Raw genomic sequence first — 60,948 nt, forward strand, 5'->3', positions numbered from 1 at the left:
CTTCATTATTTTGTAAACTTGTCTTTTATCGACATGCATTTGAACCTTGCCAGGAAAGAAAAACTGAAACTCACAAAATAGATTCATAGAAATTCAAGGAAATTCTAGTTTCCTTGCATGGAGAGATATGGAATAGCCAAATGGAAAGGAGCGGGATAAAAGCAGGATAAGAAAAGGCACGCTTTAAAAAGTTGTGCGGGAGGAAACGGCTAGCTCCTGGATTTGGCTTATTTCTCTTTCACTTTTTGTTTTGAAAACAAGATGGATTTTTTTCACTCTTGCACTTTCCTTTCCATTTTTGATGAAAGGAGGCCTTAATCCTTTCAGAACATCAATGCACTAGGAAGAAAAAACGTATTAATCAACTTCAGTGAAAAATCAATTCATCTTTCAGTAGAAGGAGAATTCCTACTATATTTCAATAGGATTGTTACCCCAAAACTGGGTTTGCCTCTTGGTGGGTGTTGAGCTAAAAGACACAACCAAGCCAAAGCCCAGGAGAAGGAAGGATTGATTACTTGCAGCCAGTAAGCAGAACACCAGGGATCTTTCTCAAAGCAGCATCTCCCCGAACAGCAAAACTGGGGGAGTTTTAAGGTAAGGATACATGCATATTCATGAAGGGGCTTGGGAAGTCAACAGAATCCAAGCTTTAGTTGACTGAAGTCACCTGGGGCAGCAAAGGTCAACATCATCATCTCTTAGATCCCAGTTGATCTGGTGGTTGAGGGCTTCAGGCTAATCTTTACCCTTGAAATAGAACTAGGAGTCTTTACAACTGATATATTATCTTTGCTATTGTTATTTTTCTTGCCTGATAACAGTCGTTTATTTGTTCCTTTAAGATCATTAATTACTGAGACCTGTTAAAGGACATTGTGGCCAGGCTTAGAGCACCAAATGGCTTAGGCCAAAAATGGCTTCTCTTATGCCAAGAAAGCCATGCCTGGTTCTTTTTCTCTAGGGACCCCCTACCCTATCTGCTTAGAAGATGAGTAAACTGTATTTAAACTCAAGAAGGGCAGGGAACAATTGTCTCTACAATTTAAACTCAACTCCAGGCAAATGTTTACTAAACTCTAAAAAAAACCTGTTGAAATAGGACAACGGAGAAATAATCTAAACTTTACTTAAGGAGTCTTTTATCAAACCAATTAACTTGGAGAGCAAAGAGACAAAGAACAAAGCTTCTAGAAGAATCCTATGTTATATATTAATTTACTTACTACTTTCTCATTTGGGATATAATTTGTATCTTACCCTCTCTTGGGATTTGGGGAACTCCTAGAGAGCTCTGTGGGAGTCTGTTGAGTCTTTTAATCCTTTTATCTCACTGGATCTCCAACAAAAGATTTAACTGACACCATCAAAATACACACCCTCATTGGATTGATTGTTGTGCTTGAAGATTTGTTAACAATAATTGCTCTTTAATGAATAAAAGAAAGAAAAGGTCCTACATGAAAAATAGATCTATTTTTCTCTTTGTCCTTCCGCATTCATTCATTCATTCCCAGTTGCCTTCCAAACAGGAAGGTTAGGCCAGAAAGTTTGGAAAATAAACTGATGTGCTTTGGGAATTTACAGACTCAGAGAAGATGACAAAGGGGAAATGGATCACTCCCCCATTCCTGGAATTCTTATCCTGTCCCACTGTCAATTAAGTGCAGGTGTGAATATACTCATTTTCCTAGTCTGTTGTCTAATTTTAAAATAGAAATATTTCCATTTCAGTACAAGATAAATACTGATGAAGCCTTACACCTTTCTTTGCACTCAGAATATATTTCAAATTTGTTTAAATTAGTCAATTTAAAAGCATCTCCAGTTTATACTCTTTTTCCTTGAGTTTCTTTCTTTCTTTTTTTTTCACTTTAGGATCACCCTATTCTCTCCTTCTCTCCATTTGAAAAATTACTCAACTTGTCTTTCTTTTTTTTTTTTTTTTTTAATTTTTATTGGTGTATGTAGTTGCTTTACATGTTGTGTTAGTTTCTTTCAACCTTAGTCTTTTTGGTACCCTATTTCTCAAATGAAGATTTGTCAGACTGGAAGCCTTCCTAAACACAAAATTATTTATGACAATACAAAATTGGTCATACCTGAGTGTAACCTAGTGATAACTTTCTTTTTGGTCAGAAGGATAGGAATATTTCTATTTTCAATTCTGTAGTACCTTTTGGAACTAAATACTACTACTTAATAATGCTATACGGCAGACTTAGGGGTATCTATAATGTAGCTATGAAAACAAATGTAATAGAACACAATTTGTGAAATGACTCAATGTCACCCTGACCCTCTTTTCTCTTGTCCTTTCCAGGTAGATTGACTTTAGTAGGCTAACACACCGTTAAAAAAATCACTGTTCAACAAATGATACTGGGATATTCACATTGCAAAAGAATGAACTTGGAATCTTACCTTATACCATATACAAAAATTAACTCAAAATGGATCAAAAACCTAAACATAAGAGCTAATAAAACTATAACACTCTTGGAAGAAAACATAGGGGAAAAGCTGCATGACATTGACATTGGATCCAGGGATTTTTTGAGTATGACACCAAAAGCACAGGCAACAAAAGGAAAAGTAGATGAATTAGACTTCAACATTAAAAACTTCTTGCAAATCAAATATCTGTTAAGGGATTAATTTCCAGAATATATAGAGAACTCCTACAACTCAACAACAACAAAAAACCTGATTAACAAATAGGCAAAGGACTTGGACATACATTTCTCCAAAGAAAATATACTAAAGCCAATAACCACATGAAAAGATGCTCAACATCATTAATAATTAGGGAAGTGTACTTTAAACTCACAATGAGATACCACTTCCTACCCATTAGGACGGTTATTATTAAAAAAACAAACTAAAACTCTCAAACACAAAAGATATTACACTAAGTGAAATAAATCAGATACAAAAGGACAAATGTTTTGTGAGTCCACTTATCTGAGGTACCTGAAATAGTCAAATTCATAGAGATAGAAAGTAGAATAGTAGCTACCACAGCTGGGGCAGTAGGGAATGGAGAGTTACTGTTTAATGTGTACAATACGATGCGTATTGTAATGAAACTCTTCATACAGAGTTTCAGTTTGGGATGATGAAAAGCTTCTGGAGGTGGAGAGTGGTGATGGCTGCACAATGTGAATGTGCTTAAAGCCAGTAAACTGTACACTTAATAGTAACCAAATGGTAAACTTTATGTAATGTGTATTTTGCTACAGAAAAAGACACCTCTTCTTTTTTTTTTTTTAAAGTATCATCAGGGTAAAATTATATTCAGGTAAGTGGTTATAAGAACAGAAAGCATATTCAGAACTTAACAGTTTGTAAATCTAACCAGGTTTTTTTGGGTTTTTTTGCTGTTAAGTTTTTTTTTTTTGATTTGAATTTTATTTTATTTATTTATTTTTTATATGGCAGGTTCCTATTAGTTATCTATTTTATATATATTAGTGTATATACATCAATCCCAATCTCCCAATTCATCCCACCACCACCTCCCTCCCCACCCCCCGCTTTCCCCCCTTGATGTTCTCTACATCTGTGCCTCTGTTTCTGCCTTGCAAACTGGTTCATCTGTACCATTTTTCTGGATTCCCCATATATGCATTAATATATGATATTTGTTTTTCTCTTTCTGACTTACTTCACTCTGTATGACAGTCTCTATGTCCATCCACGTCTCTACAAATGACCCAATTTCATTCCATTTTATGACTATTATTCCATTGCATGTATGTGCCACATCTTCTTTATCCATTCTTCTGTCAATGGGCATGTAGGCTCTTTCCATGACCTGGCTATTGTAAACAATGCTGCAATGAACATTGGGGTGCACGTGTCTTTTTGAATTATGTTTTTTTCTGGGTATATGCCCAGTAGTGGGATTGCTGGGTCATATGGTAATTCTATTTTTAGTTTTTAAAGGAACCTCCATACTGTTCCCCATAATGGCTGTATCAACTTACATTCCCACCAACAGTGCAAGAGGGTTGCACTGTGCAAGGTAGATTGCTTTGGGTAATATAGTCATTTTCACAATATTGATTCTTCCAATCCTAGAACATGGTATATCTCTCCATCTGTTTGTGTAATCTTTGATTTCTTTCATCAGTCTTATAGTTTTCTGGGTAGAGGTCTTTTACCTCCTTAGGTAAGTTTATTCCTAGGTATTTCATTCTTTTTGTTGCAGTGGTGAATGACACTGTTTCCTTAATTTCTCTTTCTAATCTTTCATGGTTAGTGTATAGGAATGCAAGAGATTTCTGTGCATTAATTTTGTATACTGCAACGTTACCAAATTCATTGATTGACTCTAGTAGTTTTCTGGCAGCATCTTTAGGATTACCTATGTATACTGTCATGTCATCTGCAAACAGTGACAGTTTTACTTCTTCTCTTCCAATTTGTATTCCTTTTATTTCTTTTTCTTCTCTGATTGCTGTGGCTAGGACTTCCAAAATTATGTTGAATAATAGTGGTGAGAGTGGACATCCTTGTCTTGTTCCTGAGCTTAGAGGAAATGCTTTCAGTTTTTCACCATTGAGAATGATGTTTGCTGTGGGTTTGTCATATATGGCCTTTATTATGTTGAGGTAGGTTCCCTCTATGCCCAATTTCTGGAGAGTTTTTATCATAAATGGGTGTTGAATTTTGTCAAAAGCTTTTTCTGCATCTATTGAGATGATCATATGGTATATCAATTTGTTAATATGGTGTATCATGTTGATTGATTTGTGTATATTGAAGAATCCTTGCATCCCTGGGATAAATCCCACTTGATCATGGTGTATGATTCTTCTAATGTGTTGCTGGATTCTCTTTGCTAGTATTTTGTTGAGGATTTTTGCATCTATTTTCATCAGTGATATTAGTCAGTAGTTTTCTTTTTTTTGTTGTATCTTTGTCTGGTTTTGGTATCAGGATGATTGTGGCTTCATAGAATGAGTTTGGGAGTGTTCCTTCCTCTGCAGGTTTTTGGAAGAGTTTGAAAAGGATGGGTGCTAACTCTTCCCTAAATGTTTGATAGAATTCACCTGTGAAGCCACCTGATCCTGGACTTTTTTTGTTGGAAGATTTTTAATCACAGTTTCAATTTCATTACTTGTGATTGTTCTGTTCATATTTTCTATTGCTTCCTGCTTCAGTCTTGGAAAGTTATACCTTTCTAAGAATTTGTCCATTTCTTCCAGGTTGTCCATTTTATTGGCATAGAGTCGCTTGTACTAGTCTCTCAGGATGCTTTGTATTTCTGTAGTGTCCATTGTAACTTCTCCTTTTTCATTTCTAATTTTATTGATTTGAGTCCTCTCCCTCTTTTTCTTGATGAATCTGGCTAATGGTTTATCAATTTTGTTTATCTTCTCAAAGAACCAGCTTTTAGTTTTATTGATGTTTGCTATTGTTTTCTTTGTTTCTATTTCATTTATTTCTGCTCTGATCTTTATGATTTCTTTCCTTCTACTCACTTTGGGTTTTGTTTGTTCTTCTTTCTCTAGTTCCTTTAGGTGTAAGTTTAGATTGTTTATTCAAGATTTTTCTTGTTTCTTGAGGTAGGATTGTATTGCTATAAACTTCTCTATGAGAACTGCTTTTGCTGCATCCCATGGGTTTTGGATCATTATGTTTTCATTATCATTTGTCTCAAGGTATTTTTTGATTTCCTCTTTGATTTCTTCAGTGATCTCCTGGTTATTTAGTAATGTATTGTTTAGCCTGCATGTGTTTGTGTTTTCTACATTTTTTTCCCTGTAATTGATTTCTAATCTCATAACATTGTGGTTAGAAAAGATTCTTGATATGATTTCAACTTTCTTAAATTTACCAAGGCTTGATTTGTGACCTACGATGTGATCTAACCTGGAGAATGTTCTGTGCACACTTGAGAAGAAAGTGTAATCTGCTGTTTTCGGATGGAATGTACTATAAATATCAATTAAATCTATCTGGTCTACTGTGTCATTTAAAGCTTGTGTTTCCCTATTAATTTTCCATCTGGATGATCTGTCCATTGGTGTAAGTGAGGTGTTAAAGTCCCCCACTATTATTGTGTTACTGTCAATTTCCTCTTTTATAGCTGTTAGCATTTGTCTTATGTATTGAGGTGCTCCTATGTTGGGTGCATATATATTTATAATTGTTATATCTTCTTCTTAGGTTGATCCCTTGATCATTATGTAATGTCTTTCCTTGTCTCTTGTAACATTCCTTATTTTAAAGTCTATTTTATCTTATGAGTATTGCTACTCCAGTTTTCTTTTGATTTCCATTTGCATGGAATATCTTTTTCATCCCCTCACTTTCAGTCTGTATGTGTCCCTAGGTCTGAAGTGGGTCTCTTGTAGACAGCATATATACAGGTTTTGTTTTTGTATCCATTCATGAGCCTGTGTCTTTTGGTTGGAGCATTTAATCCATTCACATTTAACGTAATTATTGATATGTATGTTCTTATTACCATTTTCTTAATTGTTTTGTGTTTGTTTTTATAGGTCCTTTTCTTTTGTGTTTCCTACTTAGAGAAGTTCCTTTAACATTTGTTGTAGAGCTGGTTTGGAGGTGCTGAATTCTCTTAGTTTTTGCTTGTCTGAAAAGCTTTTGATTTCTCCATCAAATCTGAATGAGATCCTTGCCAGGTAGAGTTATCTTGGTTGTAGGTTCTTTCCTTTCATCACTTTAAATATGTCATGCCACTCCCTTCTGGCTTGTAGAGTTTCTGCTGAGAAATCAGCTGTTAACCTTATGGGAGTTCCCATGTATGTTATTTGTCCTTTTTCCCTTGTTGCTTTCAATAGTTTTTCTTTCTCTTTAATTTTTGTCAATTTTATTACTATGCGTCTCAGTGTGTTTCTCCTTGGGTTTATCCTGCCTGTGTCTCTCTGTGTTTCTTGGACTTGGGTGGTTATTTCCTTTCCCATGTTAGGGAAGTTTTTGGCTATAATCTGTTCAAATATTTTCTTGGTCCTTTCTCTCTCTTTTTCTTCTTCTGGGACCACTATAATGTGCATGTTGGTGCCTTTAATGTTGTCCCAGTGGTCTCTTAGGCTGTCTTCATTTCTTTTCATTCTTTTTTCTTTATTCTGTTCCATGGCAGTGAATTCCACCATTCTGTCTTCCACGTCACTTATCCGTTCTTCTGCCTCAGTTATTCTGCTATTCTGATTCCTTCTAGTATAGTTTTCATTTCAGTTATTGTATTGTTCATCTCTGTTTGTTTGTTCTTTAATTCTTCTAGGTGTTTGTTCTTTAATTCTAGGTCTTTTTTAAACATTTCTTGCATCTTCTTTATCTTTACCCCCATTCTTTTTCCAAGGTCCTGGATCATGTTCACTATCATTATTTTGAATTCTTTTTCTGGAAGGTTGCCTACATCCACTTCATTTAGTTGTTTTTCTGAGGTTTTATCTTGTTCCTTCATCTGGTACATAGTCCTTTGCCTTTTTATTTTGTCTGTCTTTCTGTGGATGTGGTTTTCTTTCCACAGGCTGCAGGATTGTAGTTCTTCTTGCTTCTGCTGTCTGCCCTCTGGTGGATGAGGCTATGTAAGAGGCTTGTGCAAGCTTCCTGATGGGAGGGACTGGTGGTGGGTAGAGCTGGGTGTTGCTTTGTCGGCAGAGCTGAGTAAAACTTTAATCTCTTCCCTCCCTGTTTGTTGTTTGGCCTGAGGCAACCCAGCACTGGAGCCTAGAGGGTGTTTGGTGGGGCTAATGGTTGACTCTGGTAGGGTTCATGCCAAGGAGTATTTCCCAGAACTTCTGCTGCCAGTGTCCTTGTCCCTGTGGTGAGCCACAGCCACCCCCCTGCCTCTGTGGGAGACCCTCCAACAGTAGCAGGTAGATCTGGTTCATTCTCCTGTGGGGTCATTGCTCCTTCTCCCTGAATCCTGATGTGAGCACTACTTTGTGGGTACCCTCCAAGAGTGGAGTCTCTGTTTCCCCAAGTCTTGTCAAAATCCTGCAATCAAATCCTGCTAGCCTTCAAAGTCTGTTTCTCTGGGAATTCCTCCTCCCATTGCCAGACCTGCAGCTTGGGTAGCCTGATGTAGGGCTCAGAACCTTCACTCCAGGTGACTTCTATGGCATAATTGTTCTCCAGTTTGTGAGTCACCCACCCAGCAGTTATGGGATTTTATTTTATTGTGATTATGCCCCTCTTACCATCTCATTGCAGCTTCTCCTTTGTCTTTGGATGTGGGGTATCTTTTTTGGTGAGTTCCAGTGTCTTCCTGTTGGTGATTGTTCAGCAGTTATTGTGACTCTGGGCTCTCACAAGAGGAAGTGAGAGCATGTCCTTCTACTCAGATATCTTGAACCAATCTCCGAAAACACCTCCTCTTAAAAAAAAAGTCATTGAACCCACTAATTATTTACAGGAGAGTACTAAGCCACTCTGCCATATACAGTTATCCTCCATTTTCAGTTTTAATCCTCTTGGCTGTCTAATGTCACAAACATTAGAGTGAAACTTGAGAAGATTTATATCAGTAACCTTGCATGATACCATAGCAACAGCTACAATTTATTGCTATTAGGCACCAAGGTTTTTATATACTTTATCTCAATGAATCAACCTAACAATTCTATGAAGGATATATTACTAACCCCGGGCATATCTCGGGGTTTAGGAGTTTAATAATTTGTCTAGTGTTAAAAAGCCACACGATTCCATTCTCTTGAACCATTTCTTAGTATAATAGGGAGTAATGAACATGAGGTGGTGGTGGAGGGGCTGGGAGAGGGTTGGTGGGCAGAAAGATAGATGGTTGTCCTACAAATTATTTATATGTGTGTGTGTGTGTGTCTGTGTGTGTGAATGTGTGGAAGAGAGGGAGAGAGAGAGAGAAGTTTTATTTTCTTTGAAAATAAATGTAAGCTGAGCCTAGTCTTTATTCACCATTTTGGGTTGATTTTCATAAATATTGGGACACTAACTCAGGAGCTTCTCTTGTGAGGTTTTTGGATGCAGTGTTCTGCTGTGTTTACAATCAAATACACACTCAAAGGGTCTTGGGGAGACCATGGTATAAAGCTGGTGTGTGTTGGCAGTGAGCAGGCATATGTCTACCAATGTCATCAGTAGAATGAATAAGCAACCTGAGTTTTACGTATAAAAAGGGAAAAGCGTAAAAATGTAGCAATTCTCTGAAGGTTTTTTTCTTATTAAGGCCGAGGAAACATGAATGCCCATCCAGCTTTCCCAGGTCCTTTGATAATGGCTGGAGCTCAGTGTAATGATCTGAATGTACGGCCTGAGCATTAGAGGACTGTTTCCCTCACACATCCCTTGCTCTTTGAATTTGTGGTGTGCCCTCTCAGAGAGCATGTGTGGGTAATACTGCACTCAGTCTGGCCAGACCAAGCTAGGACTTCCCTTCTCAGGAAACCTCAATCCCGGATGAGCCATGTAAGCCTTAGCCTCCAGGAAGTCCTCATCTCCCCCAGTTTCTGGTGATTCTTCCTCTATGCTGCTTCTTGCCGGGCAGTTTCTGGTGTCTCAGTGTTGCACCCTGCTGGAAATGCTCTACCAGATATGCCACCTTTGGAGGAAGTTGGAGAGTCTCACTGTCAACAGTGAACCTACAATCTTTCCCCCATTTACAGGAAAGGGACTCTGATAAATCATTAAGCTGACCCTCAGGAGTCTGGTCGAGGCTCAGCCATTTTCTTTTTTGACAATTTGTAATTCACAAGGATGCAAGGAATTCCCAGTAGTTACTATGGTAACTCTACCTTAATCCAGATGCTCTACATCAGAAACTCTCTCAACAGTGGATTGTCTAAGAACACACTAGAGTTCAGTATTTGTATGTATTTAACATCCTAATTCTTTCTGATTCACTCAGGTTTCTGGGGGGCAGGAAATAGGTATTTTCTTGAGCACCAATGCTATTTTATACCCTAAAGGGCCTGGCACTTTTATTATTAGAGAACTATCTCTGTGTCCTACCTTACATTAAAATACATCTCATATCCAACAACATTTTCCTTTGCTGGAAAAAAAACCTTGAAAATTAGTTTTTAAATTTTGCTTTTGAAATTATTTGTATTGTGATTTCTCAGCAATCATGTACATTCTTGAGAATTTCTGTGAAGTGAGGAAAACTAACTTAAATTTATTTATAAAGGTGTGAAAATTTTATTAATAAAAAAACAATGAGCGAATTGACATGATAATGTTGTTGACATATAATTAAATATTTATTAATTTTGATTTTGCTTTTTTCCCCTTGTACTTTGAGCCCTTCTTTTCTCCTTCCTTCTCCTTCTTCTTCTTTTAGGGTTCTCGGACCTTTTCAAAGCTCTCAGGTCTTAAGTACCATGCTATCTAATGAATAAAATTGTATAGCCAGCTCCTTTAATTAGCTCCTTATGTGGGTAGACTTAACCTTACGCAACTCATAAGGCTAGGTATTAAGTTGGATCATATGAAATCACTGGATTTGGGAGTTTGTTTTGTTTTTGGTAAAATATGACTAAATAGAGACAATTTCACATGATTTAACCTAATGGTTTTTGGTTGCAAATACAATACACTTTTCTCCTTGGAGACATAGAGTTAAATCGGAGAGCTAAGACCTAAACAAGCAGAGTTCTGTGCTTGTGGTAGGTGTTTGTCAAGTATTTGCAGAATGAATGCATGCATGTATCCAGGAATGACAGAACAAGATGCAAGGACGTAAACAAGAGCACAACTGCATGATACAGACTTGTGGTAATGGAACTGGCAGAACGTATTCATCATACAAAGAACTTTCACAATTACTTTCTTTTTAACCAACACTCTTTTTTTAATTCAATTTTGTTTTGCTAGCAAGGGATTGGCATTGGCTGTAGGAGAAAGCAGTCCTGGCATATTTCACTGCTGACTCTCCTCATTAGGGAATAAAAAATGGAAATATCATAGGAGTTTAAGGAGGAAAAGAAGCATTGTGGATCTAAGAGAGAGGAGACTTCAGAGGCTGGCAGGATTTTCATGAAGCACGTTGCTTTTCATTTGGCAGCAAGAACTATCTCTGGAAGGTCCTGATGTTTTTCTTTCCATATGATCCTAGGGAAACAAACAGCAGCTCTTTTTTTTTTTTTTTTTTTTTGGCTGGCAATACTAGGAAAAAACCAAAAGATTATCAAATCTTAATGATTAATAGAACTTCAACTTCGGGTCAATCCACCCACCCATTTATTCATCCTTTTATCTTTTTGTACCATAATGTGCGAGATACTGTCTAGGTGCTGGGAGAAGAGTGAGATTTAAGATATAAGACACATTTCCAAACTAGAGGTGATGTTCATCTTGTGTCGGGGGAGTAAGTGTGATTAGTGCTGAAAGAACAAGGGGGAAAGCACTCAGGGAGCGTAGACAGAGAACTGATGCCTGAAGATGCTGGAGGAGATTTCATCGGAGGTGTTAATTGACCTGGGTCCAGAATAGAGGTTTTTAACCCTGGCTATAAATTAGAATAACCAGAGGATTTAAAAGAAGAAAGGAAGAAAGAAGAAAGAAAAAAGAAAGAAAGGAAGAAAGAAGAAAGAAAAAAGAAAGAAAGGAAGAAAGAAGAAAGAAAAAAGAAAGAAAGAAAGAAAGAAAGAAAGAAAGAAAGAAAGAAAGAAAGAAAGAAAGAAAGAAAGAAAGAAAGAAAGAAAGAGAGAGAGAAAGAAAGAGAGAAAGGAAGAAAAAGAGAACCATGGCCTAGCAATGTCCACCACAAAGGTTCTGGTTTAATTGACTTGGGCTGGATATCTGTTTTGTTATGCTCCTCTTTTTGCCCTTTTTTAAAAAAGTTAACCAGGTAAATACAATGAGCAACTTGATTGAGAACAACTAGTCTCGAAGAAGTAGAAACACATAAGGAGAGGGAGGTTGGATTAGTTGACGGAGGAGAAAGTTGCAGAGCCTTTCACCCTGGGTAAACAGTATGCAAAAAGAAAAATGACATCTTAAGGTTTTCAACCTCATGAAGGGGGTCGGCCCAGTTTGTGTGGAAAGCTGGAACTGAACATTCTGCAGAAAGCTGGATACCTGGAAGAGCTCCCTCAACAGAAAGACTCAGCAAGAAAGGTTTCACTGTGGTCTAGTGTCGCAGCAAGGAGCTCGTGGACCATCATTGGTCAGGCATGAAAAGTCAACCAGAAGATACCAGTGTTTTCAAAAAAGTGATATACATATAGGAGGAGGCACCTTGATTTTCATTATCCATAAATCCAAAATGTAGAACTCAAACCAAGACATTTACATGAAAAACTGGTGCAAAGGGATGAAAACAATGGGGCTTCCCCAGAAGCAAACAACCCTAGGAATAGCTTCACTACCCAGAGTAGACAAGGTTCCCACAGGAAACAAATTCCACTGAAGACTAGGCCTGTGATGAAAAATTCTTCAGTACTCAAGGAAGAAAAAAATGCCATGAGAATGAGTACATGCAGAAACTATATATTCTGGATCAATCTGAGAGAGACTTCTATATAAACATATTTAACATGTTCAAAGAAATAAAAACAGGAAAAATCCAGTAGGCCAGGAAAGAAAAAAATAGACTTAAAACAAAACAAAACATACAGAAATTAAATTTATTTATAATTTAATTAAAATAATTTTATAATTAAAATAATTTTTAAAAATCCTCTATAGATTGGTTAAAGGGTATAGCCTATATATACATAGCTGAAAAAAAGAACTGAATAATTAGAAGACAGAGCTGAAGAAATCACAGAAAGCTGCAGAATAGTCCACATAGAGAGAAATAGGTAAAAAACAGTGGTCTTGAGTACGGATTTTTGGAGACTACTAATGCTTTTGGGAATACAGAACAGTGGGTTGACATTTTAGATACATGAGAGACAGAGATAGTATATAGGAGAAATCAATTATCCTAAAATTTCAGAGAAATCTAAACATGTATATTGTCACCATGTTGTTGAGTTTCTGTTTGCTAAGAAGGGCAAAAGACATTCTTGTAATATTAAAAATTTTGTAAAAAAATTTTTGTAGCAGTAGTTGAAAGTATGTTTGAATGATAAACTTGAGACTGTGAATCTTTATTTGAGGAAACTACATAATTGTTTCAGACATTTTGTTGTACAATAAACAATAAATGCTGGAGAGGGTGTGGAGAAAAGGGAACCCTCTTACACTGTTGGTGGGAATGTAAATTGATACAGCCACTGTGGAGAACAGTATGGAGGTTCCTTAAAAAACTACAAATAGAACTACCATATGACCCAGCAATCCCACTACTGGGCATATACCCTGAGAAAACCATTCAAAAACAGTCATGTACCAAAATGTTCATTGCAGCTCTATTTACAACAGCCCAGAGATGGAAACAACCTAAATGTCCATCATCGGATGAATGGATAAAGAAGATGTGGCACATATATACAATGGAATATTACTCAGCCATAAAAAGAAACGAAATTGAGCTATTTGTAATGAGGTGGATAGACCTAGAGTCTGTCATACAGAGTGAAGTAAGTCAGAAAGAGACAAATACCGTATGCTAACACATATATACGGAATTTAAGAAAAAAAATGTCATGAAAAACCTAGGGGTGAAACAGGAATAAAGACACAGACTTACTAGAGAATGGACTTGAGGCTATGGGGAGGGGGAAGGGTAAACTGTGACAAAGCGAGAGAGAGGCATGGACATATATACACTACTAAATGTAAAATAGATAGCTAGTGGGAAGCGGCTGCATAGCACAGGGATATCGGCTCGGTGCTTTGTGACCACCTGGAGGGGTGGGATAGGGAGGGTGGGAGGGAGGGAGACGCCAGTGGGAAGAGATCTGGGAACATATGTATATGTATAAATGATTGACTCTGTTATAAAGCAGAAACTAACACTCCATTGTAAAGCAACTATACTCCAATAAAGATGTAAAAAAAAAGGTAATACAATCATTACAATTTATTATTTGTTTATAGTTCTGTTTAGATGTAGAGGTAGATTTTTAAACTGTGTGCTAAATGACACATAAAGGCTGATTTGTCCATTTCCACTATTCATTCAATCTTTATCCTCTGTTTATATGGATAATCTAGAAGTTTAGCGCAAATTAATTCAATAGCTAGTTTTCAAATTAAATAACCCCCAAATGTATATTTTTGTCCATAATAATATCAAAGGAGTTGTTCTCACCTTCATAGATTTTCTATTTTCTGATTTCACAGGCAACTCCCTTGAACTTGTATGGGCAGGAACACAAACATTGTCCATCCAGCAGAATCACATTCCCTCCATTTTGGCACGGTTGGCATTTTCTTACACTGAATTCATTGATGTAGTCTTCAATGGCTCTTTCCAAATTTTGTTTCTTTAGGTGTGCATCTTTTACTTTCACTGGAATCAGATCATATATCGGAGACAGCTGCAGGAGAGCAAAACATTTAATTTTAGGTCTTTTTCTATAGACAGAGCTTGTGCAATATTTTTCACTAAATTATTTATTCATTGCTTCATTAATTCAACAAGGGCTTATTGAATGATTATTATTGCCAGATATGATGTTAGCTTTTAAGACTGCCAGTGATCAAAACTAGTCATGATCTCTGTAATCATGGAGATCCCATTATGGAGGTAAGGAGACTGATATTAAAATAATCATACAGACAAATTTAAAATGGAAACTGTGACTAGGTGTTATAAAGGACGGGTATATGTATTTTAACAATGAACAGTCAGGGATTTAAAGTTTTAGCAGGCTAATTTACTGACATATTGTGAATGCTTTTTGCTGGCTTTTTGCTGCCTTTTTGCTGCCTCCCCTTTTCCAGAAGGTAGGCAAGTGCTTGCGATCTCTGGTCAAAGAGGAGGTTTGTGTGTGATGCCAAGTCCAGAATGCCCCTAAAGGCAAACTCTTTACTGATTTTTTTTCTTTAAAAGCTTGAACTCATTGATAAATTTTTGTTGGGAGAAGGAGTGTGGGAAGAATGCCACCAAGGTGGGGGCATTCCTTCAGTCCAGGAAGGGGGTAGAGTTAGCATGTACCTCAAGTAGCAGGAAACCATAGCTAGATCTCTAGCAGCTATTTTGGGAAGTAGCAAGATCTTTGGAGTGTCCCTAGGGAAGGTGGCTATCAAGGAACAGGCTACAGCTTTGTCAATGACTCCGATGCTCAATCTTGGCATGGAAAGTTTGCAACCACCTGACTTCAAGTGAACTTGTAAACTTGAACAATGAGGTTATCAGGGTGACCACCATGGACTAAATACTTACATATATCGTATCTTCATTTCCCAGACAGAAGCATCAGGACAAGCAAGAGCTACCCTGAACCCCATCCAACAAATGAATGAAGGATGAATTTTCCAGCAGCATGGAAGGATGGGATCTCAATGTCAAATTTAATTATACTAAAATAAATGAAGTAAAATGATTTATTTTGTACACTTAAATTCCTGGAGTAAGATACATAGTTGCTACCATTGAATCAGGGAAGTTTGGAAAGGCTTTCCTGAGAAAATGACTATGAAGTTGAGATTTGAGGGTGTTAAGATGGAAAGATTACTCTAGTAATATAGGGCAGAATTCAAAAAATGCTTAGTTATGTTACATATAAAACACATATAGAATATACAGGGCTATGTTTTATGTACATATGTAAAACATGTATAGAAAACTTGTATCATATGCCTATTTAATGTAAGCAAATTCAATTGTGTGACTGTAAAGGTGTTTGAGTAGATAAACTGTAAGAAATTGAGACCCTTTGGTGGCACAGTACTTTGAAATAAGAGACCACAAAATTTAGAAGCAATTGGAATCGAAAGACAAGATTAAAAAATATACCACAGAACTTCCCTGGTGGCGCAGTGGTTAAGAATCCACCTGCCAATGCAGGGGACACGGGTTCGAGCCCTGGTCCGGGAAGATCCCACATGCTGCTGAGCAACTAAGCCTGTGCACCACAACTACTGAGCCTGCACTCTGGAGCCTGCGAGGCACAACTACTGAGCCCGCATGCCACAACTACTGAAGCCTGTGTGCCTAGAGCCCGTGCTCCACAGCAAGAGAAGCCACCACAATAAGTCCACGCACCACAACGAAGACCCAATGTAGCCATAAATAAATAAATTTATTAAAAAAATAGTTTTATACACACACACACACACACACACACACACACACACACACACCCCACAAATTCCTGCCAAAGAGTAATGATGGATTAAATAAAGTCAACTAATCCTTTTTCTGAGGACGATGAGAAAAGCTGAACAAGATAAAAGTAAAATTAAAAAATTTGCTTGAAAACCCTGGAGAACTAACAAGGTAACAAAACATTACTAGGCTAAGATCTGGGGGGAGGTAGAAGTTCAGTGAGGTGAGCCCAGTACTTCTGGGTCACCAGTCCCCTTGACACATTTCCTAAATCAGGAAGAGGCAGTCGAGGAACTAAGAGGTAGAGCAGCACATTACTGGGCTGGGGAAAAAAGGTTGGAATTCAGGACAGCAAAGGTAAAAAAGCTGTGCTTTGGGTTGGGCCCCAAAGGACTGCAGCCCTAGAAGTAAAAGGGAATTGGAATTGAGGTGGTCCTGGCAAAGACTGCAGCTGGTTTTAAAATAATCCTGAGTCATTAGGACCCCAGAGGCTTTCAGATACAAATATGTATTTCTTTTGAAGACAATAAAAGCATCTCAGGCCTCAAGCTACTCTGATAGCAATTTTTAAAGTATAATATCCAGCCCACAATAAAAGTAACTAGGTACACAAGGAAATGAGCCAACGTGAATGAGAATCAGTAGAAATAATAGAAATGAGAAACAGAGCTTGGGAATGCCAAGATTTGAGTTATCAGATGTAAACTTTAAAACAGCTATGTTTACATAAGCATAAGAGACAAGATTAAAAATTTTAGCAGAGAACTGAAAATTATTTTTAAAAATAGAAGATTTGAAAAAAATAAACAAAGAGAATTGGAATTTGTTATTATAATATACAAATTAATGGACTGGTTAAATAGTAGATGTGACACAACTGAAGTAAAGTTAATGAATTGAAATATAGGTTAGAAGAAGATATTGACAATGAAGCATGAAGAGATACAAAGTCAGGAAATACAGAAAGACAATAGGAAACATAAAAGAGAGAGTGAGGGGATTCCCTGGTGGCGCAGTGTTTGAGAGTCCGCCTGCTGATGCAGGGGACACGGGTTCGTGCCCCGGTCCGGGAAGATTCCACATGCCGTGGAGCTGCTGGGCCTGTGAGCCATGGCCGCTGAGCCTGCGTGTCCCGAGCCTGTGCTTTGCAACGGGAGAGGCCACAACAGTGAGAGGCCCGCGTACCGAAAAACAAACAAACAAAAAAAACATAATATTTTACTATTTTTTGAACTTCTCCAAGAAGATAAATTTAAAAAGTGTTTCATGGTGGACTATCTATGGTTGCCTTCTGCTTAGGCAGAATATTGATATGAAAAGTCCAGGCTTTCAATTCATGAAGAAAGAAACATAGAGATATTTTAGATGGAATGCCCACCAATCTAAAAATCTGGGGGTCAATAGTTGACCTTAAAAATAGGATAAAACTGTATTTTGCATCCAGCCAGTAGGACTGTGCCAACAGAGTTGATGAAGGTTTTTGAATAGTTCTAGTAAATCCAGTAGTAAATCTTCAGCAGATACTTTATTGACTTGAGATTTTAAAAGTCAGCTCTAGAATATGATGGACTCTTATTAAGACCTCCTCAGAGAACAGTCTTGGATCCGTACAAGGACAGTTGAACTCCCTTTGTAGAAATGAGAAGACAAGACACTTTAGGTGTCCATCTGAATGTAAACATCCACCTAAATCAATTTTTTTCTTGTTTGTTTGTTTTGGCCATGCAGCTTGTGGGATCTTAGTTCCCTGACCAGAGATTGAACCCAGACCCTTGGCAGTGAAAGTGTGGAGTCTTAACCAACTGGACCGCCAGGGAGTTCTGAATCAATTCTTTTTTTATTTAAGATCTTCTGAAACAGATTTATTTCACTGAGTTCAAGATAATGAATTTAAATATTATTTAAATATGACAAAATAAAAGGGGTCTCTTCTGATTTTAATTTTATATATGGGCATGCTAATTTGGACAACTATTTTCCTCTCTTTGTCCTAGTTTTGGGACAAAATATGTGAAGACTCTCACAGATGTGCTCGCATATTTACAACTGGGTAGATTTCCACAACCTAAAGGGAGAGTACATTACAATTTTCCTGAGTTTCTCTCTCACATAAATGAAGTAGTTTTGGTGGTTTCACTCACTCTTTAAAGACAATAATGAAGAATGAAGGAACACAATTCTCTAATAACTAGTCCTATCAAAAATGTCAACATGTTGGACTTCCCTGGCAGTCCAGTGGTTAAGACTCCACACTCCCATTGCCAGGGGCATGGGTTTGATCCCTGGTCAGGGTACTAAGATCCCGCATGCTGTGTAGTGCGACCAAAAAAAAAAAAAAAAAAGTCAACATGTTTATAACTCAAGTTAATCAAAAGGAAGTAGGGGGCAATCAAAGATAAATTTGACCCAAGGGAAGAAAATTGTGAAACATACAGGGAAAATTGATAGCTATAGAAGAAAGTAGGAAAAATACTTTCTAATAATTTCAGGAACAAAACAGCAATAGAGGAAAACACATAGCCTTTATAGTTAGTTTGGGGAGAGAATGGTGAGGCTAAGTAACATTGGCATTTATATCTTTATAATTATAAAGTAGCTTTTTCCCCTTAGGAATAAGTACCAAGACTGTAAAGTCCCAAAAGGTTTATAAACAGAAGACTATTATAATCAAGACACAAAAAGGAAAGGATTTCCTGACCATGAGAACTGTTCACTCTTGGTCTTATTTTCTGAGAACTTATGAACTTCCCTTTCATAAAGGCCCTTGAAAAATACAATTCTCCTGTGTTGGAAGTGGTGGTATGATGTCACCTGAAGGCAAGGGACAACTGGGGCAGAAGGAAGGGAACCAACAATTTCTGTGCAACTATTTTGTACCAATCTGAGCTATAGTCTCTATACAAGGAATCACATTAAATCCTCAAATAAACATGGAGCCCTGGAGAATTCAGTGTTGCAGAAGTCAGAAAATATTACACATCTAGTGAGGAGCAGAGACTCAGACTCAGCCCGGTTGGTCTGATGCCCCCTCTGTGCCTTTCTTCTACACCATGCTTCTTTCAGGGATGGGACAGGAGTGCATTTGAATGCTCACGTCTCTTTCAGATGAAGTTAACTGTTCATCTGAACCAGCAATTACATTTAGGAAGAAAATGACAAAATCTTCCATTTGAAAATAAATATTTCTTACTTTTTGATTTATGAGCACTGGAGCATCGTTTACGGAAGAGGCCCAATTTACAAAGTCAGTCACATTAATCATCCTGCCTCTTCTGAGAAGCTTCTCTTCCAGTTCAGTTGCATATTTTCTTGTTCCTCCTCTTATGAATGAAATAACATCATCGAAGAGGCTTTCACTCGTGACGTTTTCTGAGAAGAGAAAGAAGATATAAGTGAAGCATGTATAGATCTGTGATATCTGATAGACATTTATTGAACCCCTTTCATAAGGTATAGTCTAGTACATTTATTGAATTTTATTTATAAATATTACTTATGTAATTTTTTTCACCCCAAATATCCAAGGGTCATTTTTATTAGTAGTCAATTATAGATTCCAATCACCTTTTTAAAGAAAATATAAATGGTATGACGCTTGAGATACACTAATAATTTAAAGTTCATCACCTAAGCACATGCACACATGGGAACACGACTCTTGAATGGATACATTTGTTGTTGCAGACTTAGCTTCATAATTATATTTTGTATAAGTTTGCTTTAAACTGTTTTAATATTATAAAAAACTTCAGAGTATAAAAAAGAATAAAGTAAAAAACATAATTTCTTTCCACCCCTATTTTTACATTATTTCTCCCTCAGTCTCTCCCAGACTAAACTGCTTTAAAAAGTTTTGGTGAATCATTTAGAGTTGTGAATTTTTTGAACTAAAAAGTAATTTCAAGGTGATTTTTGTTCATCCTTCCTTATTTCTATAGATGAGAAGACTGAGCCTCAGAGAGATGGAGTGACTAGCCCAAGGTCACACAGTAAGCTTAATGGCCAAATTTTGAAATTACGACATTTGATGGCAAGATCAGTTTTCTTTTCATTTCATCAGTAGTTTCCAAGCATGGCCACATGTTAGTGGCTGGTATGCTTTTAAAAATATTAGGTTTTCCTCTCTTCTACTTCTCCACTATCAGCTGACCCTTTTTTTTTTTCTACATCTTTATTGGAGTATAATTGCTTTACAATGGTGTGTTAATTTCTGCTTTATAACAAAGTGAATCAGCTATACATATACATATGTCCCCATATCTCCTCCCTCTTGCGTCTCCTTCCCACCTCCCTATCTCACCCCTCTAGGTAGACACAAAGCGCTGAGCTGATCTCCCTGTGCTCTGTGTCAGCTGACTCTTTAAATCACTCTTTAAGTGAGTCTCAAGCATTTGTATTTCTGAGAATGCTCTCAAGTATTTCTGATTAGAGTAAAAATTGAGAACTCCAGCACTACCTCATGCTTATAAATCTGCTAATGATTAGCAACAGAAGTAATATTTATATCAAAAAATTATATTTTTAAAAATGTTATGCACTGATTTATTGTTAAGGATGGATTAGGTATTTTCTTTTTTTCACCCAGTTTTATTGAGATATAATCACGTACAATACTGTATAAGTTTAAGGTGTACAGCATGATGACTTGACATACATATATATTGCAAAATGATTATCACAATAAGTTTAGTTAACATACATTACCTCATATAGTTACAAAAATTATTTTTTCCTTGTGATGAGAACATTTAGGATCTATTCTCTTAGCAGCTTTCAAATACATCACACAGCAGTGTTAACTATAGTCATCAGGTTGTACATTACATCCCCAGTACTTATTTATCTTATAACTGGAAGCTTGTACCTTTTGACCAATTGGGTGAAGGTGAATTAGGGATTTTGAGTCAGGTGGAAGATTGAGTTAGGGAGATGGCTTTGGCCTTCTCCTTTCTTGATGGACACAGACAGCACTGCCACTAGGCCATTTGGAAGCTTTGTTAAAATTAGGGGAAAAAAAGAGAACTTTCCTCAAGATATTTCTCTACCATCGGGCTTCTACCATTGCCATGATAAAAATATAAATCTACAATGACCACAGTGTGAATGGCTGTATTCCCCAGAGCTGTGCAGTTCACGACCTGCACAATGATGATACCATTGAATACATGTCCCCAGGTTACTTGTGTTTATAATGGTTTGGGAACCACTGTGAAGGTAAAATAGCTTTTGGGAATTCCCTGGCAGTCCAGTGGTTAGGACTCTGTACTTTTACCACCGAGGGCCTGGGATCAGTCCCTGGCCAGTGAACTAAGATCCCACAAGCTGGTGTGGCTTGGCAAAAAAAGAAAAGAAAAAAAAAAGATAAAATAGTTTTTAAGCACTTTCAGTTTGTTGTTGTTGTTGTTGTTTTTTATAAAGAGGGGAGACAACAAAGAAGGCTCATAGTGACAGGGCAGTGCTCATTGACCTTTCCTCCTTCTTTTCACCCTAGTAAGTTAGACCATACTTACGAAATTTATCACCACTCCTCTTTAAGCAATTGTCTGAATTAATATTTCCTGCGATTTCAATTCCAGCATTCAGAGATAAATCCAGACTAAACCCGAGGCATCTCTGTATATCCCTTAGTTCAACACCTGTTTAATATATTTAGTTAGAAATTATTAGATTATGTCTATCAACGTCATAAATAAATTCCAATTTTGCTATTTTGTAAGAAACATACTTACTTGGATTCCTAGACATTATTACTGAACTCAAATGCAAGGTTATATCTGCCCTGCTTTGCCCTCATATTAGAATCTAATGGTCTCCTTTGACTTTGCTTGTCAACTTAATGGTGAAGGACCGATAAATTTACCCCTTGTTAAAAGGGACATGAGTCAGACAAGGGTGGTTATAGTCTATCCTTACCTCTAATACCATAAAAGGGAGACAAGATCTAACATGTATTGAATGATTATATGCCCAGCATCATTCTAAGCATCTTGTGTAAATCAACTAATTTAATCCTCTTATTGACTTTCTGAGATAAGTTTTATTATTATCCTCATTTTACAGATGAGCATGAGGAATAACAAAGCAGTTAAGGAACCTGCTGATGGTACTCAGTTAGTAATTAGCCAAGTAGGTACTAGAAACAAGAGCTGTCTGGCTATTAAGCACTTCTCTGCATCAACTTCATAATTTGGTCATGGGATGCATCAACATCTCCTGATCCTCTTTGGAAGACTCAGTTCATCATTGAGGTAGCTAGTTTGTTGCTTTGGGCAGATGGCTTAAATATATGACACTTTATTCTGGTCCTACTAATGCTGTTTAGTAGACATTGGTCTTGGGAGCTGACTCATTGTGGTGTGTGGTTGCTCCAGTTATAACGAAGAAAAATCCCAATATTTACTCAAGTATATAATTTATTGTCTATTCTCCTGATTTAAAAGAGGAAATTATTTCTTCATTTTAAGAGTAACTTCCCAGGTCTGAGCTCATTGATCATATCAGTTTTTGCTCTTATTTATCACTTCAGATCACACACACACATACACACACGTATACAAACACGTGGTTGTTTGTCCTGGAAGCCAAAATGCTCTACGAAAAAGGAAAGGGAGAAGTTAAGTTAATCCCAGGATCCCATGGTGAGATGTAGAAGTAGAGATCTGAGGCATTTAGTCATTCATTCATTCAACGAGTATCTTTTGTGTACCTCCAATTACTGAGAACTTAAGAAATATCCAGTGGAATTTCCCATGGTAAAGGAGGAGGGAGGATAAAAATGGAAGATAATGCTAGAAATTCAGAATACTAGATTTCCAACCTTAACCTAAGAAGCATGAGAATTCTGATTCGAAGATGAGGATGAAAATACCTAAGTGACCCCCTAAAGCTTAGATTCTCTACCTCAGCTGTGGACCTCTCCACGACCAGACGGAGTCTGGATGCCCCAAACTGCAGGACGTGGCTTGGATCTTGGGTGTGGCAAAGCAGAGAAGTGAGAAGAATGACTTCCTCTTCAAAGACCCAGAGTCCACCTAATGATCTTTGTCTACTAAGGCCAGAAGGTAAGTAGATATAAGTAGGTAGCTCTGAGTTGTCCAAGATGAAAGATTTCAACCCATGGAGTTTTTTCACCAAAGCAACTCTTAGCCTGAAGAGTTCTTTGTGTTTTGATCACCCTTGCTGAGCCTTTCTCTTCTGATTTTCAAGTTACTCAAGACACATTCCTCTTGTGCCCCTCTCCCATGTGATATCTATCAATATAGCCTACTGGGCAGGGCTCCTAGAGACCCCATTATGCCGTCTCACTGGAATAACCTTGTGAGGCAGTATAAACCAAGAAACCTCATACTCTAGTCCCCCTGGAAATGCATCTACCAGCCCAAGACTAGACTGAGGCATCAAGAGCAACTGGTTCTGGCCATTCATATTTGTTTCATCCTTAAAGGGTTTATCCACAGTGGGGACAGTGTCAGGCTTTAAGATCAGAGCTGAATCCCATCTTTTGCTTGACACAGCCAGAGGCTAAGGAGAAAGAGCCATGGAAGTGCTTTTGGCAACACTTCCTTCCCTAAGAGACACAACCCAAATCTTTGAGGGCAGAGAGAGGAGCTATGCTGGCATCTTTCACCTCTTTAAAGAGTGCTGTAACTAAGCCTTAATTAATCACAAAATAAATATTAAAACTTATTAACATAGAAACTTGGCATCTAGTTTATTCTTAAAAGGCTTTGAGGAAGGCTTTAGGTCAGGATGGTAATTCTGTAGCACATAGGCCTATCCTGTGCATATGGCAGACACTGATGATCAATCATAGACTCTTTTCCATGATTCAAGTGTGGTCAGAAACCTATTTATGGACCCAATTCAACTACCACCCCATAGTTAGAATTGTCATCATATGAGGTAAAACGAATTTTCCACTTTTGCTTTAGGCTTACATGTTGTTAACATTGTTTCTTCCTTCCTCTCTTAGAGAAAATTTAGAACATTTCCTTTCCAATTCTGAAGAATACTTTGGAAGATAATTGGCATACATATAATTGAACCAGTCTATGGATTAAGCAAGAGGTTATGTAAATGACGTCTTTTGTACTTTTCACCTTTTAAATAGTATTTCACTAAAAGCAGCACCACCAAATAATATTATATGGCAGTGCGATTTTGTGCATTTCTCAGTAGTGCTGCTGAGAAGTGCAGGGCCAAGTCATCTTGTTTGAGGTGGAAGTCAATTTGCTGTTTGATAGGATTTTAGAGGCCAAAGGGCAGGGAGAGAGTTCTCTCAAAGAATCAGGTTACAAAACTCTAAAGCCTTTAACCATTGGAAGAGGATAACACTAGAAATAGTTGATGGTTACAACAATGTTGGAAGTTAGAACTCTATTTCTAGCTATACCTTTCTGGTTCATGGAAGTTTTATCCAAAACATATATTAGTTCATAGAGTCCTCCTAGAGTCCCAGAGCTACTGTAGTGGGTTCCATAGGTTTCCAAAAATGCAAAATATTCCCCCTTTTCATAGGTAGCTGGTAGAGCTTTTATAGAATCCAAGAAAGTTGTTGCCAGCATGACGTCCCGAGTTCTCATCACAAATCTTCCCAGGTGAATGGCTCCTTTTACATGCAGAAATATTTTTTCCTTTGTTGTAGAGCCAAAGAAAAGAAATATGAGTTTTATCACCATTATTTTGAATTCAAAAATCACAAAATTTAGAATTTCCATAGTCAATACGTTTTTAGCAGTGACCGCAAGATATCGCTTTAACCCACTTGGAATGGCAAACTTAAAATCATATCAAAACTGTTGATGAAGATGTGCAGAACCTGGAACTCTCTCACAGTGCTGGTGGAAGGGTAAAATGGTACAACCACTCTGGAGAACTGTTTGACAGTATCTTGTAAAAGTCAACACACATCTACCCCAATGGCCAGCAACTTCACTTCTACGTAAGATCAGTAAAAGAGTAGTTCACAAAAAGATCTGTATGAGACTTTTATAGTGGCTTTGGTCAGAATAGCTTAAAATTGAAAATGACAAATGTCCACTGACAGGGGAGTTAATAGATAAATTGTAGTCTATTCACACAAAGGAATACTAGTTAGCAATAAAAGGGAACAAACTACTGATACAGGCAAAAATATAAATAAATCTCAAAAATATTATACTGAGGGCTTCCCTGGTGGCGCAGGGGTTGAGAGTCCCCCTGCCGATGCAGGGGACACGGGTTCGTGCCCCAGTCCGGGAAGATCCCACATGCCACGGAGCGGCTGGGCCTGCCGCTGAGCCTGCGCATCCGGAGCCTGTGCTCCGCAGCGGGAGAGGCCACAACAGTGAGAGGCCCGCATACCGAAAAAATATATATATATATTATACTGAACGAAAAAGTCAGGCACCAAAGAGTATATACTGTATGATTCTATTTATATGAAGTTGTAGAACAGGTGAAACTAAGCTGTGGTCAGAGAAATCTGGTCAGTAGTTGCCTCTCAGGCAGTAGGGGATTGATGCAAAGGGCATGAAGGAATTTTCTTGAGGTGATGGAAATATTCTACATCTTGTTTAAGGAGGTGGTCACAAAGGTGGATACAATAGTCAAAACTCATCATGGAACTAAATGCGCAAAATATTTTCATTTTATTGTATGCAAATTACACCTCCCTAAGTTGACTTAAAAATGTTAACAATGGAAGGAAATGTAGACGCTATATATGAAGCCCAATTTTATTTTACACATGAGGAAACTCTGATACAAAGGTATCAAATTATTTGCCCCAAATCACACAGAGTCTGTGGCAGAGATTTGTCCCAAAAACCTAGGTCTCAGGTCTCTCTGTGCCTTCTACTAAGTCCTCTCAGTTTTTGATAACAGGAGGGACAGATAATATTTTAAGCTGTGGCTTTCAAGCCAATCTAAACACCTCAGCAGTTAATGTTCCCAGGGATGATGGCTTAAATTTCCAAAGGAAAACTGGGGCGGTCACAAAGAACTATGTGATTTAATGCTATAGACTGTCCTGGCCAAAACTAAACTACAACTGACATCCATGATTTTGTGGAAGGTTCTTTTGAAGTTCTCCTGCTGTAGTTGTGGTTAGCACGTGTTGATTGCATAGGAGTTTAATACGTTTTATTATTTTTTTAAAGGTACATCTTGGTGTATACAAACATCACACCAAACTTTTTATGTTTTAGAAGCACAATTGTTCACACTGCGTGACTTAACTTTAGGTGATTTTGGGTGATTCAGTATCTAACAAAAATCTTAAAGAAACTTACTCCATATATATATGTTCTCCACCTGATGACTTGCATAATGATTCTTAATGCAACCTCAAAGATGCACAAAACATATTTGGAATCCCTCTCGTTTTTGCTAAAATTAGGTGTATCTTGTCAGAAAGACATTGTGTTCTTTGACTCAACTTATTTTAGAGGTAGATCTTAGATTATTCCCAGCCAGATATACTCTTGTTTCTTCCATCTTAAAGGAATAAAAATAATCTCTTGGCCTTACTTGTTCAGCCATTTGCCACTCATTTCTTCACCCTCATTAGAAGCAAAATTCCTTTAAAGAGTTTTCTGTACTAGCTCTTTCCAATTCCTCTCTTCCCAGTTTCTCTTAAATCTAACCCAGTCATGCTGCTGCCCTCACTACTCCAACAAAACTTCTCTTTTGTTCAAAACCTCTTCTGAAGGTCACCAGTGACCTTCACAATGCTAAAGCCAGTGCTTCTTAGTCCTCATCTTTCACATATTAGCACATTTGACACAGTTCATCACTCTTTTCTCTTCGATAGAATTTATTTACTTTTTGTTATCTAGGGTAGTTCTTCTCAAAATGTACAGTGTGAACAAATCACCTAGAGAATCTTGTTAAAAACAATTCTAATTCAGTAGGTCTGGGGTAGGGTCTGAGATCCTAACTTCCCAGTGATGTTGTTGCTGCTGGTCCATGGACCGCACTTTGAGTAGCAAGGTTCTACAGCATTACACTGGCCACATCTTGCTTTCCTTCACTCCTCTTTCTTCAGACCTCTTTCTATTGAAGTTCCCTGAGTTTAGTCTTTGATCTTCTCTTTTCTATCCACACTAACTTCATTAGTGGTCTCACCAAAGCCTATGACTTTAAGCACCTTCTATATATTAACAACTCTGAAACTTAGAGCTTAATCCCAGACCTCTTTCTCAAATTCCAGACTCATAACATCAACTTCCTATTTGATATCTCCAGTGGAATGTCTAATAGACATCTCAAACTTAATCTAACTAAAACTTAACTACTGGTCTTTTTCTCCAAACCTTCTCTACCTGAAATTTTCTCCATCTCAGTTGATAGCAACTCCATCTTTCCGGTTGCTCAGGCCAAAAACTTTGGCGTTTGTAGAATCATGTTTGACTCTACAACTGTCCTTTCTGAACTGTCATCATCTCTCACCTGGATTCTTGCAACAGTTTTAACAAACCTTCTTCCTTTTGCTCGTAACTTTCATAATCTCTTCTCAACAGTACCCAGAGTAATCACTGAAGATATATTAGAATATGTCAACCTTCTATTCAAAACATTCCAATGGTCCCTCATGTCACTCACTGAAAAAACCAAACTCTTAGAACAGGCTGTGAGGCCCTTTATGATTTGATTCAAGGTAACCTCTCTAACCTTTTCTCCTTCTGTTCACTTTGGCCCAATGGGCAGGTATGTTCCCATCCTAGGGACTTATCTTTAATAGATCCTTCTGCCAGATATATCATCCCAAATATAACTATTTGACTATTTCCTCTCCTTCAAATCTTTATTCAGAGCTCATCTCCTCAGTGAAGCCTACCCTAAGCTGCTTTTTTAATACTGCCATCTGCCCAGGAGTCTGATTGCCATTATGCTACTCTACATTTCATTGTATTCTATAGCATCTATCATTTTCTAAATACTATATAGCTTCCTTTTTTACTGTTATGTTTGTTTCTGTCTATCTCCCCCTGCTAAACTTTCAGCTCCATGAGAAGACTCTTTATGAGTTTGGTTCACAAATGTATTTTAAGCACGTGGAACAGTGCCTGGCCACAGAGTAAGTCCACAATTAAATATTTGTTGAATGACTTAAAAGATTTTCCAACTGCACCCTTTGGGTGAGTGTGCATGTGGATATAGAGGCAATGTATTGATCAACCCATTATACAATTAGGCATAGTATAAGTACTAAGAGTGAATGAGTATTATTTTTTAAGTGGAAGAAGGGTATCTAAATAGGTGACTGTGTTATTAGAGAAGAAAGAGTGAGCATTTTACCAGCATCATACTGACTACAGAAAGTATATTCTATATTTATTCCAAAGGCAATGAAACAAACTTCTAAATCTGGCTTAAATATTAAAAAACAAACACATTTTCAAAGTCTCAAATTAAAGGTATGATTACAAAGTAAGCAGACCAATTTCATATGCAATGTGTACAATTTCATGGCATCGTTACTCTAGAAATACACTTTACAGTAAGTAAATAGCCATCATTCTAAGACATTACAGTGAATTACCAAAATTCCTTAGTATGATTTTTCATTGTACTTCTGAAGAGAATATAAATTAAACAGTCTATCACCACAATCTCAGTCAAAAAGCATGCTCTGAATTCCCTTTTTTTTTTTTGGCTGTGCCACGCGGCATGTGGGATCTTAGTTCCCTGGCCAGGGATCAAACCCGTGCCCTCTGCAGTGGAAGCACGAAGTCTTAACCACTGGACCACCAGGGAAGTCCTAAAAAGTATGCTCTGAACTCTTAATATGCTTGTTCTGTTGTCAGCCACAAACATCTCACCCACTTATTACTGCTATACTGAAGAGATTTTTCTCCAGTTAGCATTCTTCTTCTGGGCCTTCAAACTACCTACACATTTGAGGATTTGTTGAGTACTATTTTTCTTTCTCTTATGCGCTCTATCTGCTCTAAACGATTAAACTTAAAAGAGGACATTTGGTTAGTTTGAAAAATATTCCATTATATTCTCTATATTAAATGTTTGGTCTTACCTTCTTCGAAGAATATAACAACAACCGTTTGTAAGATTCATTTTTGGAATATGTAAATCGAAAGGTACCCTGGGCATTTGAAAGACGTGGAAAGACTTTTTTGCAAGAAGGTTTTGAATCTGTACATTCAAGCTTTCCAATTGCTTCACGAGGTGTGTATTTTAGAGATAAATCTGCATTAAAACTTGATTTCTTCTCTTGGATGATACTTCTGAATACTTGCATCTGTTCATCATAATATTCAGTTCTGAAATTTTTGTCGGCTTTGGTCTAAAAGAGAATAGCAAAGTGTTTTTGAAAACAACATACAAAAAAAAACCCAAAATAAACAGGAGAAGACAAAAATCAGGCAACTTATTTGAAAGGGAGTAGAACAAAGAAGTTGAGCCACGGCAAGAAAGTGAGACTGAGAGGGTTCAAATACAGAGCTGATGACTTTGAGAACATTACACGATAACCTCTCTGTGCCCAGTCTGATTTCTAGTGTGTAAAATCGGGATACTCACCATGCCTGGACCAAAGGTTGTTATAAGGAGTCAATGAAAAAAAGCATATGAAGGACTTAGAACATAGCAAGCTTTCAAGAGTTAATATATTAATAATTAAAAAGCAAGTTGCATAACAGATCAGATGCACCATATACTCCCATCTGTGTAGAAAAAGAAGGAAAGAAATGATAAAGCTAAGCCTTCCTGAAGCCTTGTGGACCAGGCACTGTTTTGAGCATTTTGTACATGTTAATTAATATAAGTAGAAAGGCCAGGACTTGAGCCCTGAACTGCCTCTTAACGTTTACACTCTACTGCCTATTTAAAAAAAAAAAAAAAAAAAAAGCCTTTATGTGCATAGAAAATTACCGGAAAAATAGACAAATCATGGAGTGATAGCCCTGGGTAAGGGGAACTGTGAGTGAATGGATATCTGGAGTGACAGCAGGCTTGCTTTTTCTTGCATCATCTTTTATGTGGTTTGGACTTTATTTATTTATTTACCACATTCATGTTTGCATAGAAAAACTAAGTAATCTAGTTAAAAATTAAAACTTTCAATTAAAACAAATGAACTTATTTACAAAACAGAAACAGACTCACAGACATAGAAAACAAACTTATAGTTACCAAAGAGGAAAGGAGGGGGGAGGGATAAATGAGGAACTTGGGATTAACAGATACACACTACTATACGTAAAATAGATAATCAACGAGGTATTACTGTATAGCACAGGGAACTATATTTAATATCTTGTAATAACCTATAATGGAAAAGAATTGAAAAAGAATAAAACTGAATCACCTTCCTGTATGCCAGAAACTAACACAACATTGTAAATCAGCTATACTTCAATAAAACAAAGAAAGAAACAAATAAAAACTTTTTTTGCCAACTTGGTTATTGTCAGGCATCAACGGGAGGGCTGTAAATCTCAACAAACTCTCTTTCCAGAGGTCCTCTGTAACAGGCTGCAACTCTTGTCCGGAAAGAGACACTCATCTCTTCAGTCAGTGGCACAGACTGAACTCAGTAGCATGCACTGGGTGACTGTTCTGCACGAGGAATGCTGTGGTCTGAATGTTTATGTCTCCCCTTAAATCCATATGTTAAAATCCTAACGCCCAGTGGGATGGTATTAGGAGATGGGACCTTTGGGAGGAGCCTTCTTGAAGAGATTCGTGCTTTTATAAAAGTGACCCCACAGAGCTCCCTAGTCCCTGCCAACCATGTGAGGATACAACGAGAAGTCTGTAACCCAGAAGAGGGCCCTCACCCGACCCTGCTAGTGCTCTGATCTGAGACGCCCAGCCTCCAGAACTGTGAGCAATAAATTTCAGTTGTCTCTAAGCTACCTGGTCTCTGGTATTTCGTTATAGCAACCCAAACAGACTAAGACAAGAAACCTAAAGTCACCATCTAATGGGAAAGACTAAAACGTATATAATTTTCGTTAAAGAAAGGCACGCTGGGAAAAATGCTCAATGCAAAGGGAAGAGTAGCCTAACCATGTCACTTCCCTGTTTAAAATCTTTCCACCTTCCCACTGCCTTTAAGATAAAGTCTAAACTAGACTTATTCCAAGTTAATCTCTCCCTGACTGTACTCCAGCCCTCTGGCCTCCTTTCTATTTCCATAGCCTATGCTTCGTCCCACCACAGGGCTCTCTTATGCTGCGTTTACTTTCTGGAATGTTCCTTAATCCTCCAGCCTCCCCCATCCTCTCATAACACAGACATTATACACACTCACACACACATACTATATACCCCTGGCCTGGTGAATCCCTACTTCTATTTCAAGTCTCAGCTTAACCATCACTTCTTTAGGGAGACCTTTACTGATCCCACAGACTAACAAATCTGTTTCCTATAAGCTCTCATGGCTCTTCTTTTAAAATAAAACAAAATGAAAAATGCTTCCCTTTTATAATGGCTTTTTTTTTTTTTTTGCAGTACGCGGGCCTCTCACCGCTGTGGCCTCTCCCGTTGCGGAGCACAGGCTCTGGACGTGCAGGCTCAGCGGCCATGGCTCACGGGCCCAGCCGCTCCGCGGCATGTGGGATCTTCCCGGACCGGGGCACGAACCCGTGTCCCCTGCATCAGCAGGCGGACTCTCAACCACTGCGCCACCAGGGAAGCCCTATAATGGCTTATTTAATAGACCTTCAGATGGTAAACTCCAAGAAGTCACGGACCACATCCATCTTACCCACATGCCTCCATAGCCTCACCACTTAGTAAAGTGCCTGACAAAAAGTAGATTATAATAAAGACGTATTAAATTTAATATGCAGATCCAATACAGCTAACAATAGTAACTCATATGTATTGAGTGCTTACTCCGTGGCAGCAGCTGTTCAAAGTGTTTTATGTAGAATAAATATTTATCTCCCTACCTTTAAGGTAATTTCTATAATTATCCCCATTTTACAGATAAGAAAACATAGGTTAAAAAATTTGTCCAAGATCATACAATCATACAGCTAGGAAGTGGCCCAGCCAGCAATGAAACCCAGGAAGTTTGATTCCAGGGTAGAGCTGTTCATTCTTATGCTATACTGCCAAAGAGGGCTTGACAAGTTCTAAGTGGTAAAATGAAGAAAGGATTCATGGAAAATGTTGCCCTGAACATGGCCTTGGGAAAAAAAAAAAAAAAAATATATATATATATATATATATATATATATATAAAGGTGATTCAGTATGCTGTACACCAGAAACTAACACAACATTGTAAATCAACTATACTTCAATTAAAAAAAAAGAAAGAAAAATGAATAAGATTTCTATTGCCTTGAAATCTAAGACTAGTAGAAGCAAATGAAGACAATCCCACTCAGTCTTCCATGATGACAAGTGCCAAGGCTGAGCAAAATGGCACCAGGAAACCACGTTTCCCTCACTCTTCTAGAAGGCTAAGGTGTTCTTAGCTCACTGGCTTCTAATTTGTTGCAGGATAGGAGTGGCGTAATTTGTAGGCTCTTGCACTTATATCTGAACTGGTTAGAAAGGAACTGGCACTGGGCAGGGATCAACTTAGCAGTGTGAAGGATTGCTTGCAGGTATAAGGGAATGTTGGTCAGGGTGTCAATTAGAACGTTGTTGAATGGTCCTCTTTCACTAATGCTAGGATGGTAGTAGTGAGTAGAGTCTGAAACAGTGAGGGTGGGGTCACCCCAGAAAACCTAAAGACAAGAGCTGGATTGAAAAGCCAAAAATCCATCCATCAAAAAGAAGTCTGAGCTGAATGATAGGCATTCAGAGGTGGACAAATATGTAGAATCGTTTTGAAGAGAAGAGCAAAAGTCTTTGAAGAGAGGTCAAGAAGCAAGATTATAGAAAGTAGGAAGACACACGGATGGAAACAAGTTTCTTTACGAGAACCAAATAAACAGATGTTGGAGAAGCAGAAATCAGAGAGAGGGGCAAGGGTGCTTACATCTTCCAGGAGGCCAGGCATATTATAGGAGTTAGTGAAATCTATCCTGTTTAAAGGTTTATCAGCTAATGCTTCTTGAAAAGAAATAAACATTACTCTGGCACTGGGAGTGGAGGAGATAGAACACCTCAGCACACATTCCAAAGTTCAAATTGAGGAGGCTTGGAGAGCAAGCGGGAATAAAAGGTAAAGAGAAAACTGTTAAAGACGCCACTAAGATTTTGTATGTACAAATAAAGGATAAAACCAAATACTATTTACTATTATTATTAAAGCCATCTCTCACTGATTGAGAGAAGGAACCAGGAAAGAGCAGATTGCTTGCAACCTTATGAGTCATCCTCAGCTAAAGTACCTAGCCAAGCCACACCCACATTCCTAAACTTTTAGCCGTTAAATTTGGGGCTATTTTGAAATTTAGCAACAGATAATGAATACAATTATCTTCAAGAGATCATCTTCTCTGCCTAGATCTTCAATATTGGTGCGTTTTAGGACTCCATTCTCTATGTTCTTTTCTCTCATTGTACACCTCCTGGATGATCTCAAGCACTGTCAAGACTTCAGTGATCCTCTCTATGCTGATGGCACTTAAATCTCTGCCTCCAATTCAGGCTCCATCCTCACATTCATATAATCTACTCTTAGCAAGATAACTCCATCCAGATGTCAATCATTATCTTTTTCTTGGATTTAACTCTTCTTTTGGTAGATCCCCTACTCCCCCTTCCAACATACACGCACACACACACACACACACACACACACACACCACACACACACACACCACACACCACACACCACACACCACACACCACACACACACACACACACTTCTCAGGTCTTCTTTGATGGCCTATCATCCACTGGGGGTCTCCATACTTTTCATCTATTGTGGGTTTATTTTGTGTTAGACACTCTTCTAAGCACTTTGCACTTATTAACACATTTAACCTTTCCAAATTCCTACGAAGTATATCCTGTTATTATACAACTTTATGATAAGAAACTGAGGTTCAGGAAAGAAAAATAAGTTGCCTGGAAGTCATATGGATGGTAAGTGAAGGAACTTATCAGAATTCAAATCCAGGGAATTTCATTCAGAACTGGGCACTTGACCATATGCTCCACTATCTCCAATTCTGTACTGAACTCTTAGTTCTCAAAACTGAGCTGGATCTCGTCTCTTCCTCTCAGCCTCTACTATTATAGACACAGTTCAGTTTTTCATCATCTCCTTCTTGGACCATAAAATAGCTTCCTTCTGTTATTATCTCTGGTACTGTCTCCTTAAAATTCATCTCCACAAAACACAAAGATTTAAAATGAAACTATGACCACATTGCTCTCCTCAGTGGCTCCATTACCATGCTCAGGATTATGCCCAAGTTACTTAGTATGGCGTGTGAGCACCTTCATAATTGACCCCTGCCTATGACTCCAAATTTGACCTCATATAAGTTCATTGCAGGCTGTAGTTCCTTTCAAGATAGCAGTTTCTATAGGCACAGTATTATTTATTCCTTGGGAGCAGCAATATGTAATAAATAAATCACTGTGTATATAATAAATTTTATCTGTACACCCCCAGGTTTTCTAAATGGGCTCCAGCTAATAGTAGAAAGAGTAGTTGAAATGTTTAGTAAGCCTCTGTTTTCAGTTGCTGTCAACTTTAGTGACGATTCCAATTATATGTTTTCTTGAATATGGGTTCTTCCCTTCCTTAAAAAAAAAAAAAAGCATTTGCTTTTTGAAAGAAGAGTGTCAATATACTGAATGCATTTATTTATTAATTGAACAATCATTTGTTTAGCCTACTTTACAATGTTAGTTTCTCAGGATTATATGGTAAATAAAATGACTAGAAATTCAACTAAGGGTATATATGATACAGCAAAACAAAGACCACAACAGAAAGGAAAGCAAAGGCTATTGCATTAATTTGCAGAAAAGGCATGTAATGGAGGATTCAGAGAAGACAGCTGAGAGTAACGTGGCAATCAAAACCCAGATCAGGAATGACCTTTGTCCCCGTGTCAAGGGGACTGATTATTATCCTGCAGGCTGCAGGGAGACGTCACCAAATTTAAGCAACAGATTTCAGAGGCAGCGTAGTTCTGGTGAACACAAGGTTAAGGATGTGGCTGGAGATGTGAGTGACTCAAGTGGGACAGATATAGGAAGTTAAGGGATAGCAAGACATTATTGGCAATTCACATGATATAGAAGTTATTCAGGGGGCTTCCCTGGTGGCGCAGTGGTTGAGAGTCCGCCTGCCAATGCAGGGGACACAGGTTTGAGGCCTGGTCTGGGAAGATCCCACGTGCTGCGGAGCAACTAGGCCCATGAGCCACAACTACTGAGCCTGTGCGTCTGGAGCCTGTGCTCTGCAACGAGAGGCCGCGATAATGAGAGGCCCGCGCACCGCGATGAAGAGGGGCCCCCGCTTGCCACAACTAGAGAAAGCCCTTGCACAGAAATGAAGACCCAACACAGCCAAAAATAAATAAATAAATAAACAAGCCAAGCATTTGAAGCCCTTTTAAAAAAAAAAAAAGAAGTTATTCAGCATTTTGTGAGGATTTGGGGTGGAAAGGATGATTATAATCCAGGTGCATTTTACAAACATTTGTTGACCTACAAAATCTTACATTCTCATGGAGATCCAGATTTAAAGAGAATTATAATGAAAACCTGAAACCTGATTTACAAGTTGTTACCTTCAACAACAAAAGCAGAGAAGACTAAAGAAAAACAAGTGAAAAGGAACTAATTCCTAGATGTAATCATCACTTTTTTCCCCCCTAATTGCAAGCTTCAGTTGTTCTTGATCATTACTTACAAAGCAGCCAGTAAACTTTCACCTAGAATGTAACCACTAATTATGCATTTAACCATAGCTAAGTCTTTTACCATAGCTAAGTGTTCTTATATTCTAAAAAAGAATAGAAAATATATTTTTTTATTGGCATACAGTTGCTTTACAATGTTGTGCTGGTTTCTGCTGTGCAGCAAAGTGAATCAGCTATATGTATAAATATATCCCCCCTTTTTTGGATTTCCTTCCCATTTAGGTCACCACAGAGCATTAAGGAGAGTTCCCTGTGAAGAATAGCAAATATTTATTGAGTGTTCGCTAGTGCCAATAACTTTCTGAATGTTTCACATACATAGACTCATTTATCTTTACAAGGTAGGCACTAATATTTCTGTTTTACAGATGAGGAAACTGAGGCATGATGAGGATAAATAATTTGCCCAGATCTCACTCCTGTTTGGGGCAGAGTTGGGATTCTAACCTATGCAGTGTGTTCTAGAGCCAGAGCCGCATTTGAAACAAGAGGCACTGAGGGAGTGTGAATGTATCAGAGTAAGGTGTCATTATCAAGGGATATTCCCCATGGAATGATAGGTCCGTAGAATTCTTTCAAAAAATGAAAGACAGTAAGTTATTGCCAATAAGTAACTAAAACAAGATTTAAAAAATTAATTCATCCAGTAAAATGTTGAGCACCTACCCTATACATATATTGAGTATTGGTAATAGCTAGAAGGAAGAAAAATATGCATTCTTTGCCTTCCGGCACTATAATAATAACATACACGAAAAAGTAGGTCAAGTATGTCATTGAATATTAGAACGTGCAGAACGTAGCCCTCTCTAAGAAGTCAAAATCGAGATGTCCACTCGAGAAGCTCACGCACGTTCTTTTATGTTCAGCTCTTCATTTTCCAAGACCATAACAGATTAGAATAAGGGGAGCATCAGTATTACTAGCACCAAGGGTGTGATCTGGGGACTTTAACAAGCCCCCAGCCAACTCCATCAGCGCTCTTTCTCAGGTGGCACCAAATTAATACTCAGGTCCACAATCCCTGTCGGTTTTTTTCTAAGCTTGATGCCAAAGCTCATTTGAAGGCCTTCATCTGATCTGAACTGATAAAAAGTTATCGTCTTCATTTCTTCCACTTTGTGCGAACATGGGTTAATTTTGCCACAGACATATTAATGTGTTTGATTGTAAGATGCTGCTCCCAGCTCCGCCTGGGGTGTAAGTGATATACAGCGTAAGCACCACATCACCTTTGTAAGATCCAAACCCTCTGAATGCGGAAGTACATCTGTTTCCAGGGTTGTAGATAAGGGAAAACAGCATGCTTACTCTCCAAATGCAACTTCAAGACCAGTCCCAGGCAAGCCCCCAGCCCTCACTTCTTGGTTCACACCTGTTACTAACCCTACAGAGAAGCTAGGAGGCTGGTGACAGTGACAAAGACAGGAAGGCTGTACAGCACAGACCTGAGAACTAAAAAAATAAAACAACACAACAATAACCCTTCTTGCATCAGAAGTGACAGAGGTTCTCTTATCTTTGGCATACTCTTTTGAAGAAAGTAGAACATGTATAATTCTTCTTAGAAAGATGATAATCTTCCCCTCGAGACATATACTTAAAGAAGGTTAACTTAGCATTATGGGAAAGATCAATAATCCAAAATGTTCCCTGCGATTTGTGAGAAACTGATTTTATTCTGGACTTATAGGCACCAAAAATATGACAATGTGGTCATATGTGAAAAAAGATGCCAGTCAAATAAGTAGGGACATTAAGTCGTTAGCATTCATGGGAGAGCATGATCACTTCAGGCTGCAACGGGTAGGGCTTGACTTACAACATTGTTAGAGATAAAAGGAATATTAGCTACAATTATTGAAAAGTATATATGTTTTTCAAACTGGTGGGAGTGTCAATGATAATGAAGGACATTGGAATGACTGAATAAAGTGAATTTTGTGGGTCACCAATGGGACCAATTAGAGAAACAGATTATTGTAGCTACTGGTTCAGAATAAACTATTATTTTTTATTATATCTTGTTTAGAGCCCCCCAAATATCTCTAAAGGTGATAAATATTAATCCTTTGAATGAGGAGGTAGAGTTTGTGGATGGCTCTAGAGAATTTAGGTGACTTGTAGAAAGGTGGTAGGTTTGAGGTAGCATTTTGTAGAGTAAAAATCACTTTAAGAAACAGTTTCACCAGAACTGGAGGGGTTTGAGGTGAGTGACTACAGCCACTCACACTAGTCAAGCAGGTTTTACAGGGGAGACTAGTGAAGGAAAACAAATGTAAAGATGGTTTTTCATTGGTAGGTTAGCGAAAACCAAGCCTCAACAGCATGGAAGCAGTGTACACAGTCCTTAAATCAGCACTCATTTAATTTTTAGTTTCATCAGAACCTTAGATGATTCTTTTTACAGAGTTTAAGTATTTCCCAAAACGCTATCACTGCGCGCATGTTACTGAAGATTGATTGTAGACTATTGCATATATATATATATATATATATTTTTTTTTTTTTTTTTTTTTTTTTTTTTCTGTACGCGGGCCTTTCACTGTTGCGGCCTCTCCCGTTGCGGAGCACAGGCTCCGGACGCGCAGGCTCAGCGGCCATGGCTCACGGGCCCAGCTGCTCCGCGGCATGTGGGATCTTCCCAGACTGGGGCACGAACCCGTGTCGCCTGCATCAGCAGGCGGACTCTCAACCACTGCTCCACCAGGGAAGCCCTATTGCATATTTTCTAAAGAGACCCAAGCTACATCTCCTCTTCTTTAAGTCAGTTCACATTAAATTTTCATTCTACTGAATTTTTCATATTTTTCAGTAGGAAACTTATGGAAACAATTTTTCAGCTAAAGCTGAACAATGTGTTTTCTTCTGAGGATACTTACTTCATAGGCCAGGGAAGCCACGTTCCAGGGTCTGCGGTAGTACGTCAAGCTGTTGCCATCCCAAACTCGGTCACAGAGTCCGTTGTAGTACTCGTTGTTGAAAGGGGTGGTGAGGGGATCCATCCCTAAGACGTTGATCCTGAGTGAACAGAGTAACAGTAGGCGTGGAGACACCAGGAGCTAACGCGAGGCAGCCCTCAGTCACTGGGGGAAGAGAGCTTCAGCTCATGTCCCCATCACCCATGTGATGATGGGATATAATCAGGAATAGAAGCAAGAGCCTGGTCACCTCTGCTCTGTGTCCTGGGCGGGAAGTACATATTAAGAAGGTCTTATAAACTCTTCTAGGCAACTAGGGCACCGTTGAGCACAATGAAAGAAATGCAGTAAGTAGGAAGCAAGGGTCCATCTGGCTTCAAGAGTGGAACTCCACTGATGTAACCCTTAGCTAGCCTCCCTTGGTGAGCTAATACCACCGCTTTACATTATTTGAGAACAGAGCATCTCATGGGGGCAGAATAACTCATGCATATAATTTTTAATCTGTGAATCAACGTTGGGGCTCTTTCTCTCTCCATTCTCTTTAAACTTAAACCTTTCCCTCCAGCTGTCTCATTGATTGTCAAGAACCTTGTTCCCTCCAGGCTTATTTTCCTCCTATTATACTTACAAGAGGAACACTAAAATGTCATCACCCAGCAAGGCATTCTCAAATGTTCTACTTTTTTCTCCCAGCACAATATTTTCATTTGGCAAGCTTTAATTCAGAAATAGGAATCTTGTTTAGCCCAAAAAGTACTTACTTTGATTCGTAGGCCAAAAACCAATGTATGCAAAAGAAGCAGTTCATTCTTTGTGAAGTATTAATTGGAGAAATAGTCATTGCTGTCTAGACTGTATCTGGAATAAATGGCCCCAGGGCAGGGGGGCCAAATGGAGGTTTGCTCCTCACATCTATAACTTAGCTTGGCACAAAAGCATAAAGTCTTCCATTGTTCTGGACCACATCCCTAACTCCAATGAGCTGGATTACAAAGCCGGTTGTTGGTTTCAAGAGCAATTTGTCAAAGAGTGTGGATGACTTACTGCAAACCCATTGCTAATGCAAGGAAAATAAGTGGATGAGTATCCTATTGCCAGTTGGTTAGTTAAAAAACATCTTTATATAAACAGCACATTCTTAATAAACTTTGAATCTACACAGAAAATGAACATTATAGCTCAACTTGAATGAAAGGCAAGTTAAGGAACTGATTCAGGAATACCTTTCTCAAGGCTGACTGTATAGTTAGAATGAACTCGTTCTCACTTTTTTGCTCTCCCAAAAATACTTTTCATGAAAAACGCTATGGCCCTAATTTCTAATAAAGGGCCAAAAATTAGACCTAGTCACTCGAATAAAAAAGAGAGGAAAAAAGAAACACTATATATCTAGTTTACTTTCTTAAATCTCTTATCCTGGATGGGAGATTAAAATTTTGGCTTTAATTTTTCACCCATCCCTGCATCTACAAACATGTGAGCAATAGTTTAAAAAATATTACTAAGGTTTCAATACAAAGACATAGAATACTGGAAACAAATGATCTGTGTTGGTTTCTTAAACAAGACCTCAAGTACATTTTCTTTATTTTGTAGTGAACTTGTCTTCCATATATCTCATTAACGGAGATGCTGCACCTCTTCGCGTTCAGTGAATAAGGACATTCATCCTTGCTTATAGTGGTGATGAATTCTTAAGAGTACTATATCTACGGATAGTGTAGTGTTTGTAATAAACAGTGGGTAATATTAAGACAGTTAATACAGTCCTTGATCTCATTAAAATTATATTCAAGGTAAGGGGTTGGATATAATTACCAATTTCAAACAGTAGTCCAAGGACGAATATACATGTGCCAAATGAATAGTACAGGTAAGTGATGTACAATGTTCCCAAGAGGAAGAGGTCCCCATGGCAGGGTCATCAAAAGGGTTTTAGAAGGAGTAGGTTTTGATTTGGGTTTTGAAGGATGGGGCCTGAAGGGCAGAAGGAATGAGGGTGCAAAATTCTGCAGGTGGAAATGTATATGGCATGTTTTTGGGTAGCGGTCTTCAGATTTTTCTGCATGTCTGATCTATTAAAAATGTTGATAAACTATGCCTCCTTAAACAGTTTTAGTCGGACATCTAAAATGTTCCCTCTTAAGTTTAAGTAGTTGCAAAGGATATAACTTCTCAGCAAGCTGTAAATATTTATGCTTTAAAATATAATTATTTTGCCTCTTAAAAATAAATCCAATGGAATATAAATTCTATAGTGATGATGGGTATCAAGTGACTACAATGTTTATATTTCTTTAACAGTTGGATGTTTTATGGTATTCCTTTGGATTCTTTCTTCTTTTAAAAATAGACCTTATTTCTTAGAGCAGTTTTAAGATTCATGGCAAGATGAGTGGATGATAGGGAGATATCCCATATGCCCTTATCCCCCTTTTATGCTTGAATCTATATTTGTATTCCATTTCTGCTCCAGAATTTTAACCTAATGTAATGTAGTTTTATGCTTGGAAGTTTTAGTTGATCACTTTTTCATACTTTTCTGTATGAAAAAGGTATTAATTGAAAATTTTAAAACATTAAATATCCTTTGACCATAAGGTCTAAGTATTTAAAAAATTCTTCTGGATTTGATTTACCATTATTAGTAGTATATTTCAGTATATTAAAATTTAAAAATAGTTAATAAATCTAAGTAAAATTTTATTGGATAGTTATCTCTCAATGAAATGAATGGGGCTTCCTTTTTAATTAATTGATTAGCTACTGTACCCATGGGTGAATATTCCTTATTGCTAGAAAAAGATAGGGCTGAGTACCAATTTTATTTCTACTTTCCATTTTTATAGAGGTAAATGCTGAGAAATTTAACTCACATAAATAAGTAGATAAGAATAGAAAGAATTTTGAGTGACAATTGAGCAATGTCACTCAATTCTTTGATCTTCTGAGTTTTATGCCCCCCCCCAAAAAAAGAACACATACTAGTCTATCATTAAAAGTTATTTTTATAGTCCATTACCTGACAATTGATTAGGACATCACTCAATGCTGTTGGTAAAAAGAATCGGAGACCACTTGACTTACAAGGCTTGACTTACTTGAGGAAACTATTATCATAAAACTCACCTATCTCCCCCTTGGAAAGTCACTTTGTACCCCATGCTATACATACCCCAGCTTGAAGGTTTTTGTTTCACAGAACAGCAAATTGCCCACTAGGCTAGATCCATCTGGAAAGTTACGGTGAAGCAAGAAATGTTTCAAAACTTCTGATTTGGTTCCACTACTACAGAGACAGCCAGTCTAGTCTAGAATGAGCCAATATTTTTTTCTGCCAAGAAACATGAAAACTTCTCATGGATGGAATGTCATCGCCTGGGAAATAAAAAGCATGTGTTCCTTGGCAGCGCTTAGAGATGCCTGTTTTCACACCTGCACCTAGAACCGTAGGCAGTTCCAATTTACCAAGTGAACTGAAGAGCAGGCTCCCTCCACAGAAGTGGTGTTATGCTTAGATCACACACAAAAGTCATTCCTTGTGTATCGCACATCATTTACAGCTGGTTTGGATTTATATTTTTTTCAATGAATGCAAGATGGGTTGGGGATTTCCCAGAACACCTGTGGAGAATCTCAGATTCCTACAAGACAAGAGGCTGAAATACGTGTGATACAGGTGGATTCTCCTGGCATGAGAACTTAAAATGAAAACAAGTATAAATGTATTACTATGAGTACTTGTGACTTTCATGTGTAAAAGAATCTGACCGTATATTACTTCTGATAAAACTTGTTGAGGTTTTCCAGACTGGACAGTTTAGAAGCATGTTGCTGTGATTATTAGTTCAATTTTGGTGTAGTCCTATAGCCCCATATAAGCATAATGAAGATGTATAGTAAATAAATATGTAATATCAATGGTATTGAACAATATCATAACTATAACAAAACATGTTATTTTGAAACCTCTTCCTAAATCTCTTTTTTTTTTTACATCTTTATTGGAGTATAATTGCTTTACAATGGCGTGTTAGTTTCTGCTTTTTAACAGAGTCAATCAGTTATACATATACATATGTTCCCACATCTCTTCCCTCTTGCGTCTCCCTCCCTCCCACCCTCCCTATCCCACCCCTCCAGGCGGTCACAAAGCCTAAATCTTAGTTACTGATTTATGCTACTCTTCTATGCTCTTAATTCAAATATTTGGGTAATAAATAGCTACTTAAGGAGTTTCATCTTCTAAGGTTAGTTTTGCTTTGAAGTCAGGGAATTGACCTGTGGTCTTTGTAGTGATGTAGGGGGAGTGACGTCAGTGCTGATGGGTATATGGGAGAAAGAGAAGGTTAGGTGGCAGGGTAAAAAAAAACGTAGTTTCTATCAGTCAGGGAAACTTGGATTTTAGTTCTGCTAGCAACAAATGTGTCAAATAGCCTTATTTATTTCACTCAGTTCTGATCTATAAGGTGACTGTAATACCACCCCTAACCAGCTCCACAGGTTTTTTATGAAAAGCCAACAGAGGGAATGTGCAAAAAGATCTTGAAAAATTCAAAGTATTATGCACATGAAAGTTGTCAGAGAACAATAGGTTATAAAGACTAAGTTAGCTATAGGTGACTGCTCATGGTAATGGGGAACTTAATCAAAACCGTTGGTGGGCTGATTCTATCAGAGCCTACCTCATTTTCCACCTCTCAGTCAACCTTTCCACGCAGCTGGGTCCCCACTTTCTCACTTAGTCCTGAAGGCTCAGCCCTGTGACGTCCGTCATCACCAGCCCTGACCGTGCTAAGGCAGGCATTTAAGGGGTCCTGGCCACTCTCGGGTGTGCCTCATTATGAAACTCCCTGGCAAAGGCGATAGAACAAATTTTCTCTTCCCCGAACGAAGGAAACCTATAGATTACAAATGTTTGTTTTTCAGCCAAGAGGGCTACGGTTTCTGTATCCTTTTCCTATAAAATCAGATGTAAATTTGCATAGAAGGAGACATACGTAACACAGGTAATGCCCTGCTTCAAGCCTGTTTGTTTAGATTAGAGAGAAAACCGTTTCTTGGATCCCAAATAAAGCAAGTAAAGTAGTAATGGGCTTTCACCATGGACTCACAGTCTCTCCCTGAGGAAAGCAGCAAGAAGAGTCAGGACTCATTGGAGCATGCTGTGGCTATAAGGTTTTGGACAACCCCCATTCCATTTCTGCCAACTATGAAGAGGCCCTGCTGAGTGTAGGGCTCAAGACCATCCCATGTGATTCGAGATTCCTACTTTTAGGCTCTGGGAAAAGGCACTGTGGGTTATATTTGGACTCTGCTAGGATAAGATTTTATGAAGGGATAAAGGATACGTGAAATGTTTTATCTGGGGTCTGACTCTTGGTATCCTGAAATTTTTTTCCTATGGTGATTAAACAAGTGGATGTTTCATCTGCCTTAGAGAGAGGAGACATCTCTTTTTTCAGCCAAACCTGATACACAGGTCCTGTCTTAGGAACTGCCCAGTTCCTCAGTGTAGGGTTCTTCTCAACCTCAGCATTCCTGACATGTTGCTGTCCTGTGCATTGTAGCATCATCCAGGGTCTCTACCCACTGGATGTCAGTAGTTTTCCCTCACCCCTCCACCCCGGAAAGCTCCCCACTTCCATATCCCACAGTCGTGGCCACTGACAACTTCCAGACATGACCAAATGTCCCCCAAGAGGAAAATCCTCTCTGGTTGAGAACCACTGCCCTAGTCCCTCTATCAGGCCTTGATCTTACCATCACCCCCATCTTCTTTCCTCTCCTTATTTCCATTCCCAGGACTCCAGTCCTGAGCCTGAATTTCTTTCCAGAGACCCAGTTTCAATCTTACCTGTTGCAATTGACAGTATTTTAGAAGCATTTATTTTAATTAATTAATTCACCTATTTATCAACCCACCAGTATTAATTGAGTGTCTATTATGAACAAGGCACTGGGGTTATGAGGATGAAGAGACACATTGCATTACAGACCATGAAACACAGCCATGTGCCATCGCTGTCAATATACCACTGGACGGGGGAACACCTGTGTCTCTGTTGGGGACAATTTGCCAACAAATCCACCCAAAGTACCTTTACTGAAAACAGATCAGAACAGCTAATGGAAACTTTGCTGTGGACATCCCTGGGATGTTCTCTAACTAAATGAAATAGAACAGTATAGAACCTCAGGCCTATGTTATTTTCCAACTCTGAGAGCACAGATCTCTGCAAATGGTCTCTATTCTGTGTAACTCTAAGTTCTAAACTGTCTAAGACGTCTCATCCGAGCTGACCCTGCTGCTGGAATGCCTATAGGTTGTGTGGGAAACAAGTGAAATTTCGGTTCTTTGATGAGAACCAGAGTCCCAACACCAGCCCCATCTGGCATCAGAACTGTTTCCTCTGTCCTTTTCCTCTTGGGTAATCTCCAGAACGCTGGCATCTCCTGAGAGAGAATTTCTACCCAGGTATATATCCAAGAGAAATTCCAGCAGAAGACAGGCTTCCTGGCTATACAAATATTTGAATCGAATTGTCAGACCTACTACTGGCAGTTCAATTTCAAATGTTAACATGTCATTTCAATATTGCTATGGTCTTCCAGAGGTTGATAAACAAGGTTTCTCATCTCTTACTGGACTCGGAAGTAATCACCTATCATCCTGATGGTCTAGTCTATTCTACAGATGCCTACCGAGGCCAGGCAGTTTGTCCAAATGGTCTTGAGATACTGATTCAGCATTTACCTTCTTTCATGCTCAAATGTAATTCAAACAGAATACAGACTCAAGGCTACTCTTTGTACCAGCTCAAACCTTCTACCACGTGGGGTACAGACCCGTAGCCTGCTGTCCGTGCCAGCTCCGACTCTTCCACCACTTTGTTGCGGCAGGGAGGACGAGGGTCACTTTCACAGTCATCCTCATCTGAAAAGTCTCCGCAGTCATTGTCACCATTACACAGAAGTCGCCTCTTTATGCATGTGCCTGCAATCAAAATCAGGAAAGACAGAAAGACACCGTGTCTCTCAGGCCAAATTCTCTCTCTTTTTCTTAAGTTATCAAACATACTTTAATGATAGAGGGGAGGGACCACACCTGTATTTGAATTTTTTGTATAGACTATATAGATGGCCCTTTTCTCAGCCCCTTTTCATGCTTGGAAGCATGAGCGTCTGGAAGCACATTTCTCTTCTTTTCGCTCATGAGGGGACATCGAAACCCACACTAGGCAACGGGAGAATTACCTGTATGGCATCGAAAGTCATTTTCACAGTCAGCCTCAGGGTCATTGCAGGTCTCCGTGGGCACGCACTGACGTCTATCTCCTACAGCGTCCACGCACTTTTGCCCGTTAAATTGTCCAAAGTTCTCAATGCTCCTTGAGCGAAACTGCCCAGGAACAGCTGGAAATGTTAGCGTTTCTAAGGCCAAGAAGGGATTCTGATCTAAAACTGCATCCACACCACTGCAGCCCTCCAAACCCAGCTGAGTCAAAGGTTTTAAGATAGAAGCCTGATGTCACTTGAAGGAACAACTCACATGGTGGGGTTGGCGGGCTCTTCTATAGAATATGGTTCCTCCCAATACTCATTTAGTCACTGTGCGACACTCAGGTTTCCCAGCAAGGTTAGTCTCATCCATTTAGGTATTTCTCTTTCCTTCCGGGTTTGGAACTCAGCTGGGGCCCTCCCTGCCTCATAGTCATTTTCCTGGAGATGCTGGCAGTACAGTTTCCACTTGGGGACATCAGTGGGGAATGGCAACGAATGCTTACCATTTGTTTGAGGCAAGGGTCACAGTTGGACCAACTGCTCCAGGAGCTCATCTTGCAGTCTATGGGCAATGACGTGTCACTGCTTTCCATGAGCTCCAAGTCATAACTAAGACAATAAAACACACCAGCTTATAATGACCATCGTGTGTGCTTCTTTCTAAAAAGTCTTCACAAACCCGTTCAATTTTATTTACTCCTTTCCCCCTTCTGAACCACAGTATTTATCCTTTTCTTCCATCTCGCATTTTGACACTTGATCACGTGCTATTTTGTATTTTCAACTCAACTTTTTGTTTAATTCTTGTACTGCATTGTAATTTAACCTTCGCCCTAACAACAACAACAATAATGATGATGGTGATGAAGAAAACTAGCAAGTCATCCGGCTGTGTGTTCTTCTCTGATTAATCTTATATTTCCAACTAGTGTACAGACTCATTGAAGCTAGAAGCCTTGTTTCACTTTGTACCCCCCAGAGAGTCTGGCAAATCCTCAAGTTGCTGGGTTTTCTTGCAAATTTAAGCCAGCGCACCCAGCCGTTCCTGTGGTAAGCGCCTCATAAATCAAGCTCTCCTGTCCCTAGATTCTGTATGTGCGAACTTCCCGTTTCACAGTCCGTATCTGGACTTATTCCTCATCTTTCTGAATTTCAAGGTATACTTTTTGGCACTTCTAACCTTCCCTCCCACCCCCAGCTGTGCTTTTCTGGCTTTGAACTCTTCTATCTCTCTTGGTTCACCATTTGGATCTCTTGTAGTTGCAGCACCCTCTTGGATTACTATCTTATTCAGTGACAGAAAGAAATCCAAAAACAGAAGCCATGAAACAAGAATCTTATCAACTTCCTGCCCCACTTTCCCCGAACGGGCACCTATCCTTTTTCTGGTGCAGCCTCTTATTTCAGAGAGATGGTAAGGCCCATCCCTCCCCTACAGCTCTAGATCCCAGCATCTCTTTGAGCTCTTGAGAACTGAGATTCTCCTCCATTTAAACCTCTCCCTTACAATCAGCTCCTTTCCATTTGTAATACAATGTGTTCAAGTCTTTGACATTAAACATAAACAAACAAAGGAATGAACAAATAGAATACTCTTCCTGAACTTTACATTTCCTTCAAGCTACCCCACCTCCCTCCCACCCTTCACAATGACACTCAAAGGAATTGCTATAAACATATTTCTGTTTCTCTCTCTTCCAAAATAAAAACAAGTCTCATCTCCTCCTTTTAGCTACCTCCAAAACTCTCTCATCTTTTTTAGGCCAACTTTCTGGAAAAAGTAGTTTGCACCCTGGTTTCTTGTTCCTTACCTTCCAATTACAGCTCAACCCTCCTGACCCAAGGTCATCGCTCTTGCCATAGTCAGCAATGACTTCAAGTGGCCGGCTCCGTGGTTTCCCTCAGTTCTTATCTTACCAACTGCTTCACAGCTGTCAATACGGTTGACCACTCTTGCTCTTTAAAATAATCTCTTCCCTTGGACTGAATGACATTAGACCCCTTTTATTGCTTCTTTCCCCTGCATCCTGTTCTCCTACTCTCCTGTTCAGGCTCCTTCTCCTTTGACAGTCTCAGAAATGCTGTTTTTCCTCAAGCTCCTGTCCTTGGATCTCTTTTCTTTTTCTTTCTACACTTTTCCCAGGGCTTTGGTTTCCATGTATATGTTAATGACACCCAGAGCTAAGTCTGCAGGCCAGACAGCTCTTCTGAATTTTAAACCCTTGGATATAACTCCCAGTTGGACATCTGCACTTAAATGTCTTCATGGCTCATGAATTTAATGTATCCCCAGACAAATCCATTCTTTTTCCTCTTCTCTCAAGGCTTCTCCTCCTGTATTTATTGTCTTGGTAAACAGTGTCTCCATTTATGCAGTCACCCTAACCAGACTAGGGTGGTACTTGTCTTATCGAAGCTCATCCCCCATATCGAATCAACCACTAAAACCTGTTCTTTACAGTCATAAATGACTCTCAAATCCTTCCACCCTTCATCTCTTCCAGACACTTCTCTGGTCTACACTAACATTTCATCTCTCCTAGATGACAGTCATTTTTTTCTAATCCTGTTTCCCTAAATCGCCCAGAGCGATCTTTTTTTTTTTAAATGTTAAGCATTCTTTTAATTTATTTAATTTATTTTTTTTGGCTGTGTTGGGTCTTCGTTTCTGTGCAAGGGCTTTCTCTAGTTGTGGCAAGCGAGGTCCACTCTCCATTGCGGTGCGCGAGCCTCTCACCGTCGCGGCTTCTCTCGTTGCAGAGCACAGGCTCCAGACACGCAGGCTCAGTAGTTGTGGCCCACGGGCCCAGTTGCTCCGCGGCATGTGGGATCCTCCCAGACCAGGACTCGAACCCGTGTCCCCTGCATTAGCAGGCAGACTCTCAACCACTGCGTCACCAGGGAAGCCCCCAGAGCGATCTTTTAAAAATGCAAAGCTTATCATTCATTCCCCCACTGAAACTCTTCAGTAGCTTCTCTCTGTTCTGAGGATAAAGTCCAAACTTTCTAACATGATATGGTAGGCAGAGTAATGACCCCCCAAAACATCTGTGTCTTAATCCCTAGAATCTGTGAATATGTTACTTTACATGGAAAAAGGGACTCTGAGCGTGTGATTAAGAGGAAATTATTCTGTATTTTACCTGGATGAGCCCATTCCAATTATGCGAGCTCTTAAAAGGAGAAGAGTGGTTCAGAGAGATGTGCAGACAGAAGTGGCAGGAGAAATTCAAAGCATGAAAATGGACTCCATCCACTCTTGCTGGCTCTGAAGACAGAAGGAGTTTCACCAAGGAATGCAGGCAGCCTCTAGAAGCTGGAAGAGGCAGGGGAATAGATTCTCCCCTAGAGCCTCCAGAAAGGACCGTAGCCCTGCCGGAGCCTTGATTTTAGGCCAGTGAGACCCATTTCAGATGCCTGACCTATACAACTGTAAGATAATAAATCTGTGTTGCTTAAGCCACTAACATGTGGTCATTTGTTACAGCTGCTACAGGAAACTAACACACATGGTCCAGAGCTCTCTACATGGCCCGTCTTCTTCCTAATTCTTCACCTTCACTTTTCCCCCAGCCATGCCGAACTTGAAATGCCCAAGATAAGCTACATTTTCTCACAGCCTCAGGCCTTTAAACCTACTGTTTCCTATTCACCACACTGATCTCATCTTCAACATATTTTTTTTTTACAGAAAACCTTCCCTAACCCCTCATGTAATTTACCTTTCTACGTACATATTCTTATAACGTCTTGTTCTTCCCTATAACATAAGTGTCTTTGCAATGACATGTTTAATTTAATTTATTTATTCACTCATTTATTCACTCATCAGATATTTACTGTCTATTATTTTCTAGGCTTTGAGGATACAATGGTATGCAAAACAACAAGACAAAATAAGACAGAAACCGTGATCCCCAAACTAACAGATCTTATGTTCTAGGTAAAAATATCAGTGAGTTAAGGAAATTTTCAATCTTGCTCAGCTTACATATCAAGTGTCTGGAACATAGTAGGTGCTCAGTAAATGCTTTACGAACGAATAAATGAAAAACTAAGTGCATGAAGAGGAAGAAAGTTCTTGATCGTGTGTTCTAGGACAGACCTAGGTCTGTATTTCTCTAGGTTATCGTCTCCTGGTGGACCACTCATATCATATTTTTGCAAGACTTGCTTGTCATTAGGCAACCCTAATGACTGGAGATACCATTTCTGTAAGCCTGACCCTTGCCTACATCATTCAGAAAATCAGAAGGTTTGATGAGCTTCAATCTTCTAAAAGTGCAGGTTAAAAACGTATTAGACAAGCTGCCAAAACTCCTTGAAGAAACTGATTTCATGGAGGTTTGAGTATTAGTATCTATCTGAAACCACATGGCTGAGAAATTTGCTGCTAGAACTTTTCCATCAGACTAAATCCTCATCTGGAACTGACCGGCCTCATCAAGAGGCAATGGCAGATGCACTTTTATGACCTATAGCAGCAGGTCTCACTACTGATTGCATATCATAATCCTCAGAGAGTAAAAATAGGAACTGTAAGATTGAGATTCCCCATTCCACACGAATTAAATCAAGCTTTCTGAGGATGGGCTTCAGGCATCAATGTTCTTAAAAAGTAGGCCAGGTGATTCTCGTGTTCACACAATGTTGAGGAAAACTTGGCACCATCTGGTGGGTATCCATGAAATCCGAAGGGGTGGAATTCAAGTATGGGGGTGCCCATTTCATCACATAACCCAAGCTTGAGGTTGCCACTGACCTGAGTCACTGAGCTGCTTTATCACTGGTTTTAGGAATTACTCTAGGCTTTGCCTATTAGTGTCCCTATGGAGCTTTGCAATCTGTGGATCTAGTTTTTCCAGTATTAGTCAGGCCTGCTGCCGTCAGCTGGATTATCTGTTCCTGTCTATCCTTTTTGTATATATCACGTACTTAGAAGATCATGTTAGCATTTTGTTTCAGCATCTCCCCCAGAGAGATTTGTTCTAGAAACCACACCCTAAATAGACCTGTGGTATGACACCTAAATCTTTCTCACCTGCCATTGAGACCAGCTTCAATGAATAACTAGTTCAGAGAGTACAGTACAGACTGGGGGATCATGTATGGAAGATAAAACTCACTGCAAATACTGCAGAGTGAGTTACAGTCCTTTGGTGGGCAAGCCGAGAGCCCAGTCAGTGAAGGGGGCCGATCAGAAAGGCTGTTCATCTGTCTTACACATCAGTGACCAGGACCCTGCTCCAATGATACTGACACTGCCTGTATATGATTCTCTAACATCCGTCACATTAATAATAGCCCCATATTAACAATGTGCACACTAATTCCCTTCCTTCTAACTTCAGGACTCCTTTTTTTTTTTTTTTTTACATATTTGACTCACACCTTGGACTTAGAATAGAGCACCAGAACTTCGCCTTTGATCTCTTATTGCCCTCCTAGATTGTGATTTAGATTCATTTCCTGAATGATCCAACCTGGTCCTGTGGGAAGGTCTGCACAGATCCCACCCTTGCCCTCAGAGTGGGACTTGCACCCCACTAGATATCAGGCTCAGTGTAGTCTTTCATTTGCTTGCAAGGCATCACAGGCTTAAACAACAGAAATTTATTTTCTCACAATTCTGAAGGCTAGAAGTCTGAGGTCAAGGTGTCTGTGGTGTTGGTCCCTTCTGAGGCCTCTCTTCTTGACTTGCAGATGACAATCTTCTTCCTGCATCTTCATTTGGTCTTTCCTCAGTACATGTCTGTGTTCAAAGTTACTCTTCTTTCACAGACACCAGTTGTATTGGATTAGGGCCTGCCCCAATGACCCCCAATACAGTCACATTCTGAAGTCTGGGGTTTGGAAGTTCAACATTTAAATTTTGGAGGGACACAATTCAGCCCATAACACTCATAAAAGTTTTTTGATTAAGCAATACCTATGTTTTCTACTAGTTTTACTAGATAATTTCCAAAGCTCCTTTTCTCATTAAACCTTTATTCTACCACTGAGGGTAAATTTTGTAGGTATTATACTTTATAGGTGGGAAACTAAAAACAGAGAATTATGCTAATTATTCAAAGTTGGACAGTTAGTAGCAAAACTGGATTTAGAATCTATGTCTCTCCACTCCTAGTTTACTGCAATTTTGCTCTCTCTCCTGTGCTGCCTTCCCCCCCACCACCAACCAACTCAAATCCCCTTTGAAATAATCTAAAGGGTCATGGCTTATCCAATAATTGCTGGATGTAATAGTCTGATGATTTGTAGACATTTGGAGACACATTAAGTTAATAAGAATATATTTAAAATATAGCAGAATATATTTTTAAAGAATGTATTTACATTTTTATTTAAGAATACATTTTTAAAATATAGCAGCTCCAGGTAAAGCACACCAATTGGACAATCTGGCTCTCGCCTGGGTATATTTTTTGAAGCTTACACCTAAATGTTGTCAAATTAGGCAAAAATAAATTGAAAATTGTGGGAACACCTGGATGTTTTGCCTTCACTGCACCAGGTACCTGGATATTTAGAGGCAAAATAAAGGCAGGACTTGAGGCAATTATTAAGAGGAAATAATAGATTATGCAAGGGGAATATGTTATTGAAATGAATGCATTCCATAAATATTAAGAAAGAGGGTGAGTGATCTTGGATAGCTCCTTCTGAGCCCAGTACCCCCTCCCCAGCCCCTTTGACTCACTAGACAGACAATCTTTTGTAGCTCAAAGACTGTGTATGTACAATGCTTACCACCTGCCTTTCACCCTGCTGAGCTATTAGGCTGAGTGGAGAAGTATTTGTGAAGCACTTTCTGGATTCGTAGATGAAATGTGTTTATCAAGTAAAGCCTATTTCCAAGTGTTTCAATCTCAGCTTGAAAGTCATTTCCTAGATCAAAGTGATGTACATCAACATGGCAGGAGGTCTAACTCTGGGCCAGAAATGCATTGAATGAAGAGTCATTGATGTACACCTGGTCCCATCACCCTGCCATGAAGAGAGGTTTCCAACTTTAGAAAAAGAAAACCTCAGGAGCAGTTCACACCCCAGGACACTTTGTGGTGGGCCCAGGCAGGAAAACACCTGCTGTAGGAAGGAAGCTTTTTGTCAATAAATAAGACAATGTGGCTCCTTTGAGTGGAGAAATAGAAGCTAATTAAGACTGCATCCTTAACCCATGGATCTGCCAGTTTGTTTAGCTCCTGCAATTCATCAAGGTGAAGAGATAATATATCAGCAGTGGCCAACACTCTAAAATTTCAGGACTTTTCTGGTTTCCCAAGTCTTAGTCAAGAGCTTCTCTCATGTGTTTCCAATGAGCCAACATTCAGTAACATTTATGGAGGGTCTGCTCTATGTCACGAATTGTTCTGGTAACTGGGGCCACAAGGCGACATCCTGACCATCACGGAGCCTGCGCTCCAGTGGGTGAGATACAATGAAAGAGTATACTAGGAAATACAACATGCAGTATCAGTTAAGACCTGTGAGCTGTGAAGGAAAATAAACCAGGGTAAGGGGACAAAAAGTGCCTTAGGGCTGCGCTGAAGCCCCACAGGGCTGAGCATTTCTTATAGAGCGTGGTGAGAGGACCCTCTCAGAGCAGGTGTGGCGCTTTACAAACGTGTTCACAAATTCTTTGAAATTAGGCTCATCAAAGATGGGGTCTATGCGTCCCCCTTTTGAGGCTGGTAGGGTCTTTGTTAATGCTTTTGAGGAGTAGAATGCAGTGGAAGAGAGCCTGCATGCCTTTTAAGTCTAGGTTAGAGAAGCCCATGCTGGTTTATCTAAAGACACTTGCTCTGGGAGCCTTTCACCACTACGTATGAAGCTAGCTACCCTGAGTCCACCATGTGGAGAGCACACACACACACACACACACACACACACACACACACGAGAGATTCCTAGTTAGACTCAATTTCTCTAGCCCCCCAGCTGTTTGGGTCTTCCCAGCCCAGGTGACAGACGTGAGTGAAGAAGTTGTCATGATGACCTCAGACACAGCCACCATCTGCCTGCATCCATGTGAGAGACCCATGACAACCGCCCAACTGAGCCCAGCCAACGCCCTGCTTCAAGAACCAAAGAAATAGTTGGTCTTATTTTAAGCTACTGTTTTGTAATGATTTGTTACACAGTAAAAGTGACCAGAACAGGGAGGTGCTGTTTGATTAAGTATCTGAATGATATCAGAGAGAATCTATGCGAGGATCTGGGAGAAGAGTGTTGTAAGCTAGGGGAAAGTAAGTGCAAAGGCCCTGAGGTGGCATGTTGGAGGCACAGCAAACAGAGCAGAGTGACCGCAAAGGAGAGTGAGGTGCATCTGGAGGAACAGGCAGCAGCAGCTCATGCCTTGTAGGCTGTAGTGAGGAAGTTGGATTTGATTCGGAGCTTGATGGGAATCCTTAGAGGAATATGAGAGCAACAGTAACAGATTTACATTTTCAAAAGCTTTCCCTGGTTTTTGGGTGGAGAGTTGACTATTGGGGAGTGGACAAAAGTGGATGCAGGGCAGAAAGGATAGTGATTTGGGCTAAAATGGTCACAGTGGAGACAGGGAGAAGTGGGTAGATTTGGGACATATTTTCGAGGTAAGGCCAACAGCACCTGCAGTTACATTGCATGTGGCAATGACACAAATAGAGGAGTCAAGTATTGTTCCCCGGTTTTTATGTGAGTAACTTGTTGAGTAGTAGTGCAGGTTGGATGAGGATGGGTAGAGAAATCAATAGGTATGTTCTGGACATGTTAAGTTTGGGATGCTTGTTACATTTTCAAGAAGAGATGTTGACTAAGTAATTGGACACTGGGCTCAGGAAAGAGATCAGAATCATAGATATAAATTTGAGAGATGTCAGAATATAAGCGATATTTCACACCATGAGGCTGGAAGTGAGTGGGTGTGTTGAGTAAGTCTGAGGACAGAGCAAACATTTAAAGGAAATGTTACAACATGTCTGCAAGCTGATGGGAATGATTTGGTACAAAGGGAGATACTGATAATGCAGGAGAGGGGTCAGAATTAAAAGAGCAAAGTCCTTGATGAGGCTGGAGCAGATGAAGCCAGTGCACAAGTGAGTGGTTAGGCTCAGGGGAGCGTGTTGCCCTTAGCATCACAGGCCTCACTCAGAGAACTTGGTTGAATTGCAGTTGCCATTTACTTGTTGATATTCTCCTCTAGTCTGTAGGCTCACTGAGGGCAGAGACCCTTGGTAATTACATGCTCTGTACTACACTACAGCTCCTGAAGCAATGTCCAGCCCACGTTGCAAACAATAAATATTTCCTGTATTAAATGGGTGAATAAAAAAGACCATACTTGGCCAATAATAATTCATAAACAAATACCTGTTAACTTATATTAAATATGGATATTAAAAACACAGATGGATACAACCAAAGAAGGAGAAAAAAAACTGATGTTTTGGATATTTTCAATTCTGTTTTTTTTTTTGGCCACACTGTGTGGCTTGTGGGATCTTAGTTTGCCAACTAGGGATCAAACCCCATGCTCTCTGCAGTGAAAGCATGGAGTCCTAACCATTCTCTGGACAGCCAGAGAATTCCCTGGACATTTTCAATTTAATAGTTATTCCCAAGTTTAGTGAGGGTTTGGGTATTTTTCCTGATTGTTAAGTTTGATTAAAATAAATTGAATGATAATTTCTAGCATTTCTGAGTGCTTAGTTTATGGCAGGATCTCTTCTAAACTTTTATATTCATTATCTCATTTAACTTTTTACATCAGCACTATGAGATATCTTCTACTAGTATTATCATTCTTGAAAGATGAGAAACTAAACCACAGAAATGGTGAGTAATTTTTCTCAGATTACACAGCAGCTACTTGGTGGCAGAGTTGGGATTCAAACCCAGGCAGTTTCTCTCCAGAGGTGACCTACTCAGCTACTCTCTGGATTTCTAACTCCCAGTCTAGAATTCCTTAACTATTAGAAAATGAAGAATAAAATAAATATGACAACTATAAACACCCACATATGCAGCCAGAAAATGAATGACAAACTGGGAAAGACGTTTGTAATTCATACCAGAGAAAAAGGACTAATATACTAAGTCATCATAGAAATCTCTAAGTGAAAGACAAGAGACTCAATAGGAAAATGGGCAAAGAATATAGATAGTTCACTGTCTCCCAAAATACATATAGCCTTTAAACTTATGACAAGATGTGTAACCTGATTAAGAGAAAGGCAAATTAAAACTATTCAAAGATGCCATTTTTCACCTATGAGGTTGTCAAATATCAAGCTGTTGGCCTAGAGCTCCCATTGGCAAAGCTTTGGAGAAACAAGCACTCTTACGCTCTGCTGGCGAAAGTGTAAAATAATACCCACCCACGGGACTGTGGGGCAATTTCAGCAAAAGCTTGAAGCCGATACCTTTTGATCCAGTTATATCACTTCTCGGAATTAATCCTCAGGTACAATTATCCATTTGCAAAATGATATGTGAATAAGGATATTCATTGCAACATGGCTTATAATACAAAACTGGAAACAACCCAAATGTTCGTTAATAAAAGCGGTTATCTGAACTGTATATCCAGACAATGGAAAATTAATCATTTGTGAGGAGAAAGAGGAAGTTCCTTTTCTACTGATACAGAAAGGTCTCAAGGATATATTGCAAAGTAAAAAGAAGAAAAGCAAAGTACAAGATAGTATATATGATATGATACCTTTTATGAAAGAAAGAGGGAGAGGAAGATTATAGTTAGCTCCATGCTTTAATCCACATAAAGACATACTGGAAAGATACAGGAAATTAATAAAGGGTATTCCCTGTGGGGAAAGGGTGAGGTGGGAGACGGGGAGTGATCTAAGTACTTTACATATAACACAAATCTCATGAAAAGCTAGGAGTAGGGAAATTAAGACTTCTCAATGTATACTTGTTATATTTTTTGACCCTTGAACCAGGTAAATATTTTGTTATTTACAAATGAAAAGGAAGAAACTAACGATAGCTATACTCACAGCCAGCTTGCCTGTCACTGTGCTAAGCACATTGCATTTATTATCTCGGGGATTTCACAGCAGGTCACATTTTTATTCCTATTGTGCAGGTGCTAGGAACAGGTTTAGAGAAGTTAAGGAATTTGCTTAGGGTCACACAGCTAGTAAATTGTGGACCTCAAACTCAAACCCAACTGCCTGGCTCTGGAACCTATATTATGAGCTGTTACTCTACTTGTACAGGGTTTGTTTTTGCTTTTGTTTTTTCACATTTCTATTCTACCTTGAGAAACGTAAGAGATGATGTCCCCTCATGACCTAGTCTCATGGGCATGCTTGTGTTTGCAAACAAGTGATTGTTGGAAATCCCCAACTGTTCAGCAGTTGCAATAGCTTATTGTAGCAATGGCTTAAGATACAATGTCTGTGGCCATGTGCTCTCCCCCGAAGGCTAGCTGTAATTCCATCCCCTCCTATCCTAAACCAGAAAGCATATCAAAGTGAAAGGGATAGCAAGGTTATTATTTTAAGGAATACTTCACATTTATTCAGTTCTTACAGCATGCCAAGCACAGATGTTGTAAGTGTATAACATGTATAAAGATTTAATGTTCACGTAGAACCTTATTAGGTAGGGACTTTCCTTTATCATTGTTATGGGCTGAATTGTGTTCTCTCAAAAAGATATGTTGAAGTTCTATAACCTGTACCTCAGTATGTGACTTCATTTGGAAAGAGGGTCTTTACAGAGGTCATCAAGTTAAAATGAGCTCATTACGATGGACCCTAATCCAGTATGACTGGTGTCCTTCTGAAAAGGGGAAATCTGGAGCCAGACAGACATGCACAGACAGGAGAGGATGTGAGGATGGCCATGTGATAACAGAGGCAGAGATCAGAATGATGTAGCTGCAAGCCTAGGAATGTGAAAGATTGCTGGCCACCACCAGAGACTAGGAAGGATCCCCCACCAGAATTTCAGAGCAAGCGTGGCCCTGCTGACACCTTGATTTCAGACTTGTAGCCTCCAGAACTGTGAGATGATAAATTTCCGTTCTTTGAAGACACGCAGTTTGTGGTACTAGGAAATGAATACAATCACCATCTTACAGAGGAAGGAACCAAGGTACAGAGATGCTGAGTAACAGTTCGTAGAGGTTGCCCAGATTTATACAGTTGGTCAGTAAGTATTGGCGCCTCAACCTGAGCTTGGGAAGGCTGGTTCCAGAGGAATGCTTCATTCTGATCAAATCTGTATCTTAAAATCATTTGCAAACCTCAGTTCTTTGGCTGAACTGCATGTCCTGCTTCATGGCTGGTCTGAACACTCTGTTTGACCTCAACCCCGTATCAAAGGGCAGAGCACAGAGTGTTTGGAGCAGGACAACCCTACCACACTCCCGAGGGCATGGCAGTGAGAGTGATTGCAACCAAATCCCAGCCAGAGGTGCAGCTGCTCAGAGCTGGGGGGCAGCCAAGGGGGCTCTCTGGTCCTCCCTGAAACAGATGAGGGTGGCCAGGACCCAGGGGGTCCAAACTTCAAAGCGGCGGAAGCCTTCCTCATGGCCTCTCATTTTCTGACGAGCAAGAGTCACAATCCAGGAATTCGGGTTTTTAAATTACTTTTTTAACTTAAGAAAGGGTCAGGGTAAGTACAAGAGGGCTAAAGCCACTTTCAGTAACTGCCTTCCCAGATCCCCTTTGTACCTGATGCCCAGTAAATGCAAATATTTTCTGAATAGAACAATGCTTCTTTTTTTTTTTTTTTTTGCGGTACACGGGTCTCTCACTGTTGTGGCCTCTCCAGTTGCAGAGCACAGGCTCTGGACGCACAGGCTCAGTGGCCATGGCTCACGGGTCCAGCCGCTCTGTGGCATGTGGGATCTTCCCGGAACGGAGCACGAACCCATGTCCCCTGCATCGGCAGGCAGACTCTCAACCACTGTGCCACCAGGGAAGCCCTAGAACAATGTTTCTTAAATAATGTGGGAAGAGGAAGTGAAGGGATGAAGGAAACCCTGGCGGAGCACTTCACCCAAGCCCTGGCTGGTCCGTAGAGTGCCTCTGTGTGCCCCCTCCTAGAAGATGCAACCCTGTGAGCAAACCACGTGCCTGGTGGGGTCCAGGCGGAATGGCAGCCTCCACTGCAGTTGGGAGGCTGGCAAAAATGTGCCTGAGATGGACATTAGCGTCCAAAATAGAATTTGGTGAAACCGAGACTCAAATGACCAAAGGGAAATTGGATACAGGTCACAGTCACAGCAGGCAGAGGGACAGTGTTTGGGTAGATAATTTCCCCCAGCTATATTGTCAAAGGCTAGAATATTTTAATACCATCACCGGATGAGATCATGCTGTATCAGATGACACAGGACTGTGTGTTCTCCAGACACTCTGGGTACAGTGTAGACAGTCAGTGAGCACGTCTTGTCTGCTTGGTTTATCTCCTGGGTGGGCTTGGTGTGGGCTTCATGTTCCCAATTAGGATCAGAGCATAAGAAGAGAAAGTGTCTTTCCTGGAAGCCTGGCCAACAGGTCTGCATCATGGTGATTCTTCTCAAATGGAAGAAAATACCACCCTAAACCTAAGGACAAAACGTGTGCCTCTGGATACAACTTGGGATGTCACGGAGGAGAAGCAAAATGCTTAAGCTTTGCCTGATGTGGGGCAAAAGGAGGATGTAGCCAATAGTTAAGAGTGTTAGACACTGAGGCAGAGTGAGGGAAAGATTTATTGCCTTAAATTTAAACTTCTCAGACCTTAGATACTGATATACCCAGGTTTATTATACTCTAGTAAAAACCAACTTTGTTTCCTAAGTCCAGTATTTGAAGACCATCTCAGCCTTCACACTTGAATACCTTGTTTAAAAGAAATCCCTGGAAACAGCAGCAGATATCCTCAGAAGACTTTGAAAGACACCCTCAGGCTTTTTCTCACCCTTTTTCAAAGTTTAAATTCTGGGGCTCTATGTCTCGATGTGCGTAAAAATGTTTTACCTGCTTTGCTGCTCTGCTACTAAAGCAAACTCTGAACTATCGAAGCCTACAGGGAAATTCCAGAGACAAAGGGAAAAGCGACTCACCTGGGAGTGGGCCCCGCTCTCAGCAGACTTATTTCTAAAATGCATATTGCCAAGGCGAACCTCCGGCTGGTAGACATCTGCTCTAGCTAGGCAGCTCCGAGTGGAATGGCCAGAGGGTTCCTGGAAGACATTTATTTGCAAAGGACTGGGGAACAATTATTGTTTGTTTTTGCTTAGAACTTTTGTCAGATTGGGCTTCCTGGGTGCCAAAGTCCAATCAGAGGAGAGTCATTTCATAACTTGGGCTTACTGTTTTGGCCAAGAATATACTTATCAATTGTACCTTCAGGCAAGGGGCCTGTGAATGCTAAACGGCTGAGATTAGCAGCAGTACTGTGTTGAAAAAAAAAAAACCAAGCAAACAGAAGACTCCGGTGGTTTTCATTTTGGGAGACTCTGGAAGGGATGATAAGAGACTGTGTAGTTTGGGGAAAAAAGGTCTGTGGATGATTCCCATAGAGGCAGAAACTCAAAATTAGTAAAAGAATTGCACCGACCAGAAATGGAGGCACAGACGTAGATGTTCCAGTCTGAGGATGAGCTGTGTGGGTTATTTCCACATGGGCAAAGTGCAAAATGCATTTACAAACCTGGCTTTTTTTAACAGGTATAGTGGGTCATTTTGAAGAATCCAGGTACCCTCCCTAAGGCCTTTCCAATATCTTCCAGAAGGATATGGTCTCTTTATCTCAGAAACACACCTGTCAGCAAGATAGAGTCTGAGATGGAATAACTTGCTCTAAACCCATCGGAAAGAA

General features: G+C 39.4%; 1 protein-coding gene across 1 annotated transcript; it reads right to left on the reverse strand.

The window, feature by feature from the left end:
- Positions 1 to 14,171: 14,171 nt before the first annotated feature.
- C9 (complement C9) lies at positions 14,172 to 60,267 on the reverse strand (the record flags this gene model as incomplete). Its single annotated transcript, XM_079916302.1, has 10 exons — positions 14,172 to 14,387; positions 19,311 to 19,489; positions 21,631 to 21,756; positions 24,513 to 24,753; positions 29,136 to 29,405; positions 38,800 to 38,938; positions 45,691 to 45,838; positions 46,099 to 46,243; positions 46,629 to 46,734; positions 60,191 to 60,267. 10 exons carry the CDS (start codon positions 60,265 to 60,267, stop codon positions 14,172 to 14,174), a joined length of 1,647 nt encoding a protein of 548 aa, XP_079772428.1.
- Positions 60,268 to 60,948: the final 681 nt, after the last annotated feature.

The sequence above is a fragment of the Stenella coeruleoalba genome (assembly GCF_951394435.1).
Source record: "Stenella coeruleoalba genome assembly, chromosome: 3".
Lineage (NCBI taxonomy): Eukaryota > Metazoa > Chordata > Mammalia > Artiodactyla > Delphinidae > Stenella > Stenella coeruleoalba.